Source organism: Miscanthus floridulus, chromosome 13 (genome assembly GCF_019320115.1).
Source record: "Miscanthus floridulus cultivar M001 chromosome 13, ASM1932011v1, whole genome shotgun sequence".
NCBI lineage: Eukaryota > Viridiplantae > Streptophyta > Magnoliopsida > Poales > Poaceae > Miscanthus > Miscanthus floridulus.
Genome location: NC_089592.1, coordinates 85,810,071 through 85,881,415, shown reverse-complemented (window position 1 = coordinate 85,881,415; position 71,345 = coordinate 85,810,071). Strand labels below are relative to the sequence as shown.

Genomic DNA, 71,345 nt, shown 5'->3' with positions numbered 1-71,345 from the left:
GGCTGCCACGAGCTTCTGTACTTCTTCGCCGATGGCCCTGCGCTTCTCCTCGTCAAACCGGCGCAGGCGCTGCTTTGCCGGCCTGGAGCCTGGCCGGATATCTAAGGCGTGCTCGGCGACCTCCCTTGGTATGCCTGGCATGTCCGAGGGACTCCATGCGAACATATCGACGTTCGCACGGAGAAAGTCGACGAGCACGGCCTCCTATTTGCTGTCGAGGGTGGCGCTGATCTTCAGTCCTCGGCCGTCGGGGACGGTGGGATTGACTGGGACGGACTTGACGGCCTCCGCGGGCTCGAAGGCCCCGGCGTGCCGCTTGACGTCGGGAACCTCGCCACCAAGCTGGACGAGATCGGCGATGAGGGTCTCGGCCTCCACGATGGCCTCGGCGTACTCGATGCACTCGACATCGCAGTCGTATGCATGTTCGTACGTGGACTCGACGGTGATGACGCCGTTGGGGCCTGGCATCTTGAGCTTGAGGTAGGTGTAGTTGGGGATCGCCATGAACTTGGCGTAGCACGGGCGCCCCAAGATGGCGTGGTAAGCCCCCTTGAATTCCACCACTTCGAAGGTGAGGACCTCCTTGCGGTAGTTGGAGGGAGTGCCGAAACAGACGGGTAAGTCGATGCGTCCGAGGGGTCGTGTGCGCTTTCCTGGCACGACGCCGTGGAAGGGCGCGGAACCGCCTCGGAGCCGTGATCGGTCGAGCTCCAGGAGCTCCAGAGTGTTAACGTAGAGGATGTTGAGGCCGCTGCCTCCGTCCATGAGTACTTTGGTGAGCCGGGTGTTGCCGATGATCGGGTCGACGACCAGTGGGTACTGCCCGGGGTTTGGAACGTAATCAGGGTGGTCATCCCGGTCAAAGGTGATTGCTTCCCGAGACCAATCGAGGTACCGGGGGGTAGCTACCCTGACCGAGAAGACCTCCCGGCGTTCCCTCTTTCGCTGGCGCGCCGTGAGGCATGCCGAGGGTCCGCCAAAGATCATGAAAGCGTTGCGTACCTCGGGAAACCCATCATCTTTATCACCGTCCCTTTCGCCGGCGCCCCTTTTCCTGGCCTCATCGTCGTCGGGGAGCCCGAGCCTGGCGTAGTAACGCCGGAGCATGGTGCATTCCTCGAGGGCATGCTTCACCGGGCCTTGATGGTAAGGACAGGGCTTCTTTAGCATGTCGTCAAATAGCCCGGGGCCGCGGGGGCCTCGGGGATTCCTGCGATCTGTTGTGGCGACGTGAACGGCCTCGAGGACTTCCTGCTTCCCCGGGCGGCCCTTCTTCTTTCTCTTAGGGACGCGGGTGGGCGAGGCCTCGGGGGCCTCGTCCTTCTGCTTCCCCTTGGCGTCGTTGTTGGGGAAGATGGCCCCCACCGCCTCTTCGCCCGAGGCGAAGTTGGTGGCGATGTCGAGGAGCGCGGCGGCAGAGCGCGGGACGTTGGGACCTAACTCTCGGACCAAGTCCCGACAAGTGGTGCCGGAGAGAAAAGCCTGGACGATCTCCGAGTCACCGACGCTGGGTAGCTCGGTGCACTGTTTGGAGAAGCGCCGGATGAAGTCTCGGAGAGACTCGTCCGGCTTCTGGCGGCAGTTCTTGAGATCCCAGGAATTCCCAGGGCGCACGTAAGTGCCCTGGAAGTTCCCGACGAAGATCCTAACCAAGTCGCGCCAGTCGTGGATTTGCGAGGGGGGGAGATGCTCAAGCCAGGCGCGCGCCGAGTCCGTCAAGAGTAAAGGGAGATTGCGGATGATGAGCAGATCATCGTCCGCGCCACCCAGCTGACAAGCCAGGCGATAGTCGGCTAGCCATAGCTCAGGGTTCGTCTCGCCGCTATACTTGGTGAGGTTGGCCGGCTGTCGGAACCGGGCGGGAAAAGGAGCAACGCGGATGGCCCTGCTGAAGACCCGAGGTCCTGGCGGCTCAGGGGAGGGGCTGCGGTCCTCACCACTGTCGTAGCGACCGCCTCGGTGCGGGTGGTAGCCTCGGGCGGCTCCGTCGTCGTGGCGCCGTCGCCTGCCAACTACCTCGTGGTCGCCTTGTACCTCGCGTTGGTGTCCAGGCCGGTCGCGCACCGAGGGGGCCCTGTTGACCGTCGGCGCGCGAGCGGGCTCGGGACGGATCGAGGCATCCTGGCCTTGGCGAGGTCGTGCCGTGGGTTGCTCCGAAGTGCCTCCGCGCCGGCGGGAGGCGGAACTTTCGGCCTGCTGCACTGCTGCGGTCTCGAGGAGGTCGCGGAGCTCTCCGCGGACCCGTCGCCCTTCAGTGGTGGAGGGCTCGGGCATCGCTCGGATCAGCATCGCAGCAGCTGCGACATTCTGGCTAGCGCGGTTAAAGATTGGGGGTGGCTCTCCGCCCTCGTTGTCGTTGATGCGGTGATGAACGTCGCGGGCCCGCCCTCGGGCTCCTCCGCCCTCACCGCGCCCTCGCTGCTCCTGCTCGAGAGTGTCCCGGAGCTGTTGCAGAAGGAGTCGGTCCTGCTCGACCTTGGCCTGAAGCTCGCGGAGCTGCTCCAGGTCTGGGCGACGATGCCCCCCGTGGACGAGATTCTCGTTCCGTGCTACCGGGGCTACGAGACGCGGAGGCGTGGCACCACCCGTCCCCGCCCCGGGGGGGGAACGAGTGCCTGTCCCCTCTTCCTCTTCGCCCACCGTTGGCATCCCGAGCCCGACGTGGAAGCACTCACGGGATGGATCGTAAGTCCCTTCGTCGTCGGAGTCGGAATAGCCGAGGCAGTAGTCGCTTGCGGCCAAGAATTGGCGTAAAGCCCCAGGGTCGTGGAGTTCGGAGAAATCCACCCCGGGCCACGCCTCGTCCTCGTCCGAGGGGTCGGAGTGGGTGCTCAGGTCGAGAGCGAAGCGCTGGCGGCGTTCCGAGGGGTGCTCGTGAGCGGCAGCGTAAGCGTAGGCGTAGGAGGTGGCGGCATTTCTCAACCCAAAGGGGTATGGGAACGGGGCCGTCTCCAGATTCTGCCCCGCCGGGGTCGGTTCTTCAGGGAGTGGCGGAGCGGGGTTAGATGACTGGGCATCGTCGTGAGCCCCCGGCGATTTTCCTTTGTCCAGGCTCAGGTCAGACAGGTCCCCAGTCAGGGACCCCGTACCAACAGCTGGTCGCAGGATATCGGCGGGGAGTGTTGTGCTGCCCCGGGCTCGCGTAGCGTCGGGGTGGCCTTGCTCGCGCCGTGCCCGGCGAGCGTGGCGAGAGCGGCCGCCCGGACGCCGCCTACGCCTGGGCTGCCGGGGCGCGACTTCGTCGTCGGACGGTGGGGTTCGAGGAGTGAGGAGCACCATGTCGTACTCATGCCCTAGAGACATGAACTCTAGGCTTCCGAACCAAACTATGGTGCCGAGGCGCAATGGTCGTATGTGGTCTGCCATCCGGAACTTGCTAGGATGACGAAGCTGACACGCAGAGCCCCCTACCTGGCGCGCCAACTGTCGGTGTTTTGGAACCGGGGGTCCCTCAACCAACGAGTGAATTTGTACTGCGCGTCCCTAATCCCGGATGGTGATGCAAAGAGACACAAGGTTTATACTGGTTCGGGCAGTCGAGGCCCTACGTCCAGTCTGAGAGATCGATCTTGTATTCCTTGCACCGGAGTGCTCGTGGTAGGGGGTTACAAGCTGAGTGAGAGAGGGGGCTAGCCCCAGGTCTCGGCGAGGGTGGTGCGAACTGCTTGGGGCGTTGCTTCCAAGCAGCGTGGAAGTGCGTGATTCTATCGGTGTGTTTTTCCTCCTGCTCTCCCTGAAATGGCCCTGGCTACCTCCTTTTATAGTTACAAGGAGGAAGCGAGAGGTACATGAGAAGGCTACTAGCTACTACTATTTGCTGACGTATCCCGCTCCCTGAAGCAGTATGGCGTCGTGGGAGTTCCAGTCGATGTCTAGTCGGTATGGTCTTCAGGCTGACGACATGCTGCGCTCTTGTACTTTTGTTGACTTGGTGCAATGCCGAGGCCTGGTGGCTGCTGCAGTAGGCTGTGTCGAGGCCTATCGCGCTGAGGCCGAGACCCTCTGTGCTGAGGCCTGCTGTGCCGAGGCCTTTAGCGGGTGGCAATGTGAGGTCTGGGCGGCCATCGTCGATAGTTGATTTGGGCGGAACAGTGCCGAACATGCGTCTTCAGGACACGGTGCCCTGTATCGTCAGTAAGGGATGGTGAAAAGGCGATTTGACCGTTGTCCTGTCGCGGCATACTGCCGATCGTGGCTTTCGCAGTGAGGGCAGCTGGGTGCATTAATTGGATGCGATAGCCTGCCAGAGTGACTTTCGAGGCGGAGGTGACGAGATTGCCGGACGAGCCCAGCCTCGGGCGAGGCGGAGCATGGCCAGTTCGCCTGAGGCCCTACCGGGAGTCTCGGGCGAGGCGGAATCCGAGGCTCATCGGGGATCAGGGGTCTCGGGCGGGGCGGAGTGGTCGGTTCGCTGGCCCCGAGGTTACAGGAACCTGGTTCTGACTCCCCACGTCGTGTTCGTCCTTGGTGCAGGAGTTTAGGCAGCACAGTAGCCGGTAACCCTTGCACAGTCCCGTCGTGGATGGCAGGGTGCTGACGTGACGGACGTCTGGTCTGCCACGTCGCTGCACTGCGCCGTTGTGTGATTTTGTCGGAGTGGTTGAGCGCCTCGATGGGACGTGCGGGAGTGACATGCTGGCCGTACTCGGTTTTGTGCGTCGTGGGGCTCCAGTTCGGCTTGATGCAGGACATGGCGGGCGACGTGCGGATTGCCGTGTAACGACGTTGTAGGGGTCAGCGGCTATGCCGAGGCCGAGCCATCGCGGGGGGCTCGGTGGTCATGGACCCTCAGGCTGCCGAGCCCGTGAAGCAAACTGTCGAGGTCCTTGGGGGGAGTTATTGGCCCTGGGTACTGATCCCGAGGCTACAGTAGCCCAGATGTGGCTTCCCACGCTGCATTGTCCTCGGTGCAGGAGTTGGCAGCATAGTGAGGCATGGGCGTCACGGTGGTTAGTACAGTGGCGGGTAACCCCTGCCCAGTCCTGCCTCCTGTCCCATCGGCCATTCTGCCGTACTGTGCCGGGCGTGCGGCTGTTGTCAGGGGCAGCAGTTGGCTGAGTCGTCGTGACACGACGTTTCGCCAGAGGGACGGGAGAAGGAAGAGGTGGCGGAGTGCTACCGAGCCCGTCTTGCGCGAGACAGAGGGTCGGTGGCCTGGCCGAGGCCTTCGACGGGGAATCGGCCGAGGCCCGTAGCGAGGGGGCCTCGGGCGAATCGGAGAATCGGCCGAGGCCTGCGGCGATGGGCCTCGGGCGAGTCGGAGAATCGGCCGAGGCCAGCAGTGTTTAGCTGGTTTCGATCTTTACGAAGTGTAAGCAGTTGCTTTTTTGGGTCTTGCTTGGGGTACCCCTCCTCGCGGTACCCGACAGAAACCTCACCAAGGCATTTGATATTTTGCCTTCTTTTCATATCCTACTACTAAGGCTTTTGAGTGGAGTTTTGGGTAGGTATAAAAGTGGGGCATACTTGTATCACATATTTTGCTAAGTCAAAACCGGATCTCAAGGAGATGCAAGTTATACATTTTGATCAAGACGTGCGAGTGGGTGGAATTTTTATAATTTCCTAATTCTAAATATTTTTTGGTACTCCTTTGAATCATGACTCTCTCTTTTTGAATGAATGCCTTTTATTTGAAAGTATGGGCTATATTTATTTATTTATTTCTTTTTCTTTTCTTTTCTTTATGCTCTTTGGCATGTATTTTTTTTTCTCTCATCCCTTTTGGTATGGATATTTATTTATATTTTTTTTACATAGCTCATACTATTCTTTTTTGGCATATGAAATTTTTAAGAGTAATTATTTTGGTGGATGAAAAAAGTATATTTTTGCGTAACTCTCGGTGACCTCCAACAAAGACGACCAACTCGGTATCCGGGCGTGTGGAGATATGACCCGGCGGAGGGGACGGCGATGGAGTCTGTGTTGGCGGGTGCGGCGGCACCAGAGAAGAAGGCGACGTCGGGTGGCGACCTGTGCTAGGGCGGCCACGATGGGGGTAAGACAGAGGTCTCATGGCCAGTGGGGGAGGGGTGACCGGAGACCGTCCCTCCATCCGAGGAACGAGCGGCGTGACGGGCAGGACTGCGGTGGTGACATGCGGCACCGGCTTGACCCCTAGCCTCGACTGCTGAAGAAGTGGAGTTCGATGGCGAGCGCGTGCGCTTGCAGGCTCGGGCGCGGTGGCTGGTGCCTCAGCAGTGAAGACACCGCGAGGGGAAGTGACAGTTTGCCGCGACATGGTCGTTGGCCAGACAATTGAAGCAGAGTTCGACCAACTGTAGTGGAACAGGACGTGGCCGATGCACCGGAGCCCTCTTCCTCCTACGCCAGCGACGTCGACTCTAGACGACGTGAAAGCCGTCGGCGTCCACCGAGGAGTCCAAGCGTGGGGGTGAGCACTGTGAGGGGCACGTACTCGAGGAGGGGGCGACGGCGACCTTGTACGCGGCGGGGGAGAAGGCGACCGACGTGGCAAATGGGCGCGCCTCGCGTGAGCCATGAAACCCCCACGGCGCGGACGGCAATGTGCATGATGGGGGCCCTCTCTCCTGCAACGGCGCCTTGGCCTTGCCCTCCGGAACCGGAGGTGGTCAGACGAAGAGGAGAGCATCTCCCTTGGCTCCAGCGCGGAGGGACCCGACAGGTGGTGAGGCGACGCGGACGCTGCAGGGGAACAGAGCACCCTTGCAGGCCAGATCACGCTGGCGAGGCTGCGGACGCGGGTCGCCTCTACGGCAGTGGCCAGCGACGGAAGGGGAGACCCTGAGGTGTCGATGTTGGAGGAGGAGCCTGCCATGGCTACGACGGAACTGGGAAGAGGAAAGGGGACTAGAGAGGGAAAAGGGGAGGAGGGAGGTGGCCGCTGGCGTGGGGGCTAGTGGACGCCGGGGCTGGGGTGGCTGCCGGCGTTGGGGCTCCTCATCGGGCGCGGTGAGGAATCACAGCCTTACTCAGCTCCAAAGCGAGGCTTCGCTCTCAGGAACATGTTGATTCCCGCAACTCAAATCAGGCCCCCATGAGCAAGCATATTTTTGACCCGGCAATTTGGCTAGGCTAGCGGACACCATGTACTGTTGGGGGGCAGAGACCTTGTTACAGAGAAATTGCAAGTATACGAGCCTATCAGTAATTGAATTGCCAACTGGAGGATGAGCGGTAATTCAATTGCCCACATGTACACTAAGCGCATCTCTAAGAGTTTTTCCAAAATTTACTTACTAAATCATTATTTAGAAAGTCATTTGAGTAGAAATTTCTTTGTATATCTTTGTACCCTCTGATCGCTTTCTAGAGAGCCACCTTCTTTTATCTATATTTGGCAAGTAAGAAATTCAAAACAGATGAGATATATATATTTGGAGATTCAATTAAAAAGATGTTGGAAGATATTTTTTTTCACAAAAATCTCTATTCCTATAAATTAGAGAATATAGAGTCTCTTAGAGTTGCTCTAAAGCCACATGTAATCCACAAATTGGGGACAGGCTAGCGCCCCGACGTCCGGCCCTAGGCCCGCGTTTGGACGTAGCTCTCCACGCCCTGTGGCTGCTCCATGCCGCACGCCTCGCTCGCTCATCTTCTACGCCACTCGAACGAGTCGCCCCACCCTTGCCGCCTGCCCCCACACGGGTCCACGCCGTTCGAACATCACCAGTATCGAGAAGAGGAGACACCGAGGTGAGGCAATAGAAGACGAGGAGAGAGATATAACACCTGATCTACTTTTGAAGCATCCAAATAAAATATTTGCAACATACGTTCAAAATAGTTGAAATACTTGCAACATACGTCTGAAATACTAGTAAAAACACCTGAGACATGCTTGAAAAAGCCATTACAAAATATAAGCAGCATCCAGATAAAACACATGCCACATACAGATAACACATTTGCAAACATATGTCTGAAAAAACAGATGAAACATTTAGAATAGACGCTTGCAACATATGTGTACAACCATTGCAACATATGATATATTCATATGAAACACTTGCAACATACCTATCAAACATCTGAAACACTTGAAACATACACATATGATATATTCATATGAAACACTTGCAACATACCTATCAAACATCTGAAACACTTGAAACATACACCTGCAACATATATTTTCACCCTTCTTCTTCCGGACGGCATAGAGCAGAGCGGGGAACGACCGGTTCCGGCCAGCTGACGGTAAAGGACGGTGGCACGGCATGGCAGCGACCAGCTGCGCCTGCGCCTTGCATGGTCTGGCCACTCCGGATCTCTGATGTCGTGAACTAAGGACGAGCGTGGCAGCAGCGCCGGCGTCGAAGCGGCCACGTCCTTCTGGTAGGGAATGACGGCGTCGGCAGCACCTCGGCACCACCTTGACGCGGCGGGGCACGGGGCATGACGCATAGGGGCAGGGATGGGGCACAACGAGGTGGAGCGTGTGCGGCTGGGGATGGAGTGCGACGCGGGGATGGGGGCGTGGCGCGGCGTGTGGCGGCGAGGAGGCGCAGTGAAGCCGTGCGATGTGAAGCGAAGTGAGTCGGGATTGGGGATTTCTGTTTTTTTAGAGAAGGTGAGGATTTATAGGAGAGCTGGCACATTGGACCTGCGCTGTGCCGGCCCTAGGGGAGGGGCGAGGGGTGCTACCGCCGGGGGCCTAGCCCAGACAGGGGCCCAAACCCAGGTATGTAATCCCTCATAGACCATAGACTATGAGTTGTTAAGCCTTCCGAAGGAGTGACGAGAGCGAGGCCCAAGTAGTATAAAGACGAAACGTCCACGCGTCCATGATCCATCGGCTCATCCTCACCCACTACTGCTTGCATGGCCTTGTGTGCTTTGGTGATTTAGTTGCCTCATGCAGTGACGCATGCGCCGTCCGCGCCTACTACTCGATGCAGGCATCAGCCGAGCTATGTTGGCGTGCCGCGTGCAACAAGCGAGCAGGAGCCTAGCATCCTGACTAGCAGTAGGCCATGGCCATCGAGCATTGGCCATCAGATTCAGGATCAACACTAGCATGTGGCGCTGTTTGAAGATTCAATTGTCAACTCTCAATCGCCATGCAGCATGCCAGCCACGGCTAGGCATTGAAGTCGATCCAGGCAATGGATATGACAGATATGATCAGTTTATAATAGTGTTGTTCATCGATTATTATTAAATATAATAAAATTGAGAATATATTCCCATAAAAATTGAGAATATATCATTACCTTTGTTTTTGTTTTGCAAGTGAAATTAGATATATGTATACTCCCTCCGTATAACAAAAAAACGACGTCCTGGCCTCTATACGCAAGATTGTAAAGAACGACGTTCTGCCCCAACGACACTAATCTGGACGCTAATGCCCCTGCCCCTTCGATGCATGCACCGTGCATTGATGACAGGACTGGTCCACGCCGCAGCCAATTCTCCTCGATTCCCATCCGCGCCGTGGCCGCTCGCCTATCGCCCTCGCTGCTCTCCACTCGCGTTTTATTAAGCCATCGTCGCAGCTCGCCTCGCTCGCTCGCCATGGATCCAGCAACCTCCTCCTCGCTCCCAGCCGAAAATAGCGAATAGTACGCGCGCCATGCATCTCCATGGCAGAAACAGTGCCATGCAAAAATCACCCATTGCCATGCAAAATGAAGCAAAACTGTGGGCGCCAGGAATCGAACTCGGCTCACCAGCCTCACACCTCGATACCCTAATCGGTTGATCTAGAAAACTTTCTCGTATGGAACGCACGCGAAGCAGTATTTAATAGGGGCAAACAGGAAAAACTCTACCCTAATTAATCATTCATTGGTATGCTAAATGTTGTCCTAAACGTCATTTTTTTCCTATATGGAGGGAGTATATCTATTCTAAACAAACATATACGTAGTCTTGAGGGTCCCATCGTAATGAGTTCGCTTTAGGGCCCTTAAAATTATAGGGCCCGCATTGGGAACGGCACATTCGGATGGACGCCCTCACCATAGTATTTTATTAAGAAGCTATCGATTTTTTTTTGTAGGTTGATTAGCGTGTACACCCAAAAGGGTGATAATGAGGCATGGTCTATTGGTTTCTGGATTGTCGATAGGCCTATGGACTGCCGGATTGTTGATCGGTACTGTATGATCATTACTGAGGCTCTAGCTCGCACACACTCATGGAAGACAGGTTTAGTGGCAGCCCCATAACCGATAGGCTAGTCGACGGTTTGTACACGGCGACACGACTAATTAGCTCTTTGGTTGCCATAGGTATCTAGTTGGCCCTCTAATTGTCGACTAAAAATCTTACCTCTGATGAGATGTCTGTCACATGGGTCTATCGGTAATTAAATTGTTGATAAATACTAGTACATTGGTTATTTGATTACCATCGTAGTTCTGTTTTTCAATTTCCTGAAGGTAATGTTATAAAAATGTTGTCAGTGATTAGGACATTTTTCTCTCTATTTTTCACGATCAACACAGTAGATGAAAGTAGAACACAAACACAAGAGATTGGGAGACTAGTACAATATTCAATATCTTCAAGATAGTGCATCAAATCTCATACTAGAGTATGAATAGTTATAATTCTTCCTTAGTGGATTTTTATATTATATGTTCTACAAATCTTCAGGATTTAGATTGTACCGCTAAATAATAAATTCAGTCTTGCATCTGACTTTGAGGGAAAATTCAATTGCCAAAATCACCAATATTCTCATACCTTTTATGGTATTTAGAGGATATCATCACTTCATTATGAGCCTTTCAATATGCACTTCTTGAGTATTTGTATGGCACCTTCATGATATTTAGGATTCCTAATTTTCTTTTTCTTGGGTCTACATTCACTTCAGGGATTAATGATGATTTTCAAGAATCGACTAGTAAGTCCTTCATGGATTAAATCCTTCAAGGACGTTCTCATTCTCAGTGAATAACATTTCTCTTCTATGAGATATATTCTCTACTACATGAGAGCTTATTATGTTATATACACAATGAGATAGTGTTATTCACTACAAAGTCATTCAATGACTATTCCTTCTAGGACATGCTCTTCTTGAGACTTCAATATTAATTCAGGAACATATTATACCTTAGACTTCTTAATACTTTGTATAAGATTCAATTTTCATATGTTGCGATTTATATTCTTCTGGAACTATATGGATCTTCATAATCCACTTATTAACTGCATATTTCATATTCATTCATTTCATTTGCCAAAGATATAGCAGAACATTTATTTCTTCTGAGTAGGAGATTTAGCCTCAATTGCTTTCTTCATTGACCCGATATAATCGCTACAGGCGACTTTGCCATGGACTTTGTTTCCGGATCTAGGTTCTCATAAGAGAAATATTTGCAATTTTAGAGGTAACGTTGTCGATAACTATTATTTTCTTCCAATATTCTCACAATGTGAGATTATTCTATCTCTTTATCATTTCCTAAACAAGAGATAATTTATTGTTCTGCATCCCAACACTAATGATGCACACGCTTAGTGTGTTGGATTTCATTTTCACGATGATTCTCTTCATAAGGTGCTTAACCTTCTTCATGAGGTGTTCTCTTCATGAGAATGGAGGAGTTTCATTTTATTTCTATCCAACAAGTACACACTAAACTAGAATTCACCGGCATCTCCGTAGATTTTAGCTTGATAGTATACAATATTTAGTTTACTACTAGTAAACATAACTTCTGGTTTATAACTTCAAGTTACTCCTCTTATTTTCAAAAATATCTGGCATATGCTCCACTTCATGCTTCACAAGAGCATTAGTCAAACTATTGTTTGATTTAGTGCGTGATACTATTCCTGCTTCAAGCTTCAAGGAATATTTTTTCTCTTAAGATCATTTTTCTTCTATGGAAATAATATTTAGCATTCAATATAGGCTTTCTCTCCCCCTAATACCAATATTAGATCTTTTATAGCATACTTTAAAAGATATCCTCTATCATGGGCTTAAAGTATTTCAAATTCATGTATCTCCAACTATAAGTGGAGGCCCATTCATGTATGCTATGATGTAGTTTTATGGAAAATATTCACGCACATATTTTAACATGGGGTTATTATTCACTAAATGCAGTGAGCTAGAATAAATAAAGTGCACTTAAGAATGTTCAGCATTCCTACAAACCCAGGGATGTTCTCCCCCTGATTTGCACATATCATGGTTTAGAAAACTATTTCATTGTCTGGCTTCTTTATTGTTTAGCCAAAAAAAATGATCCAATTACTCATACATAAAAATGGACCATATACTTCAAATGTATATAATACGCAACATTCAAAACCACATAGAATTTCTTCTAGAAATTTCTAATTACCATTAATACAAAATTCCCAAAATGTCTTTTCTTTAAAAATCTCAAATCATCTAAGTGTGTAATCCACCATCTTAATTCCACAATTATTCATCCTATCAATTGGGTCACTTCTCCATTTAGCTAATTTTAGATTAACCGACTCCCTTGATCTTAGGCTAATTGGCCATAGACCAATGTATTGCTTATGCATGCAACACATTGAAAGCAAAATATTTTTTAGTTCAACGAGAACTAGCTGCTAGCTAGCCAATTTAATTGAGGGGAAAAGGTAGTAGCTATAAGCTATGAATATAGTTTCTATGCTAATACTCATGCAAGAGTGGAGAAGTTGCAGCTCAACGAGAGCATAACATAGTGATACACATTTATGTGGAATGTGGAATGTTGGTATTTAATCTAACGTAATAGATAACAACAAAATGCAAAGCTACAAGTTTACTTACAATTCGTGCAATGTAAAGAAAGTTAACTCAGCCAGAGAGAACGCGGCTAGGATTTTAAGTCCTGATACATGCACTTAAAGATAGATTTAGGAAGGCTTAAATATATATTACCCACATTTTCTTATGCCTTTACCCAAAATTGCTCCCTCTTTTAATGCCATAATTACTTTAAGTAGTAATATGCTTCATGCATCATCTATGAATAAGTATTCCTAATGTTTCAAAGAATCCAAGCATACTTCTAGTATTCATTTATTATGGCATAAAATTCACATATATAGTGTATTATTTAGTGTACAACTATATATTCAGGGTAGAACATAAACTTCTAGTTTTTGGGCTAACATATTAAATACTTAGTTTTAGAATTATACTATTTCTTGGCTAAGTCGATCCTTCCAAGATCAGTTAATGTGCCAGTATAGTCCAATTGTTCATGTGTTTCTAGGAAATCTAGTTTCCCTTCTACATATATGGTAGTAGTGCACAAAGAACTATAACCTTCATGGTTAATTAAGGTTTCTTTGTGGATAAATCATTGCAAACTTATTTAGATAGGCAAAAATAGACAATTATTTATATGCAAAACATATAAAACTTATTTATTCCATACAAAATTGACACATATTACTGCAAGTAAGAATTGCAACTAAGAATATATAAATGCTTCATATTAGTCTTCAAGCTAATAAGGTAACCATTAACTATTCTATGTGTTTACATAATCCACTTAATTCAATGAGAACTAAAACTTAAAGCACCATTACCACTACTACTAATACTTTAGGATAGTAAGTGTAAAGACATACAAGTCTATAAGTACATGGCTAAGCTCTTCTTCAAGAGAACCTTTAAATATTTTAATTCTTATCCATTCTTACATGTCTTAGCTTCTATGCTTGACATTTAGCTGCTTCATGCATGCTCTACTTCATAGTTGTGATATGTAATCATGATCCTTCTAGGAGTATAACATATGCAAGTCATATATCCTGATTCATAATACTGTTCAAAAATTCTAACTCAATTTCTACTTGATATTGAGTAATTATGGATGATAAATTTGAATACTTCTAGTACTTCAATGCTCTCGGTCTTTCTATTTCAAGAAATATTTCTTCTAGAATTAGAAGAAGTCTTATTTACCATCTCATCTTCTATGACTTTTAATCACAAAGCTTCAAGCTTATTGTATTTTTTTTATAGAACGACATTATATCCCATATGGTCATATAGCTTGAAAATTCAATTTTCAATATTTCTGGCATTATACAATCACAATGTAGGATATCTTCTAGAATTTCTCATTTAGTGAGTCCCATAAGACCTTCAGGATTTAGCTTAGTCACATACTCATTCTTTGAGAGTAATATAAGGAACTATAATGCTTAAGGTCAACTCCACTTCAGTGGCAGTAAAATATCCTACTAGGATTTAATAAATGACCATATTATATAATTCTGTCATTCAGGACAAATCCAGGATATTCCTTCTTCATGAAGGTATTCATATATTATTATTATCGGAATCATCATGTGCGTATGAGTTTACTGCAAGTAAACAAGTGGCAAAGTGCAAAAAAGATAGCGGATGGTTATACAAAATGCTCTTAGAAGCGTCTAGCATTTTTCAGGATTATGGTATATGCAAATTTTTAGAATTAATACCAAGCATTCATTCATCCTAAAAATTATTCACTGCTGGGAAAGAAAATAGATATGAGCCTCTTGAGAGGGGGGGGGGGGGGGGGGGGGGGGGGAGGGGAGTCTAGGGTCCACAGGATTCAGCTGTTATAATCATTCAACATTTTATTCTTGCAATTACATGATATAAAATTCATAACGAGGTTGCACTAGCAATTTTCAGAATTAAATTGAAATCAAAGCATAGAAATTTTTTCAGAATTAATCTACTATTTGATTCGGAAAAAATTAAAGCTAGACAAAACAACAATTAAACTCCAGATTTAATGTTGTATACAAATTCTATACGGCGAGATATAAGAGAATTGTACAATAAATATAACACGTGTGTCTAGGGTTAATTATTATTCAGAAAAAGTGCTGTAAAAACTGAAAATTGGAGAGAGTTTTCGTTTGAAAACACCTTAATGCCATAATTTCCAGAAACGTAAGTGCTGTTCTGCAAGAGTACACAACCAATGCATCAATTCTGCTAGATTTATGGGATTTTTCACACAGCCCAATTCACGTGTCCGAGTCGGCCTATTGATTTTCCTTTCACACGTGACACGTTTGTTGGCCTCTTTACTCGACTCGGCCTGCTCGTCCCGTAAGCCGAAAATAGAGCCCGACGGCTCATCCGTAACCCCCACTTGTCTCATCTCCTTCTCCCTGGCCGTGACGACATCGCCACGCATCCGCGGTTGCTTACGCAGATAGAGGCCCTGCGGTGCTGGCGTAGCGTGCGCCATGCAACTGCTTGCTGACAATATAATATCAGATGAGAACATGCAAGCTAGTTACGAGTCCAGCCAGGAACAATATTGTTGCTGCCATGCCCTTTTTTTTAATTAACCCTAGTTGCCATCTATGTATAGCAAACACTGTTCGTGTATGTATATACTTCGAGTATATATATACACACTTCATGTACATACAAATTTCTGCGTACTACGTGTACGGTAAAAACGATTTCTCAGCTTGATGTCAGGATCTAATGCAATCTGCTTGATGCTATTTTTTCCATACATGATACAGGATGCCAATTTGATCTACCTTACATGCTGCGTAGGGCTTGACATTGTCGTAGAACTGCCTGCTTGATGACGACGGTGCATGTCGATGCAGTGCAGATAAGTTGCAGGTAGAGGTAGCAGATCCATTCCGCTAGCAACGTCAGAGATATCGACGTCGTCGAAGTAGTCGCGGCGGGACGTCGATGGTACAAGTGTCGGCATCGAAGATCGACGACGACTCCAACAACGATGTCGGCGAAGAGTTTGTCGTGCTGATAACGTGTTATAAAACATGTTGACAACGGTTAGGACTTTTCCCTCTCCGTCTCTCACGACCAACATAGTAGATGAAAGTAGAATACAGACCCAAGAGATAGAGAGACTATTCTTTATTTCTTTCAATAGTAGTAATTTACAACATAGAGCTCCCCCCCCCCCCCACACACACACACACACACACACACATATATATATATATATATATATATATATATATATATATATATATATATATATAGTCCTGTCAATGCCTAAGAGTTTGGTAAAAACCCACGTGCAAACGGATTAGGATTGGAATTCCTCATTCTTCTTTTCTTTTAGGACAGAGTCCGTATATTTTACGACAGGTAACACCTAGATTGGAATTATTTATTGAAATACAAATACTTTTTTTAGGAAAATCTTCCTATTATAGTGAGAACTGGAGATCGGGTTGGGGATTACGGAGTACTTTTTGTTGAGCAAAGGGTTGGGGATTACTATACGGTTTCCACTACTCCATAGGAAATTTTGCGCTACGGCCCACTTGGCCCGCTACCACACACAACGCTTTTGCCTTTCCTTTTGTTTTATTTATTTATTAATTATTGTCTTATTATGGTTGATCACATTGTGATCTAGACCTTATTTTATTTTGTAATATATATCTACTGCTAATAACAATTGATCAAATAAAATAGAAAAACCTAATTCAATTACTTTGGAAAACACGTTTCACATTTTTATATGTAACTTATGTAAGCATAAAACAACTTAAAATAACCATGTTAGCAAAGATTGATTTAATCAAAATAAAAATCTTTGGATATGTGCTTAGCACAAATGGACCATTCTTGTGCGAAGTAGCTCAAACTCACCTTACGCCATATTTGTTCTTTGCATCTTGGAAGTGTCTCTCTTTTCCTTCTTATATAATCTTACGTACCTTTCTTGTTCTCACAACTCTACTCTCATATGTGTTTCTGTTAACAAGTTGGTCTTTTCTCTCTTTTCTTTTCACGTTTGACTGGACGTATAACAATAACAATATATGTAAGAGATAAAAGAAACACAGTACGCTAGTGCACGTGCATTTTGAGTCACTGACGACATTTCGCTTCATTTCCCCCCTCATAGCCCATTCGGCTTGCTGAAACTTGGCTGAAAGTGGCTGAAAAACACTGTTCTGGCTGATATGTTGTGAGAGAAAAACACTATTCCAGCTGAAAAAAGAAGCTGAACAAGCCGGATATAAGGTAAGCCGAACGGCATGCACAAAGGAGGAACCTATGCAGTTTTCTATCAGGCAGTTCTTAAAAGCTGAACAATGCGAAAGTACTCAACACTCAACATGTGTAACATACAAAAGATATGCTAATCTATAAACCAGAAAAGAATATAGTTTGGTCAAGATTGTGGTCCTAGAATCATGTCCAAGAATAGAGTGGACAACCTAAGGTTGGATTACGTGTTAACATTTGCTGTAAGAAACCAGACAGAGGATTGCTTTCTTGGCTTTCAGCATTTGGCAGCATAATAAAATTCTTTGCTGGGAACTGTGAATGATTGGGTTCTTGTCACAGTGGTTGAAATAATCCATGAAACACCCCCCTCGAGTTAAAACTCATATGCATCGGTGAAGTTAACGCAACCAGGTATGTATGATGAAGTAGACACGTTATCCATTCTGCATGGCTTGTGGTCGCTTTGATGAATACCTGTGTCAGCATCCGAGACCTTCCAGTATTTTTCTTAACTCACTGATGACACCTGTGATCCTTGCAAATGACCCAGAGAGATTTATGGCATGGTACTCTAAAGACTTCCAGTGTGAGATCAGTGCAAAATGTGGGCGCCGGTACATGCTGCTGATAATCTCAAGAACCTTTGTATCAGGAGTTGCTGAAACTAAGTGTGTTAGACCGGCCCCATGAGCCCCTATTACCACTGAAGCTTCCAGGATAGCACGCAGTTGCTCCTTCATGGTCATGTGGGCGAAAAGACCGTTGACAACATTCACTTTGCACTTCAGACCTTGTGCCCACTTGTCAATTGCCTCATACACCTCCTGCTCATTGCTTAGTCTGGATTCAACCTTACCAGTGTGGCGTGGGTGGGCCAAGTAGTCTTCTCGCCGAACAAAGAGAATATTGAGCCCATTTGATTTTTTGGATGACATGATGTCATCCTGCAGAAGATCAAAAGAAGCTACAATCATTTCCCCGAATTCAGATAACCGTGCAGTTTTCTCGTAGTCCGGTTTTTCTCGAAGGGACTCTGCGGAGGCACCTTCACAGCTGAAGCTCTCGCTGAGGCCTTTAAACATGGCAGTCTCATAGCCCAATGGTGAAAGAATGGCATGTCGGAAACAAACAGGACCAGAGAAGTTCTTAGCATATGTCACACTTGAGAAAAGTGCTTCCCATGTTTCCTCCAATTGTGCCTGTGGAAATCAGGTCACATCTGTCACTTGACAAGAATATACTAGAGAGGGAAAAGAAACATAAATCATTGTGCAGACAAATAAGTTGACTGCTACCTAGCAATAGAATATCATATTAAGTCATGCTAAATCTGAAAGAAAATGACATAACAGAGGAACAATATAATCTGGAAGTTAGGTATACATGGAAGCATGGGTATGACTGGCAAAAGTTTTGGATGAAGCATCAGGACTAACTGCCAAAAATATAGCAAGGGTGCTATTTGCCTCAAATGTAGAACAAAGGAACTGACAGATTGGCATACAATCGAGAACTGCTTCTGATTACAATTGTTCTCCAAACATGAGCAACAGACATGTCAGAATAAATGAGGAAAAAAACAGGAGATCACCATGCTGTGTTATCATTGCATGATACAAACTAAAGATAAAGCATACAAAAATGTGACTAATGTTGTTTACCCCAGTAATAGCTGAAGAAACAGACTTGTTGGCCATAACTTAAGCAACAAACAGAATGAACTGAACCAATAACAAAATACACAGTGCATGACATACCTTGCAATGCCCATCCACGAATATAACATTCGGACGGTTTTGTAAATTCGTGACTCTGGAACTAACATATGCACTGTACCAATCCGTAATTGTGTGGAAAAGGTTTGCATATTCAAAACGGGTGACCAGAAGTGTCGGTTCTTCAACCCACTGCAATAACAAGTGTGATAATACAGTTAAGAAGGGACTACTGAATTCCAGAGATAAAGGAATGTAAGAAGAAAACATCGATTCAAAATTGAATAAAAAAACTCTAATCCAACAAGAGCCTAGCAAAGCTACCCTTTTGAGTGTCCAAAAGGTATAACCAAAAGGTAAAACCAAGGGCACTCATTTTGTTCAATGATAGTTACAATATATCTATCTATTATATTATGAATCTGCTACATTGCAATCAACTCCCATTCCAAAGTAACTGAAATCTATCTATTATATTATGAAACTGCTACATTGCAATCAACTCACATTCAAAGTATAACTGAAATAATAAGCATAAGTTATATGATAGAATCATCAGATAACTGCACAGCATTAATTGAACAAATTCAAACTAAACCAAATAACCAAAAGCAGAATCTATATACTATTGCTATACTTCCACGATGTTTTATTTTGGATATAAATCAGACACAGACTTCATTCTTAGATCCTATTTCTGCTCCTAGTCTTAACACAAATAAATATTCACACGACTGCTCAGTATATCCAGCATGAGGGCTGGATCAAACAGACTTTCATTAAATACTCCTATATCAAAAACTGAGCTGACTGTACTCTTCCTAATTATTGGATTTCAGAAATTAATTAACAAACTACTTATCATCAATGAGCAAATCAGCTACTAGTAGATTGCAAGGCAAAGAATACCTGAGAGCAGTGCAGCTCACCGGGAGGCACAACGCGCGCCGACTCGAGCAGCGCCCTCATAGTGTGCATCCCGATCCCGCCGGTGGGCACGTAGTCGTTGAGGAACCCCGCGTCCACCAGGGGCGCCGTCCTACCCGCCGCCGGCCCCTCAACCTGCAGCGCGCCGGGCTCGTACTTGGGCAGCTCCTCCTCCTCGGCGCGGCCCATCACCTGCTCCAGCGGCTCCCCGCCGCGGGACATCGCGATGAGCGCCGGGTCAAGCCGCACCCTGGCGCCCTCGCAGATCGAGCTTCCCAGCGTCTCGCTGTGGTGGCACCGGAACCAGCCGCCACCGCCCCCGCGGCCCGCGGGGAGGACGTCCACACGGCGGGAGAAGCCGTTGCCGAAGTAGGCCTCGCAGGTGTGCGGCGGCGGAGCGGCGCTGGACACCCAGGGAAGGAAGGACGGGAGCCGCGGCCACGGCTTCTGCGAGGACGGCGGCGCCCCGACGCCGTCACGGGCTTCAGTCCTCGGGGTGGGGTCCGGCGGCGACTCGTGGTGGGACTGGGACTGGAGGAGGTAGATCGCGAAGGAGGCGGCGTAGACGGCGAAGACGAGGAGGAGGAGCCGCGGGATGAGGCGGCGGAGGAGGTTTCTGTGGCCATGAGCTCGGCCCGGGCCCACCATCATCGCCGGCGACCGGCGAGCCGCTGGGGCTCTCGCGCAGATCGAGGGGGTGTCGCCGCGTGGGCCTCTCACTGGGCAGCAGTCGCGGCGGGGAAAGTAGCCGGTGTGCTTGGTTGGTCGGATCGGACGGTTGCCATCTCGGGTTGTTGTACTGTGGACGGCCCAGATGCTCTGTCCCTGACCCTCACTCGTCTTCTACTCTTCTTCTCCCTTGCAACTGCAGAGCGAGGGAGTCGTCGCCGATCTCGCCGAGGCGGCCGCCGCCCGCCGGTGGAATTGTCACGTTGTAGGTGGGATGGGATTGCTGGCATCCGGTTGACGATCGAGGCGGGACATGGTGCTCGAAATTGGCGAGCTATGAAGGCAGCAGTTGCGGCGCGGCGGGCGTACGTGACCTGGTCAAGGGTGCGAGTCAAGCCACGATGCCGGCCGGCCATCTCTAATTCTCTATCGCCCGAGCCGCCGCATTGGTCGTTCAACTAGTAGCCCCGGCGGGCCGGCGGTGAGTCACTCTCACTCCAGTTCGTGTGTAAGTGCCAACTCCACTGCTCCTCGGTGTACTTTTACTCAAATTGCAGAGTTTTTCTGCTGCTTGCTTCAGAAAAGGGAAGACAAACAATTTTCATTTGCTTGCACGGCTGAAACCTCAAGAACACATATGAATGGGATGTTTGGGATATCTTGTGCTTGGTGAATTTAAGTATGACGAGAGAACTAAAATCTCCACAAATGTCAACGCAATCTCGGTAGGATGGCCTACTGAATTTGAGAGGTCAACAGTCAACACCAGCCACATTTCAGAGTACAGAAGTTTCAGTTCAAGACAGTACCGCATATCCTTGGAGCTCGCTACAAAAGTGCGAAACCCACAAGCTTTACATAGTATTTATTTACCCATATACTTGATAGGATACTGACCTTTCCAACACTTGATCTGAATTTTCCTCCGTTTCAAATCCATCATCCTTTGTATGCTGAAGTTTTGGAATAGGATTGAGCTTCCCATGTTAGGATGGGCTAACAAGTTCGTCTTGAATTTTAAATTGCTCTCCCTTTCACTTCATTTACCTCTCAAGGTGCATTTCTATAGCTATTTTTCACACAGAGATTGCATACCAATCAATCTCAATGTTTAACCTTGTACAGATCAAAGAGTATACCCTTCATAGCCTTGACTAGGCCATAGATACGAAATAATGAAAGTACTGTACATATATACAACTGGATTTGGAGGGATGGACTGTCCAAAATTTGCATTCCACTCCTAGAACCTGCTGTCTGTGCAAAAAAGCTGTGAACCTGCATATAATCGTTCAAGAAAGAAGAGTATCAGAATAAGAAGCCAGTACTGAATTTACTGACTACTGACTAGCTCTTAGTCGTGATTTGTGCAGCTGTTATGTTACCTAGAGTTGGCATCAAGATTGTGAGAGCTGCTATTCCGACAACTTTCAGGGGCAGTCCTGTGATCACAAGATCCTTGATGGTAATGTGGCCAGTACTGAACCCAATTACGTTTGACGGCGATCCAGTAGGTAACAAGTACGAAAGCTGAGCCCCAACTGCTCCAGAAACCATAAGCAACGCTGGGTGCACATTGATCGCCTTCGCCAATTCAGCGAACAGAGGGAGCACCAGCGTTGTGGTCGCATCGTCAGAGGTGAACTCCGTGATGACACCGCTGACGATGCAGGCCACAGGTACAATGACCACCGTCCCTGCACCCTTGAGGAACTGGAGCCCGTCAGAGAGGATATCAGTCAGGCCGCTTGACCTGAAGCCTTCAGCAATGGCGAATCCTGCCCCCAGGAGGAGGATAATGTCCCACTGGAGCTTCCTACACTTGTTCCAGTCCATCAGTTTCTCGCCCTTGTTCTTCCGGCTTGGAATTATGAAGAGCAACGTAGCCATCATGATCTGAATTGCGAGTGACTTGTGAGATTAAGAGATGCATACATAGCTGGATAGTTTTTTTTTTTCTGGTGCACTTACGGTGACTGTTCCATCTCCGACATTGTTGTGGAAGAGAGCTCCCCACCCTGGTATGTCACCTGTAAGGTTCCTGGTCATCCATAGCACAATCAGACCCTGCCAAAATTACCCATTTCAGTGTGTCACAAACAAGCAAGTCTGTTACACAAAAACAACCCTGTATGATATGACCATCTTTGGAAGAGAAAATTTATGACACAGATAAGGTAGAACATGTGTTGGCAAAGAAATGGAATTTACCCCAAACACTGCCAAGACCATCTTCTCTGCAAAAACCATTGGACCTGCATAGTTCAGAAGAATATTTTCATGAGATAAGTATTCCCTAGATTGCACTGGATGAGTGATGATCTGAAACATGGAATTTAAACGTGGTGAGGTCTGAGTCAAATGCTGAGACCTTACATCAAGCTGATGACATCTGTCACGTGGCCTAAATGGTGGGAAAGATATTGGATGATGTTGCCATGTTGAATTAGCAGTATTATATATTTTTATTAGATGATGACTAAAATAATGAAAATCTTGTCCGCAAAGCTTCAGAAAGAAAAAAAGAACTTCACTAAATTCTACTCCGTACTAGATAGAAAGAAGCACGAACCTAACAAGCTGAGCTCTCTTCTGAGATGGCTTCTGTCCAGGTGAGCAGAGAGTGCCTTTCCGGTGTTGTTGGAGCAGTACATGTGGCAGAGCGTGATCCAGAGTGCCAAGAAGAGGATGAGCGCCATGGGGAGGCCGAAGCACATCCAGGAGCTGAAGGTGATGGGCTCCTGCTCCGGGAAGTAGGTGGACCACATCCCGACGAGGATGATGTTGACGCCGGTGCCCGCCAGCGTGGCCATCCCGCCGATGGCCGACGCGTAGACGACGCCGAGCACCACCGCCTTGGAGAAGCGGCGGACCTCCTCGTGCGCCCCGGCGTCGCCTCCGCCGCCCCCGCGCGGCAGCCTCTGCAGGATCCCCGTCGCCACGGGCATCATCATGACCGTGCACGCCGTGTTGTGGATCCACATGCTGACGAAGAAGGTGGTGCCCGTGATTCCCAGCAGCAGCAGCGGCGGCCGCACCGGGTCGCCGCAGAAGAGCGACGTGATCTGCAGACCCACATGGTGAGGACTGAGGAGTCAAAGAAACGATGGCGAGATGAAACGGAAGGGAGGGAGGGCGGCGCGTCACGTACGTTGAGAGCGAGGCGGCGGTGGATTTGGTAGTGCTCGATGGCGAGCGCGAGGATGAAGCTGCCGAGGACGAGCGAGATGACGTCGTCCATGTAGGCCTTGGCGACGGCGTCGGCGGAGGCGACCCCGAAGAGCGGGAACAGGAAGAGCGGCGCCATGGAGGCGACGGCGAGCGGCACGGCGCCCGTGACCCACCAGAGGAAGACCCAGGCGAGGACGGCGAGCATGTTGCGCGCCTCGCGGTGGGCGTGGGCGTGGGCGCCCCCCGCGCCAACGCTGAGGTCGACGAGCAAGCACACGGCCGCGGCCGCCGCGGGGCCCGACGCCACCGCCGGGTACCTGTGCGCGAGCAGCGCGCGCACCCACGACGACGACGACGAAGACGGCGGCCGCTCCTTGGCCCTGTCGTCGCGCGCGGGCGGCGGCGGGAGCAGCGGCGCCTCCACGTCGTCGGACGAGCTCCCCCCGAAGCTGCCGCGCTTGTCCATCGCTGCGGCTGCGTGGAGGCGAGCTCGTTTGTCTTGGCTGGCTTTGTAGCTGCAGAAGTGTGCTTGTCTGGCAGTAAGCTACAGTAATCGACACATGAAACGCGAGCAATAATAAAATGATACTAAAATATTTGCACGGCGACGCTTTTTTTCTTTTGCCTCGGCTGGCTGTCGACGTCGACGGCAAGCATTTTCTTGGGTTGTTGGATGGCCACGAATCCGGGAGGCAATCGGTTGCGTCCACGTGGCACATGTCCCCACTAGCCTCCGTCTGCCAGCCATGCGCGGTTTCTCGATGGAGCTGTGGGGAGCTGCCTCTCTCTCTCTCTCGATGGAGCAGCAGGATGATATGATTGAAGTCGCGATCTCGGTGTCGGCCACAGTTCACCCCACTGAACTCATGGTGCAGCAAGACCCTTGCAGCATGCTGAAACGACAAGTCTGACTCATCAACGTACGAACTTGTTAGGACCACAACTAATTAAGAATGCGCAGCGGATGCAAAAACATCTCGAGTTTGTTCTCGTCTCGTACAGTAGGACTTTAGGTGCATGGTTGTTAGCAACCTCAATACTTTGTTACTAGCAGCACCAACAACCAGATACAATCGAGAAGGAATTCGGGACAAGTAGCAAGCAGATCGAGGAATAAGATGCCAGGAGGAAGACACTACGAAATCCAGGTACAAGAGTCAGAGGCTTGGGGAAGAAGAAGAACAGTAGAAGCCAGAAAAAAAAAACAAAATGCTATACAACACACATATGTTCTAGCATAAAAAAAACACATGGATTTTTTCTCCCTCTCTCTTTCACAAAAAAACACAGAAATGTCTTACAGAGGAAGGCGAGTGAGTTCTCCAAATATAGCTTCAGCCATATGCTTCATCGAAGATGTGAATGACTGCAAGCATCTTATAGCAGTCTCGACAATGTCCGTGCTCTCTGACAATCGTAGCATCAGTGCGAGAGCAAAACTTCTCGTTGTCATCTTGCAATCTTCATAGAGAAATTCAAGCGGGGCCTCCACACCAGTTTTATGATCTGCAAGGTAAGCCTCTCCTCCTCCTCTGTAATCTGTCCTTCCATAAAAAAAAATTATTTCATGTGATCTCTGTAATCTCGTGATTTATGATTGTCTGAAGGTAGAAGAAGGCTTGAGGCTAGAGGGAGGAAGAGGGTGGAGGCTGTTGGATCTTAATTATATTATGTAAAAAAATCATGTGTTGAAACTGTATAAAACACATGGTTGTGTAGTAGACAGACTCGAAAAAAAACAGTTACGCCTTATCGCCCTGTTCGTTTAGGCTTGTTTGGTTTATAAGCCATGGCTGAAAGTACTGTTGGTTGGTTTGGTGTGAGAGAAAAATACTTTTCGTTGGCTGATAAGCCATGGCTTATAAGTCAAATACGACCAAGCGAACAGGCTGACGGAGGGAGTAGTTCCTTCTTCCCTAATCTGCTACTGCTGTCGTACTTTTATTCCTCCACCGTTCTCTTAGCTGCTTGGGCCTTGTGTGAGAGCACGCGTCGGCCCATTGAGCCCATGGCGTATACCGACAATGGTGCTCCATAATGCAGGCGCATCATGGAACCATGGTCGTCTTCGTCGAGCCCACAGCACGCACCCTTTGATCCTCGTCACGATATCCTGGATCCGCCTGGCAATTGATCGGGCACTGCACCCCACTCCAATCTGACCAATCAGCGCATCCATTAGGGCTGCTAATAATAGGTTAAAACCTAACCTAACTTAACCCATATACCAAATTACCTCTCTTACCTATCAGCACATCCCAAAATTTTACGATAATGATAGGGTTAGGGCGCCCGACCGATGAACGCTTTGCTTACTGGGCTTGCGTACCGGTCAGGCAACCGGCCTCTGGGCTTTCTAACTCCTACATAACATTTCCCCACTCTCGTTCGTCGCAGGTGCTTCCACCGAGCCGTCCGTCCACAGTGGCCGCCTCCACCGCGCAATCCGCCCGTCGCGGCCGCAGCGCGACGTCCGCCCGTACCCACTCTGCCTTGCCGCCACAACCATCCTCCGCAGCGCCCCCATCCCGCGCCGTGCCCCGACCCAATCTCACCTTGTCTGTCGCGGCTATGGCGTTCATCGCGCCACCACAGCCCCGGTGCCACCAGGAGGAGGTCGCTGCCGGTGCGCCTACGCTTGGGTGTACACTAGGCTGTTGTTCTCGACGTCCCCCTGGGCCGAGCTTGCTGGCTACTACAGTTCTCCACAGGTAGGTCGTGGCTGTCGTTGACGCCATGTTTTAAGTGTTTACGTTTCAGTATGTTGCAAAAAATAGATCTAGGATGTTGCATATTTTACAATGATAATATTGATGCAAGCATATGTTTTGAGTGTTTCAGACATATGTTTCAAGTGTTTCATTTCAATGTTGCATAAGTAGATCTGGATGTTGCATAACATGCATGTTGCAAGCGTTTATTTAAGGTGTTTCAGGTGATCGATACTTATGTTACAATTATTTCATCTGGATGTTGCATATGTTTTACAATTGCTACACACGTGTTTTCAAGTGTTTCAGGTGTTTTTGCAATTGTTTCAGACATCTGTTGCAAGTGTTTTCAGCTGTTTCAGACATATGTTGCAAGTGTTTCTTCTGGATGTTCCAAAAGTAGATTGGGATGCTCCACATGTTGCAATGTGTCCCACCTGCCACAACCTCCTGCTGCAGTTGTTGGGGCGTTGTGCATGCGTGTGAGGAGCAGAGGGATGGAGCGCTGCTCGGGTGCTGGGAAAGCGGAGGGAGATGGCGACACCAGCGCAGGCGGTCCCTGCATGTGCGCAGGAAGTAGGGGAGCAACACAGGCGCAGCAGGCATGGTGCGGGGAGTGGTGCAGCAAAAAAGCACTTGGAGCGGTGGGGAGGGTAGGGGCGTGGGAAGCAGGAAGCACGGAGAGCGGCGCGCGCGTGTAGCAGGCCAGACATCTGGACATGCGCGCCCGTCCGGACGTCTGGGCGCTAGCAGTTACAAAAATTTTATAGTTTCAACCCAATGCAATACAACTTTTCCATGCCGTCGTTGCATCCTCCACCCCCACCTTGTCAAAGCCTCCCTTCCTCTCGGTATCTACCTTAGGCGAGGCTAACCTCATGTCTAGGGGCAGAGAGCCAGAGACCCCTGCCCCCTTTCTCACCCATGGTTGGCATGAGCGCCTCCTCCCACCTTATTCACGCACCTCGCCGCTTTGCTGCGAGATCCAATGGCTAAGGCCTTGGATCCATGGCTAGAGGGAGGATTCAACTAGCATTCGACAGCCTCGTAGAGGTCAACTACATCTTGGGGCACAACCTCCGTCTAACCCTAAAACCAATCCCAAGGGCTTGATTGGTTCGCGGATGAACTCAGCCTGGCTCGCATGAGAGGAGCATGGCTCTCGGCAGCTAGGCACAATGCATGCTAGAGCGTGGCATTTGGTTGTCTGTTTGCATGAGCCATGTTGTCCCAAGAACTTGTTTGGTTGCTCTCATAAGGACAGGTTGCATGAGATAAAAATATATAAATAATCATCATCATGACATTTATTACGAACAACTATTATCTTATAGCTCTTAATTTATCTTATTACTCCTTAATATGAATCAAAATATGTTAATATCATTTAATATTGTGCTAATACTGCATTAATAACGCCATTAGATGGCTAATTACCCGCACTGCGCGAGCCTGGCCTGCCAGAAACAGCCGATTTCTATGTTTCTTAAGAGGCTGGCGCGGGGGCTCCTTGCACTCGCAAAGCCTAGCCTGACAGATACGTGAACCAAACAAACGTATGTTCTCGCATGCGGAGGGCCTGGTTAAGGGCTGGTACAGGCAACCAAACGCGCTCAAAATGTCTCATGGTACACTACTAGGCACAAATTGTAGACCCAAATTCAACCGTTGTTCATGAAGTCAACTAATTCTAAGTTTGATCCAACTTATATAAAATGCACTAACATTAATTCTAAGTTTGATCCAACTTATATAAAATGCACTAACATTTATGATAATGAATAGATACCATCAAATCAATCATGCAATATATTTTCATAGAAAATACTGATATTTTTTTTATAAACTTATTTAAGCTTAAAATTATTGGACTTTTTGAAAATGATATGTGCGCCACTTTTTGGACGAAGGGACTATATCATCAGTGCCTGACACGCCCGTGCATCATTCACTGCCAGTCCGTGGCCGAAAGAAACTCCGTTGAACAATTCGTCATTGAATCGAGAATCGTTGCGTTGTGTGTGGTCGAGAATCGTTGCGTTGTGTCGCACTCAGACACGAAAGAAATTCCGTTTCGATGATACCCAACCCTGCTGCTGTGCATCCTTTGTTGTAGTGGGTATTGGATTATCCGAACTACTAGTCCTTAGTCCAACTAAAATTTAGATGAATAAAATTCAAAAAAAAAATGGATGAATAAAGTTTAATCATATACTGTCTAGATATATGAACTACCGACAAAGACTAATAACGTAATTCGACCAAACTACAATTTAGTGGCGTAGCACTAGTCCAGCTATACAACAGGTCCGTAGTACGCTGCTGCAACCATGGCCTCCGAGCCTCCGAGGCAAACCTCTCAGCCACACAGCAAATCCTAATCATCGGAGACTCAGAACCGATCGTCTGACTGAACTCTGAATTGCTACTTGCATTGGCCGGAGAAACTTGTCGTTAAATGTGCTGTGCACGTGACAGCTTCGCGATCAGGGCGTCCCCAACGGGCTTAAAATAGCGAGCTCGGAAGCACAGCTAGCCAATCAAAGGCATTTCTAATTATTTGCCACTCTTATGGTGTCTGCCTATCGTATTATCAACTTTATGATGCCAACTACAAAAACGTCTCTGAAAACACTAATTCGCCTATTATTTTGCCATTTTTGCTGATCAGCCAGCGTGGCAACGGGCCGTTAACGCGCGAAGACCAACGCCAAAAGACCATTATGCTCCCGCCGTCTTTCACTTAACACGCGCCGTCTCCCCCGTCCGCTCAGTCCCAACGGTTCTCTCACAACTTCTTCTTCTTCCTCCGTCTCCCCTCCCTTGGTCGTCGCTGCCCCTCCATTGCCCTCTCCTACCCTAGCCACCATGTCTCGTCGTGCGAGCTCATCGGCGCGTAACAGGTGCCCGCGACTGCCGGATAGGATAGGGGAGTACCCACTCGGGAGACAGACTAGGCTCCCCCTCATCATCTGCGATGAGTGTGGGCTGCAGAGGGTGCTGGAGCTCGTGGCCCAGACAGATGACAATGGCAACAAGGGGCGTGTCTTCTTCAAATATCCTAGGAACATGCAAGGGGTAAGCCACATTTTTTGTTTGGATTTGTTCCAGATTTGTTAGGGTTTTGACTCGTTTTGTGGGATTTGATGTGTTTCCATGTGTTTAGGTTTCAGGAAGCTATGGTTTTTTTGAGTGGCAGCGAGAGTACCTGGCCAAATTGGTGGACATGGGGAAGATTGTGATGAATCTGAAACAACATGGAGCTGTAGTGGAAGAAGCTTATTCAAGGGCACTGGTGCCTGTGCAGAAGAACTCAATGAAGGTGAAGATGAATGCTTTGGTTGGTGCAGGGAAGGCTTTGAGCTTGGTCATGGGTGCTGGTGTAGTGGTTCGAGCTATGTATGTGATGAAGTAGTTATCTGTTAGTTGAACTAGGTAAATCTATGTGTTAGTTGAGTAATGTACTATGGCCCCGTTCGCTTCGCTGAAAAAACAAGCCGAAACACTGTTCCGGCTGATTTGTTGTGAGAGAAAAATACTGTTTCGGCTGAAAAAATAAGCTGAAAAAGACGGATTATAAGAGAAGCGAATAGAGCCTATGTGTTTCAATATTAGTTGGACCAACCAGTGGGCATGTATGTGTAAAATATTCAATGGTTAATGGAATGTTGTTTCTGTTATTGCACTTGTACATGACATCCAAAAATCATCGCTGGAAGAGCACTTATGTAGCAATGCAAATGAGATGAAACTAGAATTAAAATAGCAAATTCAGTCTGGATACATGACACAACCATAGCAAAGTCATTACAAGTTGTTCAGGCCTAGAAGACAATACATTACAAGTTGTTCATTCAACTTACAATACCATAACAAGTTGTTCATGCAACTTGCAATACCATAACATATTTCCCAAAATATGCATCACAAAGGTTCATTGCTTGCTATCAGTTCCCCTTGGCAGGAGACTTCTTCACCTTTGTGGCCAGTTGCTTCTTCCTAGGGGTCATCTTCTTGGCTGGTGCAGGTTTTGGAGGAGGGTCAGGAATGATCATAACAATTCGCCAGGTACTCCTTTGTCATGTAGGAGGAGGGCCGACAATGTCACAACCACTCCCTGACATCTCTACTGCAGTCTGGCGCTTGACCGTCAGGTGATGTCTACGGCGACGCGGCCTTCCCCAGGCGAGACTTCTCGAGGCTTTCTTGGTATGCAACAATTCTCCCCATACCCAAAGGGGCTGACGAGTGGGCCCGAAGGCCTCTGCCCCGTGGGCTTAGGGAGTCTCTTGTTCTGATGCGTCACACCCCTTGCATGGCCCTACCGAAGGAGTGGCCTATAGTGCCTCGTGGCTGTGGAACGGGAAGGCGGTGTAGTGCTTCTGTACTTGTCAGACTCTGACGGCCTGACGGATTTCGGGGCTGGCTTCTGGTCTTGGCTCTAGACGTCGGTTGGCCCCAAGCTAAGATTAGGGTAGTCACCATGGCGGGGGCTCGGTCTAGGCTCTACATCGGTCAGGAATCCCGACGATGTGGCTGAGCCCCCAAACCCCGAGCAATGGTCGCCTGGCCTGCTCGGGCCTGCCCTTTTGACATCTCGGGCCTCCATGTTGGAGGGCGATTTACAGGCTGCCGAGCCATCCTTGTTCCACTAGAGGGTACGCGCGAGCATACCCGATGGTTATAGCCCCCAACCGATTCGGAGGGTCGGTCAGGGGGTCATTCGGACTACTGTCTCCTTCTCGAGGATTTGGCATACCCCTATGTTGTACTCTAGATTTACAATTTTGATATAAATTTCGTATTCATCCGACTTCGTATGAAAAAATTACAAATTAATTTTTTATGTAACCATTTATAGAAGCTGATCTCTTAAAAGTGTCGTTTATTGTAGAGGTGGATCCTTAGAATGCTATCTCTGTTGATAGCCTTTTTTTGAGACCGCCTTTATTAATCGATTAAGAGAGTTTTTTCTTGAGACCTGATGCGGTCTCTAAAAAGGTAAAAATATCTGCCTCTGCTAATCAGGGAGCCTATATTTAGTAGTGTGCTCTTCACTTTAGGAGACAAGGAAGTGTCAGTCCTAATGTTGCATCCGTCTCACGTGTTGCAATCTTACAAGCACTGTGCTGAGAGTAAAAGCCTAAAAGATGTCAAGTACGGGTGATTGGCATCATAGTTGTGTTGCGATCATACAATGCAATGTGTTATATCCAATGTGGATAGTGTTTCGAAGTTTCGACTTTGTGGAGGCTAACTATCAGTGCTAATGAATCCAAACAGTCGCTTACACACGGGGTAGCTGTGCTCTCAGTGGAGCAGCTCAGTCAACTCGAGAAGCCCGAGACCAGCCGACCAGGCTGTTACTACTCCGCGCTAGGCAGTAAACCAGTAACAGCAACCACGACTGGAATCCACGCGTGAGGCTTGACAATTCACAGAGCATATATATGCATGTTCAGCTCAGAATGAGGACCTATACAGAGCAATGGCGTGCATAAACCATAAAATGTGGTATCAACTAGCAATGTACTGTATGATATATCCACACACACCATGCTCACTAGAGATAGTAGTATGACCTTTCTACTGACAAATTTGTACATGTGGACACGATTATGCGGCCACATACCAAAATAGCTGAGAAAAAAGTGCATGGTAGCACCGTATCGCTGGTCAAAGCTTGCTCGAATCCAAAGGAAATTGTCATTAGCTTCGGTTGTGTACCATGTGTCTGCTCAGATCAGCAGAGCTGCGGAAACCATCACAAGTAGCATACTAGTACCTGCAGTAGCCGTCTGATGAGCATCAGAAGGAGGAGCGGTGGCGCCCCCTGAGGGGCCAACATCAGGCACATTTCTTGGCGCAGCAGGAGGAAGAGGCGGCTCCTCCACGCTTGAAGAATTCAGTGTCGGCATTGGTGCCACAGATGGCGGCTGGGTTTGGAAGGATTGGAGCAGCTGTACAAGGGCGCCAGCCTCAACAGGCTGCATGTAGTCGGGCATATCCTTTCCCAGAACTGTACAGGTGTTTTCTGCCAATGCAAGAGTATGTAGGTGTCAGAACATGGAGCATAAATACTGCAACTGCATGCGAGCTAGTGGTTAGTCACATGACGTGGCAAATGAGACTTACTTTTGTATCTTCTGACTGTCTTCGGGAAATCAGTTATGATACCAGATAGATTAAATGACTGAACATAGTAATTGATTTCCACAGTTGCATCTCCAAAGAAATCCAACGGGTGTGCTACAAACTCATTCCGGAACACCTGTGCATACACGGCTAGCCCCGCTGACTGCAGATCTTGCACAAGTCTGTTCTGTCTTATGATAAAATTAGAACTTAGAGTGAAAACAGATAACCTGTCAACAACTACAGCATGAGCAAACTTCTTAATGTCTTTCAATGAGGAATTAGAAGCGTCCCCGATGCTTGAAGGGAGAGTGTAAACAAGCTTGTATTTTGTTTTCTGCTGCTTCAATTTGACTAGAACAGCACTATCTTTTGACTGGATCAGAACTTCCTTGGCAGTCTGATTACCAAAGCCAGCAGCACTTAAGGCAGTGGTTACAGAATCAACAATGTCAATTCCTAATGACTTCGCTATATATGCAGCATTCTGTAGTACAAAAGATAGATTGGTCAATGACGAAAGAATTCTATTTATTAAGATAATTTTAAGATATTTAACTTCTTGAAAGATTAATAGGATATTTGGTAAGCCATAAGGGAAAAACACAATCTTTGCAGAAGTTTATACAAGTTATGTCTCCTTAATATAATGATGTTAACTATCTGGTGAACTTTTTTGCACATCATATAGTCATGCTTTTTTTAACGAAACGGACAGGTATCACATTGTCATAATAGAGAGACAAAAATCAGGTGGAAAGTTCAATTCTATGAGATCATATCAAAATAAGCAAAACTTCGAGTGAAGGTATCACCTCAATAATGATCATGGCACCAGACAAATCGCTATCCATTACGATTGCAAGAAAGTCAGATAACTTCAGAAACTTCCCTTGATTTGCGTACCTTGGGTTCCTTACAAGATAATAATCACTCACTGGGGAAGATATCTTGGCTGTAGATAAAGGGCCAGTCAAAAGGATACTTATGAGTTTGTGCCTTTTGTGAGGTATTCATGTATTTGTAATGTTATTTTCCATTTACTTTTGGTAGTAGAAAGCAACACGGTAAAAATTATATCGACAATGCTACAAAAGAAAACTCACGTTTTAAAGCACTACTGTTAATTTTGGCCCAAGTGAGGTTGAATGTGAAGATTCCTGGTGTAGGCTGAATTTCTGGAACAACAGAAGGAGGAGTGGCGAAAGGTGTTATCTGAACATTCGTGGTGTCAAGCAGATTAATGGAACTCATGCACATAAGAACTCCATCACTTGTCACTTGAACTGGACAATCAATTACATCTGCGCCATCATCAATGGCACTATGGTAGGCCAGGTCTGTACAGTCCGGATAGTCTCCACTATCACCATTATGCGAGATAACTAAGGGTTTCCCTGTAAAGAAGCGCTACAGATAATTAAACTGAGTTGAAATAGAAGATATCCAACCATCATGGTACAATTACTAAGGCATGAAACATACCATGATCCGTCTTACTTGAATTCAGTTTAGCAAAACAACCTGCAGATGAGAAGATTCAAATGAATTAAAAACCATACCGGAGTATTGCTTTTTCCGTCGTAAAAACAACTAACTATCATACTAAGTTTTCAAATGGGCACAAACATATCTTAAAATGTGTGTGTGTGGGTGGGGGGTTGCCCACAGGATCACCGGCTCAAGTGAGTCGACCACTCACCAGTCTTACCGACTACGACAAACGTTGTCCAATCACACACTACGGCTAGAGGTAGAAGAAGTGAGGGAGAACAGAGCATACACACAGCAGAGACACCAGCGTTGGCCGGAGCCCTGTATAGAAGATGACAAATTTGAACTCTCTTAACTGAGTTACAGTGGCAAATTATTTATACAACTCTATCCATCTAATCCTAATACAGCTGCCATGCTGTAACAGTGACTAGATAACACAGCAGGACTGACTCTGGCGCCTACTCCTGCTGTGGCTACAGTGCGGCAGGTGATGCGTTCGGCGCCTGCCTCTGCAGCGGCTACAGTACCACAGCAAGGTACCTTTTCGGTGCCGACTTCCACTGCCGTGCGTTCACACAAGGGAGTAGTAGATTATCTAATAATTTTTCTCCTAATCCTACTGCTAACCCTTGAACCCCCTCCATGCTGATCATCTCCTTCAGCTCCGTGAGTCGAAGACGGCCGAGCGGCTTGGTGAGGACGTCCACGAGTTGCCGACCAGTTTCGACGAACTCGATGACGATCTGCCCTCCATCGACACAGTCCCTAAGGAAGTGAAACTTAATGTCGATGTGCTTGCTCTTGTCATGGAGAACTGGATTCTTCGTGAGGACGATGGCGGGCTGGTTGTCCACCATCAGTGCTGGTGGGTGAGCTTCCACACTTGTCAGCTCGCCCAGCAGCCAGCACAGCCACACAACTTAGCACGCCGCTGTGGCCACCGCTACGTAATCTGCCTAGCATGTAGATAGCGCCACTACCTTCTGTTTCAATGACAGCCATGAAATTGGAGCCGACCCGAGGAAGACGAGCACGCCAGAGGTGCTCCGCCGTCCGTCGATGTCTCCCGCCATGTCTGCATCGCTGAACACAGTGAGCTGCAGCCTACTTCTGCTAGTCTTGGGGAAGACGATCCCTTGATCTACCGTCTCCTTGACGTAGCACAGTAGCCGCTTCACTACAGCCCAGTGATCCTCTCTAGGATCCACCATAAAGCGACTGACGTAGCCCACGGCGAACGCAATGTCCGGCCTCGTGTGGACTAGGTAGCGCAGACCGTCGACGATGCTCTGGTAGAGTGTTGCATCTACCTTCGCCGCAGTACTGGCCTTCGTCAGCTTCAGCCGCTCCTCCATCGGAGTCACGCACGGCTTGCACTCAGCCATTCCGCTCCACTCCAACAGCTTTGAGGCATACGCACTCTGACCGAGCGTGAGTGCCTCTTTCCCCTGTCTCACCTCAATGCCGAGGTAGTAGGAGAGCGCGCCGAGATTGCTCATTCGAAAACGAGCCGCCATCTCGCGCTTGAAGCTATCAATGTCCTCCGCATGTGCACCGATGACGATCAACTCATCCACATACACGCCGATGACGAGCTCCTCCTTCCTCCGTCGTCGCTTGTAGAGTGCGTGCTCGGTTGCGCACCTTGTAAACCCAAGTTCGCCCAGCGTGGCGTCAAATTTGGCGTTCCACACTCGTGGGGCCTACCGTAGCCCATAGAGCACATTGCGCAGTCGGAGCACCCTGTGCTCCACTCCCTTGACGGCGAAACTCAGAGATTGCCTGACAAAGACCGTCTCCGCCAGCTCGCCGTTAAGGAAGGCCGATTTTATATCCAAGTGATGGATGCACCAGCCCTTTGCTGCCACCAAAGCCAGTAGCAAATGGACAGACTCCATGCGCGCTACCGGCGCAAAGACTTCTTCGAAGTCGATGCCCTCACGCTGAATAAAGCCTCGGGCGACGAGACGCGCCTTGTGTTTGACAATGGCGTCGTGTTTGTCCCGCTTGACTTTGTACACCCACTTCAGGCTGATCGGACAGTATCCTGGAGGTGGATCGATGAGCTACCAAGTCTCGTTTTTCTCGATCGCCTTCATCTCCTCTAGCATCGCCCGTCGCTAATTTCCATCGCACTCGGCCAGCGCGAACGTGGGTGGTTCCTCTATACTGACGAGCAGCAGCTCTCGGTCATTGAGCAGCCGACCAGCCAGGCCTGAGGGCCCTATGCCGTCGACGATGTCGTCCAGCCTGTGGAACCGCACCTCCTCACCTTCGTGGAAGGCATCCACGAACTCACTGATGTCACTTGGAGGTGAGGCGAACTGGATCAGCGTTGATGGAGTCCCTGTTCTGCTGGAGTGATCGGCACAGCACCTGGAGTGCTCGGCACTACTCCTAGACCACTCGTCACCACTCCTAGAGTGGTCTACACCCCTCCCAGAGTGCTCGGTGCCTGTCGTGCAGTGGTCGGCACCACTGCAAGACCCCTCGGCTCTGCTACGGGAGTGCTCGGCACCCGTCCTGGAGTAGTTGCCACCACTACAGGACCTCCCGGCTCCACTCCTGGAGTGCTCGGCACCCCTCCCGCAGTGCTCGACACCTCCCTAGGTGTGCTCGGCTCTATCGCTGGAGTGCTCGGCACCCCTCCTGGAGTTCTCGGCAACTCTTTCCTAGCGTCTCCACCACCGTGGATGACCAAGTGCTCGACGACGAAGGTGCTGGTCAAGCCACCAGCTTCCCCCATGCTCGGATTGTTCCAGTCCCAGGCCGCCTTCTTGTCGAACACGATGTCGCATGGGACAAGCACCTTGTCTCTGCGTGGGTTGTAGAGCCGGTACGCCTTGGTACCCTCCGCGTAGCCTAGGAACACCATCGGTGTGCTCCTGTCCTCCAGCTTGGTCAGGACCGGCTTTGTCTTCCTGACATGGCCGATGCAGCCGAATGTCTGGAGGAAGGACACGCTCGGCTTGCGTCCATGCCAAGCCTCGAACGACGTCTTGCCCTTCAGGGCTTTAGTGGGAGCGCGGTTGAGGATGAACACCGCCGTGGTCACCGCCTCACCCTAGAACCTTGCCAACATGCCCTTGGCCTTCATCATGGATCGAGCCATGCCAACCACCGTCTGGTTTCGTCGCTCCACCACGCCATTCTGCTGTGGTGAGTACAGTGCGGTGTGGTGCCACACCACACCCTGATCCGCACAGTACGCAGCGAACTCCACCAAAGTGAATTCGCCGCTCGATCAGTTCTTAGCACGCGGAGCTTCTTGCCGCTCTCGGCCTCCGCGCGCATCTTGAACTTGCTGATCGCCGCCGCCGCTTCGTTCTTACTCGTTAGGAGTTGCAGCCACATGTAGCGGCTGCAATCATCCATGAGCAGGAGGAAGTACCACCGACCACCGTTTGTGGCTGGCGTGATTGGCCCGTAGAGATCACCGTGGACGAGCTCAAGAGCGTCCATTGCGCGATACTTGGCCGCCTTTGGGAACGACAGCCTCCTCTGCTTCCTGGCCAGGCAGCTGTCACACAGCTCGCCTCCATGCTCTATGTGGGGTAGCCCTCGGACCATCTTCTCTAGTCGACCAAGTGCATCGAGGCTGAGATGTCTGAACCGGGCATGCCACAGCCACGGTTCTTCGGTGTGCCTTGCCACTAGGCACACCGGCTGCTCCACCTTTAAGTCGAGCAGGTACAACTAGTTCTGGAACCTCTTCACCTTGGCAGGAAGTCGTTGTTCCCGGTCCCTGATCCTGAGGACTCCGTCCTTGATCAGTACCTTGCTACCGCGCTCATCCAGCTGGCCAATGCTGATGATGCTTGAATGCAGCTGCGGGATATAATATACATCTGTTAGCGCGATGTGCTCACCATTCTGGCACCTGAAGATGATGGTGTCGTGCCCTTGGATTGCCACCCTTGAGCCATCACCAAACTTCACCGTACCGGTAACATCGTCGTCGACCTCGGAGAAGGCTGCCTTGGAGCCCGTCATGTGGTTGCAGGCACCAGAGTCCAGATACCACTACTGCTCCTGCTCGTCGCCCACACATCCGAGGTGGACTTGGGCGCGTGGTTCATCGAGGTTGATAGCCTTCAGGGCCTTCCCAGGTCCTTCGCCCGCCATCACCTCTCTCTTCTCCTCGGCCTCGACGTCGTGCAGTGCGTAGAATGTCGCCATCAGGATAGTGGTCTCATCATCATCGTCAGCTTGCGCTAGATGAGCCTCAGTCTTCTTCTCCTATTTGCGATTTGGGCACTTCCATGCCCAATGGCCTGTCTTCCCGTAGCGCCGGCAGGCGTTGGGGTCGACCTGCTTCTTCTTCACCGAAGAAGCCTTGCCGTGGCGCTTGCCATCGCCATCGCGGCTGGAGGAAGCTACCCCGGAGTTCCTCCGAGCAGCCCACTCCTCCTCTGTCAGCAGCAGTTTACCGCTGTCCTTCGTTGCTCTCGCCTGCTCTAGGCGCTCGTCCATCGCCCGCAGACGGCCTGTCACATCCTCAATGGTGAGGGTGGACAAGTCCAGCAACATCTCTATGGAGAGAGCGATCTGGATGTACTTTGCCGGCACAGAGTGGAGGTAATTGGAGACCGCCTCCTCTTCGTCGATGGTGACGCCGTGGCTCTTCAGCTTGCTGATGAGCGTCTGCAGACGGAGAGAGAAATCCTCCACCGATTCACCATCCTTGAACTTGAGGTTGGCGTACTCCTGCTTCAGAAGCTGGGCCATTGCCTTCTTTGCGCAGTCGAAACCAACGCGCATCGCTGCAATGGCCTCCCACGTCTCCTTAGCAGAGCTTTTCGCCCCTAATGGCTCCCTGTACTCCACCGGTATAGCAGCGAGGATAGCCTCCAACGCTGACATGTCATCTTCTTCATTGTCGGTGCCCTTGTCAACAGCATTCCAGAGCCTTCAAGCTCTGAGCTTGACCTTCATGGTCACCGACCACTCGTCATAGTTGGTGCGAGTCAGCGTCGGCCAACTGGTGCCGCTGACCTCCCGCACCGTGCGAACAACGACATCCTGTCGTGGCTGGGTAGCCACAGCAGCACCGCTGCTGTCGCCCATCTCCGAACCGTGCATCATCACCAGCGATTAGTCCAGCGACGACGTTTGTACGACTCTGATACCACTTGTTAGCCCACAGGATCACCGGCTCAGGTGAGTCGACCACTCACCAGTCTTGCCGACCACGACAAACATTGTCCCACCACACACTATGGCTAGAGGTAGAAGAAGTGAGGGAGAACAGAGCATACACACACAGCAGAGACACCAGCGTTGGCTGGAGCCCTATATAGGAGATGACAAATCTAAACTCTCTTTATCGAGTTACAGTGGTAAACTATTTGTTCAACTCTATCCATCTAGTCCTAGTACAGCTGTCATGCTGTAACAGTGACTAGATAACACAGCAGGGCTAACTCTGGCATCTGCTCTTGCTGTGGCTACAGTGCGGCAGGTGAGGCGTTCGGCGTCTGCCCCTGCAGCGACTATAGTACCACAGCAGGATACCTTTTCGGCGCCGCCTTCCCCTGCCGTATGTTCACACAAGGGAGCAGTAGATTATTTGGGGGTGCAAACATTCTTTTATCAACCCAACGTATTAGAAAATATAAGTTCCAAAGGAGGATTGCAATGCTATGCCTTTTACTTAATATAAATGTGCAAAGCCAAAATATTATTATAGCAGAACAGAGGAAGTACTTCAAAGGATATCGACAACAAGGTTTTAAATCTCCGGCTATAGCCTCCGCTATCTCCGGCTATAGCTGTTTGAGAAGGATTTAGCTAAGATTTTTCATATACAAGTTAGCCATTAGCTGCCGCTATAGCCCGTTATAGACGGCTATAGCCCTTTTTGGGACATAGATAGCAAAATGGCTTAGCCAGCTATTTAAAACATTGATCGATAACTACATTGTAGTTGAATCCTTATGATGTACTAATGCAAAACTTAGTAGCTTACCAATTGCCTCTGATGCAGTAATAGGGTAGTCCGACAGTACACCATCAACAGAGAAGCCACCATCACTGATAAAGTTTAGGTATTCCGCCAATGGATCGTAGCTGTAGTTATAGGGAATAATTCTATCATTGGCAAAATCAGAGGCATATATTTCCAGCCCTGCTTTGTGCGCATCTGTGACAATTGATGTGGACAGCAGCTGTAGATAGTTATCATTCGTCACCGGCCAAATGTAGTCCTTAGGGACCATTATGCCAGATGCAACAGACTTAATAAACGTTAGGTTCCTCGACAGCGAACCATATGTTTGGTTTATAGAGTGATCTAAGAGGTTTTTATCAAGAAAGCTATACACAAGCTTTGTTTTGCGACCAACTCTTGCAGATATATTTTTGAGGAAGCCCAGTTCAGGTGACGAGATATAATCCATGGATACCAGCTTTCGGATTGAAAGTATGTAGCTGCTCATGTCCAAACCATGTTGCTTGTAGAAGATGGGATGCTACACATATGAAAAAAAAGGAAATTAGCTTTCGAATGTAGCATAACACTAGCTAGCAACAAAATGAATAAATCATGGCTCCTGTTTGGTTACCCCTCCTAAAAGTTTTAGGAGCTAAAATCTGGATAGAATTTGCCTAAAGAACCAAACACCTCCTCCTAAAAGCTTTTAAAAACTTTAGGAGGGGCCAAAAACTTTAGGAGCTCCATCCCCTCCTAAAAGCTCCTAAAGTCCATCCTGAACCCCCACTATCCTTCCTTTATTGCCCTGTCCCCCCTCTCTCTCTCCTAGAGGAGGGCTGCATGGTCTATTTGCTTGTGTATTATTGCTTTTAATCAGTTTTAAGAGATGGAACCAAACACTCTTTTAGGAGATTTTAGCAGCCTCATAAAGCTCTTAAAACTTTTAGCTCCTAAAAATTTTAGGAGCGGAACCAAACAGGGTCTAAGTTCCAAGAATAGTAATCCAACCTGGACATTCAGCCAAACAGGAGACGACTTGACAAGGTACTGAAAGTCAGTGACGCTGACGATAGGATAGATGTCGTCGAATTTCTCAGTGCGAGACCAAATTGCTTGTGTTACTGCTCAATATAGTAGATATTCAGTTAAGAAAAATAGCTCACATCATTAGACTAAATTTGTAAGCCAGGCCATAAAAAGCAGATGACCGTAGGAATGATTTTGACCAAACAAAACATAAAAACAGTACTAAAAATAATGTCAATGCAAACTACTTAAGATGTCCATAATGTAAAAACTAGTACGTACTAACATATAACACCCATCGCTGTAAACGAAAGGCTTTGCATTGCAGTGGCATATATTGCGTGCTGTACTCACGACGAACTGCAGACCGAAGCTCAGCAATGGTGAAGTCGGAGACAAACCATCCAGTCTTGTGCACACCGTCGATGACGTAGGTCCGCTTCCTGGCGGGGTACGCTGGGCCGACGGTGGTGCAGTTGTTCATGTTTATGTCCCGGAGGCAGACACCAACACCGTCCTTTGTTAGCTGGACATCGCACCACATAGCTGTGCCAGGCACGCTGGCGACCTTGGCGAAAGAGTAGGCGTCTTCGCTGGAATCTGGAAACACTCCTGAGAACCCGCCTTTGGCGATCACAAGTGGAGCGGCACCTGCAGGAAGAACAAATGCTCATGATTGTTTTTTTAGAGTTTCAGCGCTAAAACGCCCCGGTCATTGTATTATCATCACGAGGACCAGAAAACAGTTTAAGCATTCGGTGTTCATCACCCACATACAGAAAACTTATCACCCTCCAACCTTAAGCAGCTGATTAACAGCGACAGCAAGATTACAAAACCAACACCTGCTCTTTCAAATGCTCATGATTGTTGGTGCCGTGTCCCATTAGAGACTGTACATCTGCTCAGATTATCGCTCAATTAGTTTTGCGCTTCTCCTATATTTTATATTTCAGGTGCCTAACTTTTTTAGCGTTATGCAGACTAGTTAATATTGTCGTTGTTTGACTATAGAAAACAATTGTGAATTGTCTCTTATGAGTGAGTTGTCCTTTTAATTGTATTAGTTGGTTGTATTAGACTGTTGTCTAAAATCATCTTAGAATTCAGGCGACTGAAGTACAGCAACTCAGCGGCAATCACTCCACTTGTCAGAGAAGAACCGAAACTTGAATTCTGGAATTCCCAGAAGCAATAACCAGTTGGTACGAATGTTTTAGAGAGAGAGAGAACGGAACTACCTACACTCGTCAGAGAAGCTATGAAACTCTAGAGCAAGCATCCCCAAGAAGGGCCCAATTGGGTTTGCCAGCAGGTACTGACCCGCGGAAGCAACAAAAGCATGCACACGGCTCCTACGAACGAATGCACGAAGCGAAGCAGAGGAGTACTGCAGGTGCAGGACGGGACGCGTGGAGGAAGCTGTAGAGAAGAAAGCAAGGAAGGATGGGGTGCGTTACCGCTCAGGGTTTTGTAGTCGGAGGGGAGCCCAGGGTCCTGCGCGGCGGCGCCGCCGACGAGGGCCATGACGACGCAGCCCAGCAGCAGCGCGGCGAAGGCAGCTGCGGCGGCCACCCCTCCACCACCCGCACCCCGTTGTTCTCCTCCTCCATGGCGTCTGCTCCTCCCCATCTCCGAAGCTTACAGCACCTTCCCGCGGCGCACGGGAACTGGAGGAGAAGCTGCTGCTGCAGGCTGCAGGCTGCAGTTGCACTCACTGAAACGAAATGGAAACGGCCTCTTGTTTTTTTTTTCGGTAGGCAAGCATATATAGCAGCCGTAGGCCGCACAGCCGCGTTCAAACACCGGCCCCACATGTCTGTACGCGGGAAGGTGGCGCACCGAGGATGGGCCCACCGCTCAGTGACACGCTCGTGAGCACGCGCTGTGTCAGCCACAACGAGAGGGGAGCAGTGGCCCGTGGCCTGTAGGGTCCTTTTTCAAATTTTTAAGTAACAGTACTCCACGGTTTGTGTCTTGTCCTAACTTTTTCTGCAGTTGTCCAAAGTATACCATATCAGAGATTCGACAAGAAATGATTTTAGCTATATTATTTGGTTTACTGTCAAAATTTATCAATCCCTCGCATTGACTCGCCAAATCTATTACAAATTTTTTTACCTAACTTTGGCGTACCAAATCTTTAGTATGACAAATTTTAACCGCAAACCAATCAGGCCCTTAGTGCTGACAGTGCTTTAAAGTTGAAATGATAATCGTTAGCATAGGTTAAGGGAAATCATTGTCCAGCCAGATAACAGTACTCGAGACTGTTATACCAGAAACGCATGCAAGTGGCTCAAGTTTTTTTTTTTTTTTTTTTTTTTTTTTTTTTGCTCTACGCCTCCAAACATATCCTTCCAAAGAATATGCAACAGGATGGCGAACGGGACTCCGCAAAATGAAAGCTCACTAACCATGTGTTATTCGCAGTAGAGTCGGTGCATAAACATTTTTTTTAAAAGGCGGTAAGAGATTTGCTGGATTTTTATTAGACGAGTAAAAGAAAAAACAAAACAGAAAATTACAGAGAGCACTGAGGGAAGGGGGCATCACCACTGCAGCGTCCCCCTAAACCCACTCCAAACTCACTAAAAGAAAACAGCAACTCCAGGAAGAGGCCTCGGGAAAAACAACTAAACAGGGAAAACGAAAGGGAAAAACTAAACATCTAAACTTAACCCCTCACTAGATCTTGTTGCCCGCCGGTATTGCTGTATATCCTCATTGCATTAAGAGCTGGAAGAGAAGAATTAATCAAGGAAAGTAGCTGGGAAACAGTGACGAAAGCTGCAACGTAACGGGTCAAGGTGGATTGCGACGGTGCCATTTTGCCGAGGGTAAGAAGAAGAAAAGGTCCTGTTTTCCACGGCGAATTGCACGGCTAAGCCGCATTGCCTCCACTCCAAGGCCACACAAGCCACCGGCATCGATTAAAAAAAAAAAAGTGGAGAAGAATCATCGTGAAGCTAGAGCATCATCGTGCATGGACTGGAATTAGGCTGTCTTGGTGCAGCTCCGGGCGGCTCCGCCTCCCTCTGCTACGACATTGTTCACGTCCTGTGCAGATATTGTTCATTAGAGCCGGTTTTTCTCTTTCTTCGTTTCCTCTCTCATAGAACCGTTCTGAGAGGGAGAAGCTCATTTTTTTTAACTCCTCCGACTTTGACTACAGTGTCAGAACGGAGAATTATTATTATTATATATATACTATATATGATGAATGAAGAATATAATAATGACGATGATGTCATCTGTCACCGCCGGTCAAGTCGTCGATTTCGTCTTCTTTTTAGCTAGCGAAGGGAATACGGACTGAGTATGCATCAAATTTTTTTAGCTTCTTGTTGTGATGCGAGAGAGGTCGTGTTCGTCGCGTTTTCTACTTGTCTCACTGTAATGTAACCCCTCCGTCCCTAGATGTGTGTTGTTTTCATTTATCGAGAAACAACTTTAACTAAATATATGTTAAAAAATATTAATATTTATGATATATAATTAGTATTATTATTTAAATCTAGTTTTTTAATAAATTTATTTAAAGATAGAAATATTATATGTATTTTATATAAATCAAGCTATAGTTATCGACACGTAAATCGTGGCGACGAGCGACTGAGGGAGTAATCGCTTGATCGAGGACGCCACGATGCCAGTCGCCCACCAGGCCACCGCACGGTGCGCCGAGCCGACCACGGCCGGGGCCCGGGGGACGAGTCCACGACGGCGAGCAGCAAGTTGCTCTTGCACACTACAATATACAAGTTTTTTTTTTCGTACCGGATTAATTGATGTGCCTGACCAGCCATTACTGCAAGGATCGGTTTTGCATCAATACATCATCGTCATGGTCAAAAATCGTCACGGATCGGTCGATCGGCAGGCAGCATCAGCGAAAAAGCTTGTGCTTGTGCCTTGCGAGCGCCGGCGACGGAGACTGACCAGCGCCACCAGGTCGTGCACTCGTCCGGCACCACGCAGCACCCAGGCATATATGTATGCATGCCAGCCGGGGCAAGCTAGGGAAAGGGAGACGAAACCAAGGCAGACACCACGTGCGTCCGTGCCCACTGCCCAGCCCAGGCAGAGACATTACGCTACAGGGAGCGTGACGGCTGACGTGACACGACCATGGTCAGCCTCCGCTGTCCAGGTTGCTGCGGCACGGCACGATTGCAGGTAGGGCCACGTTTAGTTCCCAAACTCCTGAATTTGACACTATGCAAAAAGAAGATTCTTTGTCACATCAAATTTGCGGTATATGCATGGAGTACTAAATGTAGATGAAATCAAAAACTAATAGTACAGTTTGCTTTAACTTTGCGAGACGAATCTTTTAAGTCTAATTAGTGACAATAATTCACAAATACAAACGAAATGCTACGGTATGGAATCTTCATTATGCAAAATTTATCTGCGCAAACTTTGCCCAACTAAACACCGCCTAGAATGCAGTAAACTTCAGCGGGGCTCCGCTTTGGTGCTGTCGACCTTATGGACTAATTGGCTCCTGTTTGCTAGACCTATTTTCCAGTCATAGAATAATTTTTTTTATCTCACAACATTTCAGTATAAGTCAAATTTCAGTATAAGCGAATAGGCAGTTAAATTTTGGATATATACACAAAAAAATTGACTTATAGGCAATCCTCAGGCTCAGGGCAAAGACATTTCAATAATTCCACGGAAGATTGTTTCGCTGGCTTTATTAATTCCAGGAAAGATCCTTTCAAGAACCAAAACATCTCGCCCTTGCCCTTGCTCGGACATCTCGCAGGGCTGCGAACAGTCAACCCCCATGGGCTTTTCAGTAGTGCAGGAATGGTGGCGGATCAAGCTGATGATCATAATCCCATGGGCCGATCAGGAGGTACGGCCTTTCAACCCATGTTGTGCAAACCTCCAAACTTCAAATGGGCCGGCCCTAAAATGGGATCCGAACAAGAGACCTTGTCAAGCGGATCTCTATTGGGCTTACACTTTGATCCTGGACCCTTTTTTTTAACAAAAGTGCTCGACGTTTGAAGCTAGGCAAGTAAAATCAATCGTTCTCTTAAAAAAAAGTGAAATCAATTGTTGCACAAACGTCCTATACGACTCTACATAACTCAAGGAAACCACCCACCTTGCCACAGAGTCTTTTTTTTCGCAAACCAAAAAGAGGCACAAAAGTTTATATAGAGAGACATCCATACTCACTACCACATCTATGGACACACACTTTAACTTTGTGAACACCTTTGAAAGACTAAACCAACCGATTTACAAGATTGACGAAATCAACATAGGAGCCCCACTTAATAAATAACATCTCTTCTTCATGGTACTCCCTCCGTCCGTGAATACAGGGCGTAACTACTTTTTTCAAGCCTAGGATTTGAACCTTGATCGATTAAAAGTCCACCACTAGCTACCTAACTAGCTAATGGACAATAAATTTGCCACAAAGTTAGGGATGGCAACGAGGAGGATTGGGGCCAGGTGGAACATCCCTGCATCCATGCCTGAAGAAACTCAGCACCAAAACTCGCCATAGCCCTAAAGTCCTTCAGCCTGTTCGCTTGCTCGTAAACGATCGTAAATTTCCAGCCGGGAACAGTGTTTTTCTCTCACACCAAACCAGCCAGCAGTAAATAATCCACGATCGTTTACGGCCTCCCGAACAGGCTGCTTATGTGTGACACCTATGAGCTTTGGGTTGGCAAGGAGCGGGAGGGGGAGGAGTTCTAGAGGAGTCTAACTCTATGAAGGGAGATATTTTATACCTACTAGTGCTGCTTTATTAGATGGGCCTGTTAGGCTTCATCAAATAGTGGGCTTAATTTACTCTAGTTTGATCCCTGGTGGGCACGCATGGGTAGAAATAAAAACTCACCTCGTTTCGAGGCCCTGAACCCATAGCCTATGTGGGGGAGTCTAGATTTGCCCTCACCCCCGTGGGGTCGAAAACCCACATGCCTCGGGTCCTTACCCGCTAGATAACCATTATTCCTACACAAAGTTAGAGAGTTATGTATAGCTCAAATCTAGCCCACATGGTAATGCTAGTTAGTAACAAGTTCATACTTGAAGAGCTTGATTTGAAAGAAAAAAAAAGAGATCTTCAAAAGATGGAACAGATAGATACTACACACTGAAAACACATACTAGCTAGATGGTACGGTACACGTATTAACCAACATAAACGACAGAAAGGCCCGGCCCCACCGATGTGCTGTAAAGCCAGGCCACACCAGCACCGACACGGCCCACTAACCCGACACAGAAGTAACACACAGATACATTATTCGACACAACACGACACAAGGTACCAATGGGGCCCACCGCGCCACGTAGCTAAGTACGACACAACGTGAATCCGGCGAACAGCGACGACGGCCGACGCTAGCTAGCGACCTATGCCGGCGCCATGCCGTGTTCCGTGGCGCCAGCGCGGCGCCATGTGACAGGCTGACACAGCTAGATCGACCGCGCGCACGTCTGCCGCTGGACTTACTCGGACTTGTCATCGGCGGCGGCGGCCTCCGGAGCTGGGGCCGCCTCCTCGGCCGCTGCGGCGGCCGGTGCTCCCTCCTGCGCCGGCGCGGCTTCTGTGGCGGCGGACTCAGGAGCGGCTGCCTCCTCCTCCTTGGTGTCCTCAGCCGGCACGGGCACGGCCACCTCGGCCGCCGCCGCAGGCTCCGCTTCCTTGGTCTCGGCCTCAACCGGGGCCGCCACAGCCTCTTCCTCCGCTTCCTTGGTCTCGGCCTCAGCCGGAGCTGCTGCCTCGGGTTCGGCCGCCACCTCCGGCTCAGCCTCAGTCTCGGCCGGGACAGCCTCGACGGGGGCAGCAGCAGCCTCCGTCTCTGCTGCCGGCGCGGCCTCCGCGTCTGCTTCCTTGGTCTCTGCCTCAGTCGGCTCAGCCACGGCCTCGACCTCCTTGGTCTCAGTCGTCTCGGCAGGGGCAGCCTCGGCCTCCGCCACCGCCACCGCCTCCGGCTCCGGTTCCTTAGCGACCTCGGTCTCCGCCGCAGCTGGCTCGTCCGCGGCCGGGGTCTCTGGGACGACCGGAGCAGCGGCCTCCTCCTTCGGGGTCTCCTCGACGACGGCTGCCGGCTGGACAGCCTCCACTACCACCGGAGCCTCCTCGACGGGCGTGGCAGTCGGGACCTGGACCTGCACGTTGGCACACACGGAAGGAAGGAAAGGTGAGCATGCATTTTCCATGGTGTGTTCAGTACGATCACGTACTGCATCATTCACGCAAAATATAGTGGTGACTGGTGCATGCATGCAGATGCAGATGGATGAAATGAAACTGACTATGCGATCGAGTGATTGAATTGAAGAGAATGGGATCGGAATTAAGGCGGTGGTTACCTCGACGGTGGCCATTGGTGCAGCTGACGATGGAGCTGGACTGAACAAAGCACTGAAGCTCCAAGCTTAGCAGAGCTTACCAGTGTGATGGACTGTGTCTCTGTGGTGTGTTGAGGCAGAGGGCCAGAGGGGCTGTATATATAGTGCCCGGCGCTGCAAGGCCAAAATGGTCATTGCGTGTAAAAGGGCAAGCCAGACAGCCAACCATGTGTAGTGTACTGTATCATCATCATATATACGGATTCTTTTGTGTTTATATATATATATATATATATATATATATATATATATATATATATATATATATATATATATATATATAGGGAGAGGCTATTCAGCAGCCGGCTACAAAATAAGTTATTCTGTAGCCACCTCTATTTACCATAATTTTATATACTAATTTACCATAATGTCAATACATATTTACGATAGTTGGGTTACTATAACACATGGGAATATTTACCATAACGTTATAGTAAACCACTTAGTAAGGAGTTACTGTAAATCTCGTAAATTAACATAGTAATTATTGTAACTCAAAGTGGCTACAGAATAAGTTATTCTGTAGCCAGCTACAGGATAGCAAAGTGGCTACAGAATAAGTTATTCTGCAGCCAGCTATAGGATAGCAGCCAGCTACTATCCTGTAGCTGGCTACAGAATAACTTATTCTGTAGCCACTTTGAGTTATGATAATTACTATGTTAATTTACGAGATTATAGTAACTCCTTACTAAGTGGTTTAATATAATGTTATGGTAAATATCCCCATGTGTTATAGTAACCCAACTATCGTAAATATGTATTGACATTATGGTAAATTAGTATATAAAATTATAGTAAATGGAGGTGGCTACAGAATAACTTATTTTGTAGCCGGCTACTGAATAGCCTCTCCCTATATATATATATATATATATATATATATATATATATATATATATATATATATATATATTATATTCAGTAGCCAGCTACAAAATATAAGTTATTCTGTAGCCACCTCTATTTACGATAATTTTATATACTAATTTACGATAATATCAATACATATTTACGATAGTTGGGTTACTATAACACATGGAGATATTTACCATAACGTTATCGTAAACCACTTAGTAAGGAGTTACTATAATCTCATAAATTAACATAGTAATTATCGTAACTTGAAGTGGCTACAGAATAAGTTATTTTTAGCCACTTATTCTGTAGCCACTTTGAGTTACGATAATTACTATGTTAATTTACGAGATTATAGTAACTTCATACTAAGGTCTGGTTTAGTTCCTAAAAATTTTCACTCTAAACTATCACATCGAATCTTGCGGCATATGTACGGAGTATTAAATATAAACGAAAAAAACTAATTGCATAGTTTGGTTGGAAACCGCGATACGAATGTTTTAAGACTAATTAGTCCATGATTAGCCATAAGGGCTACGGTAACTAACATGCGCTAATGATGGATTAATTAGGCTTAATAAATTTGTCTCGCAGTTTTCAGGCGAGCTATGTAATTAGTTTTTTTATTAGTATCTGAAAACCCCTTCCAACATTCCCGAAACATCAGATGTGACATTCAAAAATTTTTATTTCGCGAACTAAACACAGCATAAGTGGTTTACTATAACGTTATGGTAAATATCTTCATGTGTTATAGTAACCCAACTATCATAAATATATATTGACATTATCGTAAATTAGTATATAAAATTATTGTAAATTGAGGTGGCTACGGAATAACTTATTTTGTAGCTGGCTACTAAATATATTCTCCCTAGTATATATAGTATATACATACATACATACATACATACATATATATATATATATATATATATATATATATATATATATATATATATATATGGAGAATATATTAGCGAGCCGAGCTCCACCACATGGGTACATGCAACGTCATTATTCCCCATATCGTACGTGTCCATTATATTCAGGGCAAGTTGATATCTCTCCAAAAGATGGCCACCATGATCCAGCGATCGAGCGAGCCCATGCCCATGCATGCAAGGCAAAGCCTGGAAGATGCACATGTCCAGATCTCGACGACGATGAATGTACAATGCTAGTACAGCTAGCTGCATGCGTGCACTGTTTACTTTTGGCCTAGGCCTTGTTTAGATGTCACCAAAATTCTAAGTTTTTTCACTCTCTCTCCGTCACATCAATTTTTAGCCGCTTGCATGGAGTATTAAATGTAAGTAAAAAAAATAACCAATTACACAGTTTAGTTGGAAATCACGAGATGAATCTTTTGAGCCTAGTTGGTCCACGATTGGACAATATTTATCAAATAAGATGAAAATGGTACTATTCATCGGGTTGAAATTTTTTCGCAATCTAAACGAGGCCCTAGCTTGTTAGGAGTAATAAGCTGCTAGCTAGGACGTCGATCGATCCGGCTGCCAGCATGAGGCCGGCCAACGTACAAGGGATCAGAGATTCAGAACTGGCTGGCAGGGCCACGACGACGGCCAGACACACGCCTTTTGAGTAGTTGTAAGGGATGTGTAGTGTATGTCCACCGTGCTCGTCACTAGCTGGGCTGGACGGACGACCACATGCACGCATGCATGCATGTTCTCCTCATCTCCTGGATCCATCACCATAGATGATCGATCTCCCTGCAGCGTATATTTGATGCATGGATCGATCGCCTCCAGATCTACGCACCTTGGTTGCATTGTTCGAGAAAAAAAATAAACTAGCACAAGTGGTACGGTAGAATTGTTTTGTACGGCCGAGAGATTGTGCATGATGGATGGTGGCGTGTAGACAGTGCAATGCAAACGTACGTGATGTATATATCCCGATCCATCGGCCAAAGAATGTGCGCTCGCTCCGATGGTGTACATCCATCCACCAATCGAGGATAGCGTGCCACGCACCCAATCGATCAAACTAGCTACTCCTGGCTTGCATTTCTAGCTAGCTAGGGTCAATTTATGGATAGATGGCTGCAAATTACTACCTACATTACTTACTTTTTTCCGTGTCCAACCAGAGCTTAGAGACAGGTTGGTAATAGGTCTGGGCCTCATCAGTGGAGGCCGGCGTCGTACGTGTACGTGTAAACAAAACAATCAAGCAATGTGTGTTCACGGGTGAATAATAATATTGCTGATGTATATAGGATTATTGGCTTAGAAACAAAGCAACACATGAATGAGTGCGTCTATGGCGTAGGCTGCCGGAAGTCCGGAACGATATATGCAAAAGGGAATTTCAAGATCGTATCCTGATGCAATGATGCTGATATAGAGGGAGCTGAACACATCATATCATATAATAGTTATTTGAGTTCATAAACCGAAGCTTATTAGCTTGTGGTAATACATGAATGTGATCGCTGCCTGGCCATGCACCCTACGTGTATCCATATGCACGCCATGAAAGAGATCATCAGATCAACACACAGCTACGACTACGAGAAGATATACACATATACTACTAGTTAGTTAGTTTTTTTTTTTTTACAGCTAGCTGCCTAGCTCGGCATAACACGCCAACACGGGACGGGAGCTCATCTCTGGGTCTGGGGTGAAGTGAAGCGCTGGCATGGCATGTGGCCGCGCAGCCTCCCGGCCAGCAGCGGTGGCAGCCTCCGCTTCGTTCGCTGGGCAACAACAATGATTCCGGCAGGTGGAGGAGGGATCGCGTCGGATCGAGCGCGGCACGGCCTCCCCTGCTGGATTCAAAATTATACAACTGGGATCGCCACGCTAGCCACCCAAAACTTTCGGCACCTTTTCCCAAAAGCCACGCACCGTTGTCCGCCGGCGCACGTCCGAGTCCGATCCATCGGTTTCACTTGGGGCTGCTGGCCTCCCTTTTTCCCGTGCCAGTCCCAGGTGACATGCTGGGTTGGCGGCTACGGCCTAGCTTTCGTTTTGTGTACTCCACTCCACGTTGACAGCAAGTTCATCTTCGCTTTGGCCATCGTTTGACAGAAACCCCCACACATTGTTCATCCTATCGAGACCATTATTGCAGCGATGCAGAGCTGTTTCAGTTTCAGGCTATCACCTAGCACCTAGCAGTAGCAAAAGTTTACTCCTAACGACAGAGTGTCAAAGCGGTAATCGATGTGCCTGGAGACAGCTTTTTTACGGCGGGTTTGGAGCGACGCACGCACTGCTCCACCAGAAGGCAGTGAAGGACGACGGACGGTCAGCATTGCTGCGCCGAAACGAAAAAAAAAAACAGCACGGGACAGAGTCCAGACCTACCGTCCAGCATGCCCTGTTGGGCTCTCATCGAGTTCGGTGCCAAGTCGCTGCGAATCGGCGTGGCCGGCCGGCCGGTGACGCTGACCAGGAGGGGCCCCATCGCCATCGTCGCCACGCCGGCCACGGATCCCACCTGCCATGCCAGCCATGGAGTCGTCCCATACATGCGATTGTTCGTTCATGTGCCTTCGTGAGTGAGCGTGGTATCGGCAAGACGGCGAGGCAACAGGGTTGCCCATGGACCAGGCTGACGCAGAGATCCGGGAGTCGCTTTCATGGGAGCCGTAGCCGCCAGCAACGCTGATGCTCTTGGTCGGTGGCCGTGGGACCCGCGAGCTGTCCTTCCTGAACAGTGGATGGTGCTTCAAATCAGACTGGTGCCTCCTCTAAAAATGGCTTCGGCTCTGGCTTCTCTAGAGGAGCTGAAGCCGTTTTAGAAAACGTTTGGCAAAACGGCTCCTTCGCACTAGACGACGTGAACCCACAACAAGGAGCCGCGCGAAGCTCGTTTTTTAGGCTTTTCCTGCGCAGGCAAAAAATGGCCCTGGCTCTTGACCGGCTCTCCATGCGGAGCTCTTTTCAAAACAGACGTTTGGCACACTGTAGGAGCCGGAGCTGAAGCCCCTGCAGGAGTCCTGTCAAAGAGGCTCTTACAATGGGGATGGTTACCTCAAGGACCCTAGTATGGCGTAAGAGGGTTGTTGGATGAACATTCTTCGTCAAGAGAATTCCTTGGTTCCCACTAAAATTTATAACAATTCCCTTATTGCCATAAAAATTTATGAGTTTCCCTCATTGCCATTCATTTAGAATTTTTGATCCCCTCATCGCCATTACCGTTGCATGATCAAGCTTTATTTCCTTGGTTCCCATCCATATAGATAATTTGTTCCCTTCAATGCCATCGAGAGAATAGGACACCGTTACAAGATGTTCGTTACATATGACTAACTTCGTAACACCGTTCATAGCTAAACTTGACCACTTTTTGTAGTTTGAGCTTGATAGTATGCTTAGGCAATTTTCCCCAGGACTAGTTAAATTCAAGTTTAATTCAGCTTAATTTTATTGAACTTGGTTGTGATTATTAAAACTCTCATAATTTGTAAAATTATTAATCAGCTGGCCAGTATTGCTAATGACTAATTAGTCTAAATAGAAACTAACGATCATAATATATTTAAGACATACTCACCTGTTTAATAGACAAATGTAGTTGGTTATATATTAATTATGGCTGATATTAGATTGATATTGGACAGATGAGAAATGCAAACTGCAACTTTGTACGATACTGAAATATACAATTGCTTTCGTTTATTTGGCGACCATAACTTTGATTTGCATATATATTAATAATCAATATAAGGAGGAAAGAAAGCTGCCGGTGAGAATTTATATATTATAATCAACAATCTTTATGCTAATTTGCACTTGGTTGACCATTTTTTGTTGCGAAGATTGCTGCTGTATTTTATTAGCTGGTGGTTACTGCCTACTACCCCAGATTTTTTAAGAGGAAAAAACAGAAAATATGTACGTAGAGATATAACGAATTCAACTTGAATTTAATTAATTCAGCAAAATAAATCGCCCAGGCAACTATCAAGCCCAGACTATAAAAAAATAATCAAATTTAGTTATCAACCATGTTCACGGAGTTAGTCCTACGTTACGAACACCTTGTAACGGTGTTTTGTTCTCTCGATGGCATTGAAGGGAAAAAATTATCTATATTGATAGCAACCAAGTTAATAAAGCTTGATCATGCAACGGTAATGGCAAAGAGGGGATCAAAAATTATAAATGAATGGCAATGAAGAAAACCCATATTTTTTATGGCAATGAGGGAACTGCTATAGATTTTGGTGGCAATGAGGGAATTCTCTCTTCTTCATACCCGCGTCTTGCAACTTGAATAAAATAGGGAGAAGAAGCTTGGAGAACAAAGAAGCTCTCATATCTTCAACCTCAACCCGTGATAATGAAAAGGCCTGGAGAGTATCCTTCGCTAAGCTCTCTAGTGAACTTCAATGCACAACTACAGAATCTTCATCACCGCCGGTTTTGACCTCTCAGCGGTGAAATGATAAGAATAGTCATCACCGTCGGTTGAAAACCGGTGGTGATATCACCACCGGTTCATGTTACCAACCGACGGTGATTAGGATTTTTAGAAATTCTAAAATTGGGTCAAAAAATAGCTAAAAATTATTTTAATCACGGGAAGGCCCCATCAGCCAGCTGCACGGTCGCGTGTTGCAAGCCACAAGTTACACGATTTTTTACGCGACAATCCACGCATTGCATGTTGCTAGGATTCGAACCTCGCTTATGTCTATATGACATGTTCATTCCCTTAGTATTCACTTCTCAGAATTTTGAAATGAATATTTAGGACCCTAAACAACATCAGATGAAAAAGTCATCAACTACAGAGTTGTTGTTCTAATCATGATCTACAGCTTTGATGTTGGTCGTTTCGCCGTCTGAGATCGTTTGACAAATTTAAATTTTAAATCGTCAAAACTTCAGCCATACTTTTGGCACCTTCAAATTATTTGAAATAAAAAGTCATCAACTACAAAGTTGTAGTTCTTATCGAGATCTACAACTTTGGAGTTTGCCAATTTTCCATCCAAGGTCGTTTGAAAATTTTGAACTTCAAAACTTTAGAACTTCATATATAAATTTGAGACCATAAATGATTTATAATGGAAAAGTTGTCAACTACACCCATGTATGCAATAATTGAAAATAGCACTTTTAAATGCATCGATACATATGAGGATATGGTTACAAGGATGCAGCCGTGTCCTTGTTCCATTGTCATTATTGGCGAGCGACATTTCTAGCTTGCGGATGACCTCAATCGATATGGAGAAAATAGAGAAGGAAGTTAATGAAGGATGAAGAGTAGGACTATTACAATGGCCCTCGCTCATCGCTCCACTGACCCTATCTCACCATCATCGCTGGTGCTCCTAGATAACAACTGCATGATGCGGTGGTGAGGAGAGTTTGCAAGCTCCTCTCTACCTAGGTCTCCACATATCTCATGGTGGTGGATACCATCCTTGGCACGCATGGTTGGTCCAAAATCCTAGACGCCATGTGTAGTAGCAACAAATCTTTTGAAAATCGTATGTCCTTCTAAGCTTCAAATGAGATGATCTATATATGCGAAACAAAGAGCACAAAATGACTTTCATGCGACAATGATTAGTGGATTGATCTATAGGTCGATGCATGGGACTTCAGTGGTTTAGCACTCAAGACACAGAGGTTTATCCTCGTTCTAGCCTTGATGAGCCCTATGTCCATCGGCGATTTCTTTGTGTTTGAATGCTCAAGTCAAGTTCTTACAATGAGAGAGAGGTGGTAGGAGAGCATAAGCTAATTCTAATATAGGGTTTGCTACGATCTATCCCTGGGACATGCGTGCGCACGTACGCACGCACACATATGCACAAACACACACACATGTGCTCACACACATGCGCACACACGCACGCATGGTTGGTCTCAGATCCCAGATGCCACGAGTAGTAGCAACCGATCTTTTGGAAAAATAAATTGTATGTCCTTCTGAGCTTGAAATGAGACGATCTATATATGCAGAAACAAAGAGCACAACACAACTTTCATGTCACAGTGTTTAGTGGATCAATCTATGGGTCAATGTGTGGGATTTCGGTAGTTTAGTACTCAAGACAGAGGTTTATCTTGGTTTGGGCCTTTGAGACCTATGTCTAGCAACGATTTCTTCAAGTTAGAATGCTCAAGTCAAGTTCTTACAATGAGAGAGATGGTAGGAGAGCGTAAGCTAGTTTTGATCTAGGGTTTGCTATGATCTATCTCTAGGACACACATGCACACACATTCACACACGTATGTGCGCGCTCACGTACGCACGAAACACACACGCATGTACACATGCCCGCACACACACATGCGTGTGCACACACACGCACACACACCATGCACACACGCACGCATGTAGGCACACACCCACAAGCTTACAACTAGCAAGGGCAGTGGCAGATGGCGTGTTAGTGATGGCAGACCTGGAGAGGCGCTGAGGTAACCTAGCCATAAGGTGCCAAGCTTAGAGCTAGCAAGGGCAGTGGCCAGATAGGGAGGCACTGAGCTTATAGATGCTAGGCAACAAGTCGTAGATGGTGGGTGGGGATCTACTGGGCTTGTTGGAGCCGACCTCCGAAAGCACATGTGTGGATGTTCTCGTGTGAGGCACCAATTGGAAGGCTCTAGGCTCTGTTCAGCTGGTCTATAAGCCGCTTGTGCTGATTTGTATGACTGATTTGTTGGGAGAGAAAAATACTGTACCATAACTGATAAGTCGGCTTATAAGATAGCTTATAATGGTAGCCGAACAGAGCCTATCCATCACCACCGTTGGGCCCACCTAGGCAGATCTGGCTAGGAGAAGTCTATGGTATGAGTGTGGTTGGTGGAGAGTAGATCTTGTCTAAGGGAGGCTTCCCCCTAGCAAGAGGGCGTTGAAGAATAAAGGAGTCCGACCGGCTAGCTACATCATTCAACACCCTGATCGACTCAAATTATTTCATAATAATGCCTTTTTAGTTGAAGAATGCAGGGGCTACATAATAGCAGTGCATGCAGCTCTGTTTGCACATGCAGATCAGTAGAAATGTAGAAGCCTACGTCGATGACATAATTGTTAAGTCGAGAAAGGCTGAGGATCTCATCCGAGACCTCTCAAATACTTCTGATAACCTCTAAAAGTATGATATAAAGCTAAACCTAGAGAAGCGCACCTTCAGTGTTCCTTCAGGTAAACTAATGGGATACATTGTCTCAGCACAAATAATCGAAGCGAATCCTAAAGGTGAAAGTTGTCCTCAAACTAGGTCCATTAGAGAACTCAAGGATGTGCAAAAGTTGATGGGGGTGCTTAGCATCCCTAAGCTAATTCGTCTCTCGACTTGGCGAGAGAGGATTCCCCCTATATGTGCTCCTCCGCAAGACACCAAACTAGCAATGGACTCAAGAGGCCCAACAAGCCTTCAATGATCTCAAGAACTTCCTCACCCAACCTCCTATTCTAGTTTCTCCCCTCGATGAGCAGCCACTATTGCTCTACATAGTAGCCACTACCCAGGTGGTTAGTGTAGTGGTGGTACTCGAAAGAAAGGAGGTCGGGCACATGCAATCCATCCAATGGCCGGTTTACTCAATCATGTGCACGCCATATGGATGCACCACCTGGTTTACTCAATCAGGTCCTGCAAGTGCCACCCTAAGTAGGACTGGGCAATCTATTAAATTTGACATTTTGGTTTGGTTTGTTTGGTTTGCCAAAACTTCATTTTTATGAATTAAAACACAATAACTATCTTTAGAGTAGGAAACCTGTGAATCCGGTGCTAGCTTTTTGCATTAGTTTTTTTGTTCAAATTGTACTAACCGAACTCACTGATTGTAGCCGCCAGAGCCGCTCGTTGTTGCACTGATGCTGCTCCCTGCTTGGCACCACCGCTCCCTGCTCCTCGCTGCCACCCACGCACGCTGTCCCCTGTCTACACTGTTCCATATCCCCATCGCCTTAGTTGTTGCCGCGTGCACCGCTTGCTCTTCATCGTTGCTCGCACATGCTCCCTATTTGCCATCACTGCAACCGCCCCTACTCGTGCCATCATGCAGTTGCGGCTACGTGCGATGCTTGCTCGTGCCGTCGCCATAAAGTACAACTTATGAAGGTTAGAGTTTAGGATGGCTGAGTGAGGGTGGGCTGGTGGGCCACAGGAATTGTTCTTAGGTACTCTTAACTCAGTTAACTAGCTATGGGCTCTAGGCTAGATGGTACACGTGGGACGGTGGGAGCCTTGGAGTGGGGTGGCATGCACATAGGATGGGGGTTTGAGACTTTGGCTTTATTAGTGTTACAATTCAGTTGGATGGGGAAATAAAAGCCAAAATCGATGACCAAAGTTCTAGAACATAAAAACCAAAGTCGAAACCCAAAAATCAACAATTCAGTTTAGTTTGGTTTGGTTTTCAGTTTTCGAGAAAAAATGTAGCCAACCTGAACCCTAGGTGAGATATCTACTTAACTAATTTGGTTGTCGTTGTCCACCCCAAGCATGTGGCAAGCCTTGACAACACTCATGAGCTTGAGGTCCTCCATGATGCACACCACCTAGATGCACCACCTAGTCTGCTCATCTAGGTCTTGCAAGTGTTGCACCAAGTGAAACAATAGCTTAGTTGAGTTGGCTGTTGATGTGCACCCCAAGCACATGGTAAATGTGTGATCTCAAGTACATTCTCCCTCTTGGGGTTTTATATGTAGAGAGTAGGGAAACATGTCTCACTACTCATTTTAAGGATCTTAATCCTCTTAAAATGTCACCTAGAGTAGAAGTGAATGGGCATTCCTACATATTTCAACTCATGGAGAAAATTAAACAACTAGCTTGTCTAACACTTTACTAGATGTTTTAGTATTAGAGGATGTGACAACTTTCTAGATGGTCTAACCAAAGAATAAAACTTACACAAATCAAACAAGAAGTAACAATAACTAGATTTTGCATGAGGCAAAGGTTTGGGAATGAAGCCAATTGACTATCTAGTCACCTATAACAATAACCTTATAATGGGGTAGGTCAGGTGAAATCCCCAAATATCACAAAGACAAGTTTAAGCACAAGAGCAATCCAAAGACAATACAATCGACATTGGATTTGTTTACCAAAAGTTTGGTCCCCTCACAAAAAAGTGGCTATATCTTCATTTAGGACCTCATAATGATATGAGTCTCTTTGAACCTTATCCTATCTCAAGAAACCACAAAGATAAAACTTGTGATAACTTGCTCTATTCATTGAATGGTACAATATTCTCAGAGCTCACCACATTCTTTGGGAGAGCTTCATAAGCAATGCCTAGTATCTAAGAGTTTGAAGTTCCAAGAATAACAAACTCAAACCACCGAGGACCTAAGGGTAGCTCCAAAACAAAAGGGTAAAAATGAATCACATATTATGAAATCCTAACTCAAAGCTCAAAAATCAAGCATTAGAGATTGTGGGGGCTGAAAGTAATGCTCAAGAGAGTCTTATCATGGGTTTGTTGTGGCAGAACCGCCTGAAATAACTCACTTTTGGAGGTGCTTGTCTTCCATTAGACACTAAGCACCCCAAGAGTGAGCTAATTTAAACAGTTCCGTCGAGCACACCCCATGGGAGAACCTAAAAATCCATATTTTTCCAACAAGATCACAAATGAGAGAATAAAGCTTACAACATTCTTAAGTTATTTCTTACATCACTTTCCATGCAACATCATAGTATAATATTTATTGTTTATAACAGTGGAATATAATCAGGTTATGAGAGTTTCAGCGGAAACAAAATCATTTAATGACAAGTTAAACATTAACATGATGATTTGTTATATAAATCATAATAGGTTATAAGTTTTTTCATTGTAAAATATTTTTGTTGGAATTTTCAAATAACTCTATATCCGCAACGTTAAGAAAATCCTTGCTGAGCCGACTAGGAGGTTACCGCACACAAGTATCAGCTCTAGCATCCACCTGTCACCTGCAACAGGGTAGAACAAACCCTGAGTACTCAATTATACTCCACAAGACTTACCCGTCAGGAGGAAAGAAAAGACTCCAAAGATATGCAAGACTATCTGGCTTGTGGATTTATTGCATCTGTAGGAGCATTACTAAACATGCGTCCTTATATTCAATTTTATTAGCAGTCATCATTAGTTCATTAACTAACCATTCTATCTAAGCACCTATGCTACTTTCAAGCAGGCGGTAAGGAATCAGAACAATTTTACCATCTTTCATATTCCAATTCTTACTATGGTGCTAGATCACAGACAAGTCATACTGTATTATATGATGATTCATGAATCAATGTATCCCAGCTGGGTACCTCAAAACACACGCCTCGCTTATACCCCAGGCACAAGTAGGACCAACCCACCACTCTCCTGTCAAGGGGTCCAGGTCCCTGTCCAAACTTGGACTCCAATCCCCCACACCTGAGTCCCGGACTCAGTATGGTGCTTAGACCTCAACCATCCCGCCTCCAATCAGTCGGTCCAGAAAGAGCCAAAACCAACGACAAGAGAGCAACAAGTCTTCCCGCTCCCATAAGCAAGTATGTGCTTATGATAATAAGTATGTGACCTGACTAGAATCCAATGCAATAGACGGTCCTCAATCGACATAGGCAGAACAAGTGTAATTCGAGCCTCGCTCGAATGCCTAACCAAGTCCAGAACCAAAGTACCATTCCGCCTGATCTCCAATTATCATTCATATATATTCTATGTGATAGTAATATAATAACAACAATAATATCTTTCCTATATCTCGCGAGTGACAGGTAATCACTCGACTTCTACCGGAGTCCTTTAGCATAGCAATCTAAACGATCCTATCATACTACTAGGACTCATAGGATAAGGATATATATGCAAGTGGTTTTTATTCAACTCCTTAAAACTTAATGCACAAGCATAAGATAAAGTGTAGAACAATAGGGGTTATGCACTAGGGCATGCCTGTGTAAGATATAACCAAAAGTTAGCATTCCATCATGGTGACACGATCATCAAGGCACCATCTTTGTCGCTCCTTCGGTCATCTTCATGATCTATTGTTGTTCCTATTATGATATACGTAGATGCAACGCAGAGACACAATTAATCAATAGTAACTGCAACTCTATAATACGATTACGCTCCATGAGCTAACGAGCTAGCTTAATGACCAACGTACTAGTCTACGCATCCATGTCGCCATGTCAGGCTTGTTTTCAAAAAATGTTTTTTTCTACAAACCCCCAATTATTTTTGACATTTGATTGATTAAATATATATTTTCATACTAGGGCTCATTTAGTTACCTTAACAAACTAATTCCTATAGAGCTACAAAAATTATAGTGAGCACTTAATAATGTTAGGAATCTACTGTAAAAATTTTAGGCCAGTACTACTATCAATTCATCACAATAATTCCTACAAGTTCATGTCTTACCCATTTTAAGTGCTTTAAATTAATTAGTCTACTCTTGAAAATTCAATGAAACTAAGTGAACAAAATACATTAGAAGATAGGTCATGATTTTAGCAACCTAACAAAATTGGTTTCACAATTTTTAGATTCCTACAAAATTTTATATTAAATTCACAAGTTTGCCTTAGAAACTAGCTTAGAAAGTGTTTTAGAATTCGAAACGGGCCGGCAGCAACCACTTTGGCCCAGCAGTCCAACGCGGCCCATGCGGGGCGTGGCTGCGCACGAGTCGCGATGGCCCAGTGCGGCCCAAGCCTGGGGCACCCGCGCGCGCTTGGTGTTTTGCAAAAGAGGACTCACACTCTTAGAAAATCAAAGGATATAGTGCGGCACTGTTCCACTAGTCTCGAGTTTTGCACAAAGCACCCCAGAATATCTCGTCTTCGCAACGGTCGGGTTCCAGACGTGCCTGTGCACGTCGGCGTGGCCCCGGCTGGCACCGCCTGACCACGCCAGCCTACTGAGGCCCACAATGATGCTTCTACTAGACCGACATGGACCTCCAGACCTACGCGCATAGGTAGAAGGCAGTGGCACACTCAATGGTGTACTAATCCCACCTATCCACGTCGACAGAGGATCCATGTGGCGGCGTGAGTGCTCCAACGAGTCTATACCCTATCGAACGGGACGTGATGGCGGAGAAGGGTAAGAGGCTCACTGCGGTGCATGCTATGGATATGGTTGAAGCAGGGGAGGGTCGAGGCGGCTCAGCCACGTGCGCCCGAGCACAGCGGCGACGTTCCATGGCAGCACCGGCACATCACCATGTCGCTGATGGGTTTCCTGGCCAAATCAATGTGAGCATTGGATAGAGAAGGTCAAGGTGAGCCTAGAAACGCCACCAATCGAACCCTTACCTCTAGGTTATGGACTTACCCCCAAACCACAGGTCACGTCGGTGCTCATGACCAATGGCGGTAAAACACCAAATTGGCGGCCCATAGTGCACCGACGGACCAGAGAGAAACAAGGCGCTTAGACAACCTTCTAAGCTATCCATAGGAGCGAGGGATTTAGCTACGAAGCTATAACTTGACAATGGGAAGAGGGAGAAATGATGGCACCTCCGAGCATGGTGAGGCGGTGGAGTGGTCTACGAGCAAATTGAGTAGTTAAGGTGGGTAGCTCCGGTTGGTGGCAAAGCGAGCATGTCGTATAGTTGACGAGATGGGAAGGGTTGTCGTGAAGCACATGGCATGAGTGGCAAGACCGAGCGGGATCGCTGGTGGTATCTAGCGGCAGAGCAGAGCAGGGAGGCATCCATTGCCACTGTGACAGGGGTCATCGTTGCAGTAGGTGAAACAAACGGTGGGGCGGTTGCCACATCAGCCGAGCCACAGTAGCAGTAGCAGCGTGGCATGGTGGCAGGACCGCCAGGCACAAGGGAGCAGCGGGCGCTATGGTAGGACAGCCAGGCACAAGTGAGCGGCGGGCGGTGGGAGGATGGCCAGGTGCAAGTGAGCGGCGAGCGTGGTGGCTCGCGGTTGGCGGCTAGCAGCGTGCCCACTGCTGTCAGGCTATGATAGCAGCAATCGGCAGGCGTGGCCACATGTGCGCGTGCGCACGCGCCCAACACACCGATGCCATGACGTCGGTGCTGGATGGCCTGGTGACTGCGCCCAACATGAGAAGATGGCCCGAGTTCATGTTATGCATGGATTTTAAAGCGTTTGAAACATCTAAACCGTTGATCCAATCCCCAAACCACTTTTGCTATATCTTAGAGGTTATTTTAGGCTACTAAAACAAGCCATAATACTACCCTACTCCTTAACCCAATTTCTCTACAAAAATTGATAAACATCACAATGCCTAACCTTCCAAAAGTTCATGAAATTTTCTAAGTGTTAAATGGATTTCTATTTCTAGTTGCACTTTTAAGCTATTGAATATAGTACTTAACAACATTATCTCTCAATGCCACATATTTCATTGTCATCTACAAATCTCACATTTCAAACTTTATTAAGGTGTCACATACATGTTCTATAGTATTTTTGTTCAATAAAATTTTGTTTTAAACCCTAAGTGATATAACATGACTATTGAATCAACTTTCGTTTCGCATTTTTGTTGATCGTTTTGAGTTACAAAAATTGATCCACACACTTTATCACATGCATTAACACATAAACATGATGCTCATTACATAGTTTAGCAAGTTGTTTAAGCGGTAACACCGAGGGTGTTACAGCTCTACCCCCCTTGAACAAAATCTTGTCTCGAGATTTTGAAACACGAATCAGAAGGGGAGAAATACGATTATACTTCGTAGATCTAAAACTACATGAAAGATTACACGATGTCGAACGCTAAATCACATAGGGATTTAGAGCTACATGATTAAGACCAACCTAGTACAACCAAGGCTTAATCCAGAAGTTGAGATAGACGAGGACAATGGAGGAACAATAAGAAAATGATTATCCAAAACATGGCATGTCCAACAGATCCAGAAATAGGAGGTTGAGAAGTCAAGCATCGTGAACTCTAAGACCAAACTAACCAAAGAGGACTTGAACTTCCTTGTCAAAAATCTAAATTCCTTCTTCTTAGATTACACAATCACCTCTGACTGACGAACCTAGTTCCACAATGATGACTAGATCTCGTAGCTCTACTTCAGATGCGAGGGGAATGGGGATGAAGGAGAAGAGCAAGGACCAAGGGCATCTTACAATGGTGAATGAAGGTGGGGTGCAGCGTTGGCCATGGTGCACTCCTAGCGTGAGCATGAGTGGAGGGAGAAAAAAAAGGAGAGGAGAGGGTTCGCTCAACGAGGAGGCATACGGGCGGTTGTGTCCCAAAAGAGGAAAACTAGAAGGGGGTCTAGTACGGGGACGAGGGCGAGGATTGAGAGCCGACCAAATGCCGAGAAAAGGAGAAGCACACAATGCACAAATAGGGTGGATGCGGCATAATGTCGTGGTTACATGAGGATAGGGTGCTAGTGGTCCCTGATACTGACGGCGTCCGCAGGGCATGCGGCAATAGTGACTTGGCGTGTGTAGTGCGGGCGAGCTAGGCACAGTGCTTGGGACATGATGTCTACTTAGACTTTTTCAATCACTCCCTACTACCCGAAGGCTAACTTTTCCCTGGTGTTCTTCTTTCCTTCCCTTCCTTGTCCACAATATGCGCCAACCTTTTGTATGAACTAAGATCGCGACATACATGCTTCCTCCAAAATCACATTCTCTTGTTTTCTTTGAGGAGACACTATTTCATCAATCCGTTGTGGATTTCCCATTTCAACACCTGAATATTTCCAAGAAGAATATTTTGTATCAAAAGCAGTACGGCGGTGTAACTTAGTAAAGGTACTTTGTCAACAACCTCAATACTAGCACATACCGAGCAGCGTCAACATGTGGCAGCTGCTCCACATGGGCCCTCGGTTTTGTTGTGGCACCATAAGCTATTAACCAGGCCACTTTACCAACTTACATGTAGTGAAAATAGTGGGGTCATAGACCACATAATAAGAGGAGTATTGGAAGGGAAGATTCAAGCAACAAGGGTTCCTTTCACAACAAGGAACAAGGAAATCAAATCTCACGACGGATTTAATTCAAGGAAACTCAAGTGCTCTGTTGGGACATCCATAATTAGTTGATACAGTGTCCTAGGTTATCCAATCATGGCTAGTCTTGCTCGCATAAGAATAGTAGCTTCTCTTGTCACCCACTTAACATCGTCTTGAAAATCCTATGCATGTCTAATGAGACCTAAGAGCAGATGGACCCAATAAACACAGCAAAATATATAAAATACACGTTCCAATGGCCTTATACTAGTACAACATATAGGCACTCACTCTCCCATTCATGACACATCATTCACCTTCCCTACGTCCGGACGATCTTGACAACTATGGATGAAATACAATGGAAAGATTACAATACTGGAGGACAGCAACTAAAGGCACTACTAACTATGGACACATCTTCCTAAGGCAACTAATCTACTTTGTCAGACCACACATCTTCATTCTTGGGCTTGGTGGATTCTTTTACCGCCCTAGCTATGGATCTGCCTCCTCTCTGGGCCATGGCTGAGGAAGGGGAAGCAAGGGCTCTACTTCTGACACTTTTGATGGTGGGGGTGCTGGTGGCACTTGAAAGCTCTAGTTTAGTTTTGGTGAATTGATGAAACCCTAAGTGCTAACCTAGTTTATCAAGTGATCATGACATAGGTAGCACACTTCAAGTAGAGAAGCTAATGAAGATCATAGCATGACAATGGTGATGGCATGGAGATGATCAAGGGCTTAAACTTGAAGAGAAGAAAGAGAAAAACAAAAAGCTCAAGGCAAAGGTATAAACCATAGGAGCTATTTTGTTTTGGTGATCAAGACACTTAGAGAGTGTGATCACATTTAGGTTTGATAGCCGTACTATTAAGAGGGGTGAAACTCATATCGGAATGCGGTTATCAAAGTGCCACTAGATGCTCTAACTTATTGCATATGCATTTAGGATCTAGTGGAGTGCTAACACCCTTGAAAATATTTGTGAAAATATGCTAACACATGTGCACAAGGTGTTTGTAGGGTTGAGATGGGTTTGGCGCTTTTGGAAAAATGAAATGTCTATTTTCTATTGCGCCGGATGCAAAATTCTTGGTGGTTGGCACATTGGAGCAAGGGTGAAGAAGTTAGAGTTGAAATGGAGTTGATCGAATTGATGCTAGCGTCGGTCTACTGACCGGACGCTGGGTCACTCAGCGATCGGACACTAAAGGGCTGCGTTCGGTCGAGCTGTCAGACGACACAGTGGGTAGGGTTGAGCACCAGATGCTGGTCTGCGTCCGGTCAAGGTGGACCGGACGTGTCCGGTCGAAAAAATATGCCTCAGGGAGCTTACTGGAAACGACCGGACGCTGGGGCTTCAGCGTCCGGTCAGTTTTGACCAGAGCGTCCGGTCAGCTTCGTAGCCGTTGGAATCTGACGAACAACGTTTGAAGCTAGTGACGCGTGGCGTCCATCGGGCGACCGGACGCTGAGGGCCAGCGTCCGGTCAGTATGACCGGAGCGTCCGGTCAGAGCGTGTTTTGCCTAGTGAAGGGGTATAACGGCTCTATTTGATTAGGGCTCTATTTATAGCCCCATGGCCGGCTCAAGGGAGCTCTCTTGCACATTTTCATTGACATAGCAACCTTGTGAGCCTAGCCAAAGGACTCCCACTCATCTACATCATTGATTCATCATCATAGTGAGATTGGGAGTGATCCAAGTGCATTGCTTGAGTGATTGCATCTAGAGGCACTTAGTGATCGTGGTTCGCTGCGGATTTCGCTTGTTACTCTTGGTGGTTGCTGCCACCTAGACGGCTTGGAGCAGCGAGGATCATCGAGCGGAGGTGGTGATTGTCTCCGGCTCCGATCGTGGTGATTGTGAGGGGTTCTTGACCTTTCCCCGGTGGAGCGCCAAAAGGTACTCTAGTGGATTGCTCGTGGCTTGTGTGATTCTCATCTTGTGTTGGTTGTGCGGCACCCTATTGAGGGTTTGGCGTGTGAAGCCAATTAGCGCGTGAACCTCCAAGTGAGTGAATCACCACAACGAGGACTAGCTTGCCGGCAAGCAAGTGAACCTCGATAAAAATCATTGTGTTCATCATTGATTCCAAGGTGATTGGTCATCATTGTTATTCATCTTCGTGATTGATTGGTTCATTCATCTACACGGCGGTATAACTATCCTAATCACTCTCTTTACTTTATCGAAAACTAGTTGACAAGCTCTTTAGTGTAGCTAGTTGTGAGAGCTTGCTTGCTTGGTTGGTGTGGCTCTTTAGTTAGTCTTTGAGAGCACACTAACATAGAATAGTGTCTTTGCTATTGTGTGAATTGACACTATCTAAACTAGAATTGTGGTAGGTGGCTTGCATTTTAAGTAGGCTAGCGCAACACTCGCTTCGCCTCATAATTGTCTAACCACTTTGTTAAGTGTTGTTGTAGAAATTTTATTAGGCTATTCACCCCCTCTAGCCATTAGGACCTTCCAGCACTGCAACATCAGTTCTCCTTCTTTCCAGTGGGTGGATAGGGATTCCCTCCAAGATCAAGCGATACTGCCTTTCAGCGACCAGCGTCCTATGCTTAGCCCTAGTGACAAGGTAGGCCTCTCTCAACTAATGGACATGTCAATCTTTAGCCTCCTTTAGGGCTTCTGACGTGGTAGTCTCATGACTCTCTGTGGCTGCCGCACTGGCATGCGCTTTGGCAAGCTGCACCTAGAGCATCCTAGAGAAGATCTTGGCTTCCTCGACTCGTTGGAGGCACTTCCTTAGCTCCAAGGCTTGCCGGTCATACTACTCATCTAGAGCAAGTTGGTACGTTGTTAAGTGCACCACGGTTGGACTGTCTTCTTGCGCATCCCGCCCTTACAAAGCCTCCATTCAAGCCATCTATGTCCGTCGATTCTTTTCCAAAGGTGGAAAGAACCTCATGGGGGTACGAGCAATGAGCTCTTCATAGATCTAGCAAAGGTACCGCAAGGCTTTGCGGGCCACAACTTGGTAGGTGTTGATGAAACAAAACCCAGTTGTGGTCACATTCGAGGCTTTAGTGATGCCGAGGAACACCTCACTCTTCCCAATATAGACGGTAACTTCACACCGCTTAGTGCCATGCTTTTCATACTCATGGACCTCATACTCGGGATGATCTTTGACTACGAGCTTTTGTAGGGTGGCATACAAGATTTTGGGAAAACCCTCAGTGTTCAGGCAGTAACTGCTAACCTAGGCTCTTGCCATTCTTGGTGGGTGGTTGCAAGGAAGGATTGAGCACAAAGCTTGCTCAAAAGGAAAAAACTAGGCGAGTTGGAGTGCATCGGGTGGTGGTACCAATGGCTAGGCCAGGCCCTGCTTACAATGGCAGAACGGTCAGTGGTCCTGACACAGTCCACCCATGATTCCTGCACAAGATCACTATAAATGAATTGACCAAATTTTTCATGCGTTCAAGGCGAGCGATGTCCAAGGCCATTAATGATTAATATGCCTGTAGGGTAAGGGTCCGATAAGAGCGTAGAAAACAAAATGGGAAGACGTGGGTCACGACAGGCGTGAACCACAGGCGAACACGGAGCACGAAGTCACAGCGCTGCAATAATATTCTAGAATAAGGACGGGTCAGTCGTGCACAACACAACACGAGTGACATCTATGAAGGGCGCATCTACTAGCAATATGGTCACGAGGACTAAAGCATTACTAGCGTGACTGACTTAAAGATCGTATACTGCATGAGAGTCAATCCACCAGAGAAAGGCTAGCTAAACCTATTCCAGATGCTTAACTATAGCAATAGGGCAACTTATATACTTCATGGTTAAATGCCCTAACTTTTTGCAAAAATAGGTTGTCAAATTTTATTTTAGAAAAGGATTTTGAAGCTTTATTTCCTCATTTATGCTCTGATACCACCTATGGCAGAACCACCCAAAATAACTCACTTCCGGAGGTGCTTGTCTTCCATTAGACACTAAGCACCCCAAGAGTGAGCTAATTTAAATAGTTTCATCAAGCACACCCCATGGGAGAACCCCAAAATCCACATTTTTCATCAGGATCACAAATGAGAGAATAAAGCTTACAACATTCTTAAGTCATTTCTTACATCACTTTCCATGCAACATCAAAGTATAATATTTATTGTTTATAACAGCGGAATATAATCAGGTTATCATAGTTTCAGCGGAAATAAAATCATTTAATGACAAGTTAAACATTAACATGATGATTCGCTATATACATCATAACAGGTTATAAGTTTTTCCATTGTAAAACATTTTGGTTGGAATTTTCAAATAACTCTATGTACGCAACATTAAGGAAATCCTCGCTGAGCCCACCAGGAGGTTGAGGTTCCCGCACATAAATGTTAGCTCTAGCATCCACCTGTCACCTGCAACAGGGTAGAACAAACTCTGAGTACTCAATTGTACTCTGCAAGACTTACCCGTCAGGAGGAAAGAAAAGACTCCAAGGATATGTAAGACTATCTGGCTTGTGGATTTATTGCATCTGTAGGAGCATTACTAAATGTGTGTCCTTATATTTAATTTTATTAGTAGTCATCATTAGTTCATTAACTAACCATTCTATGTAAGCACCTATGCTACTTTCAAGCAGGTGGTAAGCAATCAGAACCATTTTACCATATGTCATATTCCAATTCTTACTATAATGCTAGATCGTAGACAAGTCATACCGTATTGTATGGTGATTCATGAATCAATGCATCCTAGCTAGGTACTCCGAAACACACGCCCCGCTTGTACCCTAGGCACAAGAAGGACCAACCCATCACTCTCCTATCAAGGGGGCCAGGTCCCCGTCCAAACTTGAACTCCAAGCCCCCACCTGAGTCCTGGACTCAGTGTGGTGCTTGGACCTCCACCATCTCCGTCTCCAATCAGTCGGTCCGAAAAGAGCCAAAACCTACGACAAGTGAGCAACGAGTTTTTCTGCTCCCATAAGCAAGTATGTGCTCAGGATAATAAGTCTGTGACCTGACTAGAATCTAATGCAACGGACGGTCCTCAATCGATACAGGCGGAACAAGTGCAATCCGAGCCTCTCTCAAATGCCTAACCAAGTCCAGATCCAAAGTAACATTCCGCCCGATCTCTAATTATCATTCATATATATTCCATGTGATAGTAATATAATAACAACAATAATATATTTCCTATATCTCGCGAGTGACAGGTAATCACTCGACTTGTACCGGAGTCCTGTAGCATAGCAATCTAAACGATCCTATCATACTAGTAGGACTCATAGGATAAGGATACATATCCAAGTGGTTTTTATCCAACTCTTTAAAACTTAGTGCACGCGCATAAGATAAAGTGTAGAATAATAAGGGTTATGCACCGGGGCTTGTCTGGGTAAGATATAACCAAAAGTTAGCATTCTATCATGGTGACACAATCATCAAGGCACCATCTTTTCCATTACTTCGGTCATCTCCACGATCCATCGTTGTTCCTATTATGATATACATAGATGCAACACAGAGACACAATTAATCAATGGTAACTGCAACTCTATAATATGATTACGCTCCAGGAGCTAGCGATCTAGCTTAATGACCAATGTAATATTCTATGCATCCACATCGCCATGTAGGGCTTGTTTCCATAAAATGTTTTTGTTCTACAAACCCCCAATTATTTTTGACATTTGATTGATTAAATATATATTTTTGTACTAGGGCTCATTTAGTTACCTTAACAAACTAATTCCTACGGAGCTACAAAAATTACAGTGAGCACCTAATAATGTTAGGAATCTACTGTAAAAATTTTAGGGCCAGTACCACTACCAATTCATCACAATAATTCCTACAAGTTCATGTTTTACTCATTTTAAGTGCTTCAGATTAATTACTCTACTCTTGAAAATTCTATGAAACTAAGTGAACAAAATACATTAGCAGATAGGTCATGATTTTAGAAACCTAACAAAATTGGTTTCACAATTTTTGGATTCCTACAAAATTTTATATTAAATTTACAAGTTTGCCTTAGAAACTAATTTAGAAAGTGTTTTAGAATTAAAAATGGGCCGGCGGCAACCACTTTGGCCCAGCAGTCCAATGCGGCCCGCACGAGGCACGGCTGCGCGTGAGTCGCAATGGCCCAATGCAGCCCAATCCTGGGGTGCCCCGTGCGCACTTGGTGTTTTGCAAAAGAGGACTCACACTCTTAGAAAATCAAACGATATAGTGTGGCACTGTTCCACTAGTCTCGAGTTTTGCACAAAGCACCCTGGAATAGCTCGTCTTCACAACGGTCTGGGCCCAGACTTGCCCATGTGTGTTGGATAGGCCCCGGCCAGCACCGCCCGACCACGATGGCCAACTGAGTCTCACAATGACGCGTCTACTAGACCGACA

At 47.0% G+C, this 71,345-nt stretch overlaps 4 protein-coding genes across 5 annotated transcripts; all 4 read right to left on the bottom strand.

Annotated features, from left to right (window-relative positions):
* Positions 1-16,959: 16,959 nt before the first annotated feature.
* Positions 16,960-20,875, bottom strand: LOC136501859 (beta-1,2-xylosyltransferase RCN11-like). The gene is made up of 3 exons (XM_066497386.1): positions 19,576-20,875; positions 18,709-18,858; positions 16,960-18,150 (listed from the first exon to the last, which is right to left on the bottom strand). Exons 1-3 carry the CDS (start codon positions 20,242-20,244, stop codon positions 17,431-17,433), a joined length of 1,539 nt encoding a protein of 512 aa, XP_066353483.1. The 5' UTR covers positions 20,245-20,875; the 3' UTR covers positions 16,960-17,430.
* A 429-nt stretch (positions 20,876-21,304) lies between these two features.
* On the bottom strand, positions 21,305-24,012 carry LOC136501860 (tonoplast dicarboxylate transporter-like). The gene is made up of 6 exons (XM_066497387.1): positions 23,414-24,012; positions 22,835-23,327; positions 22,474-22,517; positions 22,234-22,329; positions 21,648-22,158; positions 21,305-21,540 (listed from the first exon to the last, which is right to left on the bottom strand). The coding sequence occupies exons 1-6, from the start codon at positions 23,897-23,899 to the stop codon at positions 21,506-21,508; spliced, it is 1,665 nt and encodes a 554-aa protein (XP_066353484.1). The 5' UTR covers positions 23,900-24,012; the 3' UTR covers positions 21,305-21,505.
* Positions 24,013-31,402: 7,390 nt separating this feature from the next.
* LOC136501857 (glycerophosphodiester phosphodiesterase GDPDL4-like) lies at positions 31,403-42,457 on the bottom strand. Of its 2 annotated transcripts, none has more exons than XM_066497382.1 (9): positions 42,195-42,457; positions 41,017-41,385; positions 40,717-40,829; positions 39,745-40,246; positions 33,765-33,803; positions 33,386-33,676; positions 33,095-33,234; positions 32,280-32,766; positions 31,403-32,178 (listed from the first exon to the last, which is right to left on the bottom strand). In XM_066497382.1, the coding sequence occupies exons 1-9, from the start codon at positions 42,364-42,366 to the stop codon at positions 31,883-31,885; spliced, it is 2,409 nt and encodes an 802-aa protein (XP_066353479.1). In that variant the 5' UTR covers positions 42,367-42,457; the 3' UTR covers positions 31,403-31,882. The 2 variants fall into 2 exon arrangements, with proteins under 2 accessions (XP_066353479.1, XP_066353480.1); XM_066497383.1 differs by having other exon boundaries at positions 31,405-32,178; positions 41,089-41,385.
* Positions 42,458-46,858: 4,401 nt separating this feature from the next.
* LOC136501783 (major latex allergen Hev b 5-like) lies at positions 46,859-48,205 on the bottom strand. Its single transcript, XM_066497318.1, has 2 exons — positions 48,094-48,205; positions 46,859-47,889 (listed from the first exon to the last, which is right to left on the bottom strand). The coding sequence occupies exons 1-2, from the start codon at positions 48,106-48,108 to the stop codon at positions 47,227-47,229; spliced, it is 678 nt and encodes a 225-aa protein (XP_066353415.1). The 5' UTR covers positions 48,109-48,205; the 3' UTR covers positions 46,859-47,226.
* Between the last annotated feature and the right edge of the window lie 23,140 nt (positions 48,206-71,345).

Excerpts from the sequence above, each read along its gene's own strand:
- LOC136501859 (XM_066497386.1), bottom strand. The coding sequence starts at position 20,244 with ATGATGGTGGGCCCGGGCCGAGCTCATGGCCACAGAAACCTCCTCCGC. Across the intron at positions 18,859-19,575 it reads GTGAGCTGCACTGCTCTCAG|TGGGTTGAAGAACCGACACT; the intron begins GTATTCTTTGCC and ends TTGTTATTGCAG. Across the intron at positions 18,151-18,708 it reads TCGTGGATGGGCATTGCAAG|GCACAATTGGAGGAAACATG; the intron begins GTATGTCATGCA and ends TGATTTCCACAG.
- LOC136501860 (XM_066497387.1), bottom strand. The coding sequence starts at position 23,899 with ATGGACAAGCGCGGCAGCTTCGGGGGGAGCTCGTCCGACGACGTGGAG. Across the intron at positions 22,330-22,473 it reads TGGTCTTGGCAGTGTTTGGG|GGTCTGATTGTGCTATGGAT; the intron begins GTAAATTCCATT and ends TAATTTTGGCAG. Across the intron at positions 21,541-21,647 it reads AATCTTGATGCCAACTCTAG|GTTCACAGCTTTTTTGCACA; the intron begins GTAACATAACAG and ends GATTATATGCAG.
- LOC136501857 (XM_066497382.1), bottom strand. The coding sequence starts at position 42,366 with ATGGGGAGGAGCAGACGCCATGGAGGAGGAGAACAACGGGGTGCGGGT. Across the intron at positions 41,386-42,194 it reads CGACTACAAAACCCTGAGCG|GTGCCGCTCCACTTGTGATC; the intron begins GTAACGCACCCC and ends TTCTTCCTGCAG. Across the intron at positions 33,804-39,744 it reads TACTGCATCAGAGGCAATTG|GTTGTTTTGCTAAACTGAAT; the intron begins GTAAGCTACTAA and ends TCTCATCTGCAG.